The following is a 61,601-nucleotide window of genomic DNA, read 5'->3' on the forward strand; positions in this document are numbered from 1 at the left end:
AGGTTGGTAGCTATGGGTTGGTAGCTAAGGTTGGTAGCTATGGGTTGGTAGCTACTAGCTAGGGTTGGTACAGTAGCTATGGGTTGGTAGCTAGGGTTGGTACTGTAGCTATGGGTTGGTAGCTATGGGTCGGTAGCTAGAGAGATTTAGACTAGACTTTAAGCCCTAACCACACCAAAGGGTCACCATGCAACTCCAAGCGGTTGCAAGGAGTTAACGCTAAAACTGTCTTGACCCTTTGGTGTGGTTTGGGCCATTGAATTCCATGCGTTGAATCACTAGGGTCAACGTGGGTCAACGTGCAACAAGACATATCACACCGCTGGGACAACGCTAAAACCGTCTTGACCCTTTGGTGTGGTTGCGAACGAAACCGTCTTGACCCTTTGGTGTGGTTGCGAACGAAGTGATTGCGAACGAAGTGATTGCGAACAAAGTGAGCAATTACTATAGAAGCCGGCCTAGCTTGTCTGTCTGTCTGTGTGTGTCATGCTGTAACACCACCCGCCCGCCACCAGAGGGCTTACGAACTGAAATTGGAACGATACAGTGTGTGTGTGTGTGTGTGTGTGTGTGTGTGTGTGTGTGTGTGTGTGTGTCTGTGTGTGTGTGTGTGTGTGTGTGTGTGTGTGTGTGTGTGTGTGTGTGTGTGTGTGTGTGTGTGTGTGTCAGACTGCCACAACAGCTTCGTTCGCATCCCGCGTTTACGCGTCTTACTTGTTATAGGGCTTTAGGCTATAGGGTTCAGGGGCCCCACGCAAAATTATGAACATTTCTATTGTTACCCTATTACTGCTATCTTCCTAAAATGTTGACAAATCTTGTATGCATTAAATATTTTCATATGGGGGTCTATGGCAAAATACAAATCAATTTTAAGGTCCTTGACATGAAAAATGTTTTTGAGAACCAATCAACACATAATTTTGATTATAGTTATAAAGCATACATTAACCCCTTCAGCTCTATTTAAACTTTGGCAATTTGAAAAATAGCTGATCTACAAGCTCACAATGTGTCACGATGCATGAGACACATTGTGAGCTTGTAGATCTGCTATTTTCAAAATATGTTTTTTCATACCAATAGGCCTACTTTTGAATACGATTTTGAAACTATTTCTTCAATGGGGAATTGATACTTTTACCCCATTTAGGACTGAGACCGATTCTAAAAAACGCCTTCTAAATACTGAACCAAGTTTTCAGATTTTTTTTTTTCAAATATTAATTCAAAAAATTACAGAAATGTCATGCTGCTAAAATACTGTAGGCCAACATAGCAACAAAGGAGTTCCCGTCCTGAAGGGGTACCATTGTATCAACAAAAAATGTCAGTAGGCCTACCACTTCCATTCCATCCTCAGGCCTCAGCAAAAGTCAGTCAGAGAAGAGAGTGCCACATGCCTAGCACTAACTCACTCAGTGGCTACTCACTCAGTAGCAAATGGATTAGCACTGATTACCCCCTCATCACTTCAAATTACTGTCACCTGGCTGGAGATACAGGGCGTTAAAATGGAGGAGAGCTTGCTCCAGCTTGCTTTGCTAGGATTCTTCTCTCTTTTTTTAATGGAGGTTCTATATGTATTGTATATTGTCTGCCGCTGCTGTGTTTACAACAGTTTTCATGTGTTGCAACTTGCAACATTCACTTACAAAATAAAGTCTAATCGTCTTTAATAAAATACATGTTTATTGTTGTTTCACAACAGCCTGAGAGTGTGTGACCTTATATCCTACAATTTGTAAACAAATGTTTTACATACACTAACCTAACTGAAAAGTATTATTAGAAAAGTTTTACAATTTTATTGAAAAAGTGTAAGTGTTTTCAACCAAAGCTCTTTTTTATATGGCTGTACATTGACCTTAGGTGGTTATGCTGCGCTCTGGCGGCGAAGAGTAGTGCTTACACCAAGGTAACAATAACACATGTTTACCTGTAGAGGGCGCTATTTAATAACTATTCGTGAGAAGGAAGTACAACCAGGCACAGCAGACTGTCTGCAAGCAACCAGTCTCACAAAGTCCACCACGTTATAGTCAACTTTTCTCTAATATAAAATCGACTACAAGTTCCTTTGTGGTTGTATTAAATACTCCACTGTATAATTAATGACCCATCTAGTGAGAGAGTCTCTTGCTACTCGTGGTGGTTGTTCTGTAACTAATGTTTATGTATCTTGGTTTTGGTGGTAGAGAACTCTGGGGTGTTTCTGGGTTTCCAATTCGACATCGGGGCGGTGCTCTTTACTTTTGTGTTCATTCTGATTCCACCCAAAGGTGACCCCTGTCTAAAAACTGTGCTCCAGGTGAGGCTCGAACTCACAACCTCGGCATTGCTCAGCGAGTTACTGTCATATAAGTACCGCGCGCTAACCGATTGCGCCACTGGAGCTTCGGCGGTGAATCAAGTAATGGAGGTTTTAATAGTGTACATGAAATACTGTCATACCACCATGTTTGTTTTGTTTTTGACGGTATCACACACACCTGTTGCCATAAATTGTGGACTGAACGACCAGCAGAGCCGTCAGAAAGAGGAAGACACAACTGCCACTGTGAGAGCAGCTGTCCTGATGGCAGCTGTCCTGTCCTGTCCTGTCCTGTCCTGGCTTCGTTTAATTCCTCTTAGCTTTAACAGACCTCGTATTGTCCTTGTGCTTTTCCCCCCTGCAAATTGCTAAATAAAGTAGGCTATTCAATCAATCAATCAATCAAACGCCATTTCGGGGCTCATCATGGTTTGTACTGGCTATCTATTCTAGACCAGCTATAGGGCAGGGATTCCCAAACTTTTTCATGTCAAGGACCCCCAAATTGATACTAATTAGCCCGCCGACCCCCACTTGAAAAGATATGTCAGGGACCCCCATAAGAGAAGATTTTTTTACGGCTCTAGCAGAGATTCTCAACCCGTTTTATTTCAAGGAACCCCAGTTTGACATGCATTTAGTACTAGTCTACTACCCCCATTTAATGGCATTTCTATCTCTGGGACCCCCAATATATATTGTAAAATCAATGTTAAATAATTTAACTCTGAAAGTGTACAACATTTGTACACTCTCCCTTACTACAGGACCCCCTGTAGTAACTCTGAGGACCTCCTAGGGGTCCCAGGCCCCCTGTTGAAGACCACAGAGGTCAGAAGCATATTATTGTGCTAAACTCATAGCACTTCATAGTCCTACAATGTTTCTGTGGCTGACTTTTGATTGATTGATTGAAATATTTATTAACAGCTAGTTTGCAGAATTACAGTACATTTCAAGCACAAACTCAATACAAAGACTGTGAGTGGACGACCCAATTAAGCATTACACTTGTTTACAAGAGGGTCCACCATGTTCAATTCATCAAAACATTTAGAGACACTTCTATATCTGTCATTGATTGATTGATTGAAGTATTAACAGTTTGCAGAATGGGTACAATTCACATGAAAGCACAACTCAATACAAAGAGTGGACGATACACTGATAAAGCACTTGTTTACAACAGGGTCCACCATTTTCAATTCGTCAGCTAGCAGATCAGTGGTTCTCAACCTTTTCAGGCAGCGACCTCCCAAAATAATCATATTTGAAGAATTTTGAACTGGGAAACCCCCACCCTGACAAGCCATTATTGATTTTTGATTTTTGAGCCATTATATTTATTTTGAGTCGGTCCGACAGATTTTCGAATAGCTGATCTACAAGCTCACAATGCCTCGCTATGCAAGCCCGGTTCCTCTTTCTTATAAGTTGACAATTTGGCCAATGTTTGACCATATAGTTTGCTGATTACGTTTGATGCGGCAATGGTCTTTTCTCATTTATTTATTTTGACATCAGTTGACAGGGACACAAATCATTGTCTCCCAAATCAATCAATCAATCAATCAATCAATCAATCAATCAATCAATAAATAAATAAGGGCCGGGCCTTAATTTTCGGGCCCGTTGAGAATCCTAGTTTGAACTGTAGTTCTGGCCAGACGACGGCGCCGCTCGTCGGCAGTCTCTCCCCCGTGAGAGTGTGGCGGTCGTACTGCTGGGGCAGATCGGCGTGTGCACGCATCCGCCTGGGTGACGTCAGACTGCTGGGGTGAGTGCGGTCGCTTTTGGCATGGGATGAACTTTGACCAATACGTCACAATGACCTGGGCACCATATATGGGGGCTGATGTCACATGATGTCACGATGACCTGGGCAACCATGGGGGCTTGCCTGGGGTGACCAGGGGGCTGATGTCTTGATTTGATTTGATTTGATTTATTTAATATATTCATGATACAATTCATAAAAGAGCAGTACAGAATTATCAGGATTGCACAAAAAGTCAGAGGACTTAATGCCATTGTGATCCAAATAAATAGTTACAGCAGCATATGGTAAGAAGAACATGTGTGTATATAATGACATTTTAACAATAATAACATTTTACAACAGGCCATGTCACGTGATGTCACGATGACCTGAGGGGCTTGCTTGGGGCGAATTGCGAGTGTCATGACAGAGTGACGGGAATTGTGGGTTAGGTGACAAAAACGCAAGGTTTCATAGTTATCTGCGACCTTCGGTTGCAAAAAATAAAAATAGATCATGTGGTAGCTAGATCAGTATTAGGAGGACAGAAGTTAAAAACTGGGCAGATCTCCGCCAGGCTATTGGTTGGCATCATACCCAGGGGCACACTTTGTAAGTCAATCACAGCCAATCGGAATGGAATATGAAGAATAGGACTGATAACCTCTTGATCACATGACTGACATCATTTGATTGCTCAAAACCATAACAAAGATAATGGTTTACCTTGTAGTAGCCCAAATGTCTGAAAATACACATTTAACATGAATCCAACATGTAGTGGGCGTGGGGGGTCTCTGCTTCATCTCTCTCAGCCAACCCTTGGTTGGTTGCTCCACCACATAATACTATTATAAACTCCAACATACTAATCTAAACACCATTAGGCTATAGTATACCATAATACTAATCAAAACACACAGTACAAAATAATGTTAGATATAGCCTAATAATTGAAATCACACTTTGACCTGTGACATCCTCTCTGCTGTCCTCACATGCAATGTACCACCTGTTAATGTTCTGCGGTGCGCTAGGTAAGCAAATAGTTCTCATATTCTGACAGGGCATCAATAGTGCAAAGACAAACACAAAAAGGACCACAGATTCAAATAGCCAAATGGAGATGTGTGTAATGTATACTGCAATGCAAAAATGTCATAATAATAAATAAATAAAAAGGTTGGTGGACAATGATTTGTGTCCCTGTCAACTGATGTCAAATGTATGAAAACTAATAAAGATTGATGAAGCAAATGGGGTTTAAACCTGTGAAATGTAACACCCGAAGGCCCTGCAGACACGTGTGCATGTGACCAAATATCTTGAAAACGATTTACTAAAACTATCTACTTTTTGATAAAGTTGTGGAGCACAAATTACATTTGTTTGATTTGTATTCCCAGTCTAACTCTGTACAACTGTTACAAACACAAGGCACGCCATCATCTCATGCACCACCCGGTCAGATATCTGTTGGATGGATGGAGCTACAGTTATAATATATTTCAAAACTGCATAATGCATTATTATAGTACTTGAATATTGATTTGAAACATATGTTTGGTTCAGAAACATCCTCATTCAACACAGATAGATTAGCGTAGCTTGACAAGATGACCAAATGTGAGCCAACAAGAACATGCACACAACACTTTGTGTGACGCAGACAGGACATAAGGGACAGTCTACAGGTGAAACATCTAGTTTATTGAGAGTCCCTCCCTATCTGGTGTGCTGTCTGCTTCAAGTAAGATCATTTCGAAGTTTTATTGTAAATTCTATTCATATATTCTTGTTTACAATCATGTTCTATTAGTGTTACACATAGTTAGAGGCCTCGTATATAAGCCATTTAGGCTTCTTGCCTTCTCCTGGCACTTTTCTTTTTATATATGTTGTTTTTTATTCAATAATGTTTTATTCAATAAAATAAGTACTAGTTTGGCACTTGGGTCAGTTTTTTTTGTTCCTTTTGTTATTCATTCCTGCGAAACAGGAATGAATAACTCATAAAGTTTGTATTCTCTCTTTCTTCCGCCCACACACATGCGTGCGCACGCACGCACTCACGCACAAAAATTGCATGTCTGGAGGCAGTCCGAGAGGAACGTGCCATTTTTCACTGCTGTTCCAAAATGTCATATTTTTGCACTAATATTTAGCAGCATTCTAGCACAGTCTGAACCAGTCGGTCACCATCAATCAACACCCACGTTAAAGGCCAGAGGAAGTCACAGAAGTACAAAGGGAGAGAGAGAGAGAGAGAGAGAGAGGGAGAGGGAGAGAGAGCGAGAGAGAGAGAGCGAGCGAGAGAGAGGGAGAGGGAGAGGGAGAGAGAGCGAGCGAGAGAGGGAGAGGGAGAGAGCGAGAGAGAGGGAGAGAGAGAGGGAGAGAGAGAGGGAGGGAGAGGGAGAGGGAGAGGGAGAGGGAGAGGGAGAGGGAGAGGGAGAGGGAGAGAGAGCGAGAGAGAGAGAGAGAGAGCGCGAGAGAGAGAGAGAGCGAGAGAGAGAGAGAGAGAGAGAGAGCATAGGCTATGTTGAATAATGAGAGGAAACCAGAGCAAATCTTCAGATTTGTGATAATGTTCTTTTTTTATTTTTTGTATTATCATCATTATTTATTATTCAGCATATTCATAATTCAACACAGGACATACAGGAAAACACCAACATAAACATTCTTCTGAATGAAAGAGAGGAGAAATTGTTTGACCCACGTTGTGGCCAGCGGAGGTTTCTAACCTCACAAGACATGCTGCGGCGATGCCAGTTCAAAACTCAAGAATATAAACAAAAGACCCCGTAAGTAGGCCACGACCAATCGATGGGCAGCTTTTGGAAGCGACGTGGACGGACCGAGAATCTAACCTGACCCCGCCAGATGGGGCAGCAGAGAGTACACTGGGTTCCCCCCTCCTGCTCCCATCTGGGAACTCTCAGGCAGACTTGATGCCCGGCCACAAAACGGCCTGGCCAATCAGCGGCAGCTAGAGGCGGGATCAAGGCAGCACTGTGAATGCCTTGATCCCGCCTCTAGCTGCCGCTGATTGGCCCAGTGTACTCTCTGCTGCCCCATCTGGCGGAGTCAGGTTACCGAGAATCACCAGAAAGAGACATTCAAATGGAGAAAGAAAATGGAGAAGATAATAAGACAATAAGATAACAGAGATAACAGGTGATATGAACAGTTGTGAAAATCGCCCAACCTTCATCGCCTCTAAATGCTGCCCATGTATTAGCCTTGGATCAAGACTATCATAGCTGTGTTTTATCGAGTCCGACTTTCGCTTTAAGCCAAAGTCAAACTCGATAGAATTACATCTACGATGGTCTTGATCCAAAGGCTTGCCCATGTATCGTGGCCTTGGTCTAACTAGACTGCTCCGTGCCCTTTTTTTTCTTTTTTTTGCAGGAGAGGAAGTGCTTTAGCGCCCTTAGCAGGGCTAGGTAGGTACACCATAAGAAATAGGATGAGTAGAATGTACAAGTGCTTTAATGAGATTATACACTACATATAATACACTGGCTCATGAGAGAGAAGTGTGGGAGACACTGTCGACGTGTGTCTCTTATGCTGTTTGCTGTGAGGTCATATATGTAAGGTTTTGTACTCTTTCCAATAGCCGCAAGCTACTCAGATGCTATAATGCTATTTGGCATCTAACGTTGCAAAAAAACAACCCTTGACGGCCATTTTATCCAAACAGAAAAGTCCTAGATCTGGTTGTATTAATCGACCCTAAACTCACCAAGATTGCATAAAATACACAGTCTAGAAACAGGTGGTCCTGCATACCGCACCTGTTTCTAAAATTGCACATAACGCAGGAGGGTAGCAGGACGTTGAGCCCCTTCCAAAAAAACGATCACGTGCACAGAATGAATTGCATTTTTATATGAATTGCATTTTTATAGCGCTTTTCCAAGTGCTCAAAGCGCTGGTTCATCCATTCATACATTGGGAGGTGAAGCGGCGAACAGTCGACGCCAGCGTCCTCACTTCCCACATTCACACAGCGATGGTGGCAAGCTCACACCGACCAACTCATTGGAGGCAATGTAGGGTTCAGTGTCTCACTTCGACATGTGGACAGGAGGAGCCGGGATTCGAACCGCCGACCCAGGGATCATTGGACGACCTGCTCTACCTCCTGAGCCACAGCCGCCCAGAATGTATTGACAGAAAGTATAGCTCATAACATGTCGACGGTGGATGAAAAAAAAAAACTTGACAGATACAAAGAGAGGATAATCCAAGCTTTCTGTACACAGCTGCAACGTTGGGCAGTTTTTTTTAACGTACATTTAATACAATCAGATAGGACCTTTCTGTTTGGATGAATGGGCAGGTCAAGGGTCGGTGTTGCAACTCTAGATGCCAGATAGCATCATATAGCATCCGAGTTGCTTGCGGCTAATTATACTCTTTCTTTAACCTTTGCTAGAGAGCTGCAGACCAGCGAAGCCGTCATGTAGGAGCAGACCATTTACCGTCTGCGTGGAGGTTGTTATTATTAGTAGTAGGCTATGAGGGTTTGTAAGTCATAATTAGTCTGCGGGGGGGGGTCATTATTGCTCCACACTCTTGTCTCATCGATTTACAGACTGCAGGGTTGAGTGTGTAGTGCGGAGCCTCGTTGACACAGCTATAGGAAGGAACGACATTGATGCAGCCATTTCCGCGGCCGCGCCGCCGTCAAGGCAATTGTTCATAGTGCAGTTTTTTTTAATGTCAGTGACAGAGAACCCCCCCCCCCCCCCCCCCCCCCCCCCCGGCCTTCGACCACCACCCCCCAGCTCTGTACAAACTGATGCAACTTCACAACAATTGACCATCGATCGGTACAGACAAATAGAAAGGAGAAGAAAAAAAACCCAGAACGCACAAAGTTCCGTCAGTCCCTTGAAACATAAACATTCCCTCTTTTTCTCGCACGAGCCGTTTATGTACACAGTCGCATGTATGCTTGCGCACACACACATGCAAATTGCTCTCACAAACACGCACGCACTCACATTGCCTCCATACACACAGTTTCACACACACACACACACACACACACACACACACACACACACACACACACACACACACACACACACACCCACACCCCCTTACAAATAGGCAGTACTACCAGTCGTATGTTTCCATAGTGCAACACACTGCATCAAATTCTTCCCATACCAGAGAGACCAAGGACTAAAACGTGTTGTGCACCAAAACAAAAAGCAGATCCACAAGCTCACAACGAATCATGCTTTAATACATTGTGAGCTTGTAGATTGGCTATGTTTGGTGTACAAACCAAGTATGGAGTGGTTGAGAGGGTGAGAGATCACAATGACCTTTTTGGGGGCCAAAGTGGAGACAATATTGTATTCTCTAGGATGGTTGGTGAGGCTTGTGATTGGCTGAGAGGAGGGGGAGGGAGCACTTGTTTTTCTTCACGTGATAAACGCTGGTACGGCAAAAACAAGCGCTCCTCTCTATCAACCATCCTAGGGATATATAGCACGGGGGAGAAGGGTTGGGGATTGATGGGAGACAGGAGTAAAGTAGATTGGGGTGTGTATAGGGGAGGTAGGGGTGTGTTTGTGTGTTTGGGTGTGTGTGTGTCGTGTCGTGCATGTCCGGTTGGCCTTCAGTCAGCTATCAGTCGTGGATGACGATGGGGCCTCGCATCCTCAGGCTGGGGTGTGGGTGCGGGGGGGCCAAGACCAGCCCCTGCGGCGGGCCCTGGGAGACCCTGCGCAGGGTGATCTGCTCACAGGGCTGCCGGCAGGCGTGCCTCAGCTGGGACCTGGACAGCAGCCGCCTGGCCCTCCTGTACAGCCGGGAGACAAGACCACACGACATGTCAGCAACAGGGACATGTCGCACACATCAACATCAAAGGGGGCTTCAGCCCCTGCCCTTTTACCCGTCTGTAAAAACAACTGCCCTCTCCAGACCACAAATGCAGCATTTACTATGGTGGAAGAAATGCAAATGCCACTTTTTTCCATGCCATACCGGAAGGCAACATTCAGGAGAATAGCTTTAGAAATCCATGTCGTACACCGCATCTCCACTCCGAAAATAGCTGATCTACAGTGCTGATCTACAAGCTTGTAGCTATTTCTGTCCCTGGTCAGCAACGTGGTGGGTGGAGTTTGACATGCCATCATGCCTGATTGAAACCACCTGGGATCCCAGGTCAGGTGTAGCCTGGCTAATAAGCCAGACCGAATCAGCCGGCGGATTACGGCATCTCCAGACTCAAATACCACACGACAGTGTGATTTGAGTCTGGCTTATTAGCCAGGCTAGGTCAGGTGGACCTGCTGGACTTGATTAATTTAGCAGAGAATATCAAAAACAATACAAGAAAACAGTACACAACATATATAAAAAGAAAAGTGCCAGGAGAAGGCAAGAAGCCTAAATGGCTTATATACGAGGCCTCTACCTATGTGCAACAGTAATAGAACATGATTGTAATTTGTAAACAAAAATATATCAATAGAATTGACAAATAACATGTTTATACCCGATTATCCATGACAGGATACTGATCCTAATTAGCCAACATAGCACCTTCAGCTTGGGCTTTACATCCTACCTGCTTGCTAGCGTTCGGAATTTGGGCCCAAGAATGCCACTCAAAAATACAGTAATTACTATAATAATGAACCATTAACCAATAATAACAGGCAATGTGGGTTCAGTTTGAATTCATTAAGAGCTATTCACGAGCTCGGTTTGATTCAGTAGAGGAATTCTGTGGTTCAAATTCTCACACTCACGCTCAATCTCTGTGCATGGGAGAATGGGTTATCATTAGCATAAAGATGCATGCACAGTGAACAGTCTGCACACCCAAAAAACTTGCCTGGGTTGTGGTCATAAATGGCAGGACAGCGGAAAAACAGAAAAGACTTATGCGGGGAAGTGAAATGAAGAGTGAAATGAAAGGCTTTAAGCCTAATTTGTCACACAACCCCTTTTGGACAAGCATCGGTCGACAAAAACGACACATAATAAATGATCTAAAATGTGTGTCTTGGTATAAAGCGATACCATCACGACTAGACCAGGCTTTGTGCCATATTGGAAAAAAAACATTATCAAACAATAAACATGACTATTTTAGGACATGATCCAAAACGTGTATCATCATTAATGGAAATATTTGGGGGCAAAAGACAAATTTACACTCCATAGCAATCACGATCACGATGGGGTGTTATAGCTTGAAGTTCAGTTCTTTTTTGGCAAAGTGACACCCTCCCGCGATGGATTATGAATCAGGCTTAATACGCCGCAAGAATCCTCACTTTAGTTTTTGCTCTCTCTCCCCCCCTTCACAACACGTCTCCCCCCCCTCTCTTCCGGTCTCTCCATCTATCTTTCAACCCCCTCACATATCCCCCCCTCCCCTTTCTCCTCATCCCATCAGCACCAGAGTTGTTTTTCTTTTGCCTGAATAGAAAAACACATCAATTATCCAGATCCCCGCTGTTACTGTGTTAGAACAATCATAGATAATGGTGTCTGGTGTGTGCGTGTGCATGTGCGTGTGCGTGCATGTGCGTGTGTGTGCACACGTGCATGCATGTGCGTGTGTGCGTGCATGCGTGTGCGAGCGCATAGAGGGGTGCATGCATTTGTGATAGAAAAGTATGCAATGTTCATTCATTTAACATTCAGCGAAGGACCACATAAGCGTGCATGCACATGCGCACGCACGCTGGCAGGGAGACAAAGCACAACAAGGCTTTTTTTTCTTCTTTTTTCTGGGGCATAATTTGAGAACATGCTGTACTCCGAGAATAATTATTAAAAAGCCAGACATTTATATTCACTTGAGTTAATGATGTGAATATAATGATGGGGGTTATTAGATAAAACACATTAAACCACTTATGTCCTACACTTCCTACAGTGTAGTAAGAAATAGCAGATCTATAGTATATAGTATATTTACTATATACTACAGATCTGCTATTTCTTTGCTGAATTGAAAGAATAAATAGATACAAAATAAAAATGTAATGTGGTTAACTCAACATTGAGCTCATGGCATCTCGTATACAGCTAACCATTTTGCACATCTTCTAATCTAATTCATAAAAAATGCAAATCAGGTCTCTGAAAAAAACACCCATATCTGTACTGGCAACAGAACAACTATTTGTCGCTCTCTCAAGTTAATTGCTCTCCCTGTCCGTGCCTTCCCTTTCAACCTCTGCTTTTGACTATCATGCATATTGATTTCGTTTCACTACGTTTTCTTCTCCCTCTCTCTCTCTCTCTCTCTGCTCTCGCTTGCGTGCGTCTAATGACCTCACCATTCCTCCTCTCTGCTCCAGCTATACCGAGAGTGACTAGAACATGAGCGTCCGACATCGCCGTGTGTCATTAGCCTGCCCATCAGTGATGATGCATTAGCACACTCAACCATGTTTTAAACCATTTAGGCCTGACGTCGAAATTTAAAAAAAGTCTTTTTAAAATGCCTTCTTTTTCGGAAAAACCTCGTTTCTATATCAGTGGTTCTCAATATTTCATGTCAAGGACCCCAAAAAGTATATGTAATTGGCCACCGACCACCATCTGAAAATATGTTGTTCCAGGGACCCCCCAGAAGCAAAGATTTTAGTTAAAAACTGAAATTTATTTAGAATATATATTCAAAGATTTGAGGCACATTTTCACGATTTTTCAAAAATAGCAGACCTGCAAGCTCGTAGCGCGCCACTCGGTGGCGCGCTATGAGCTTGTAGATCTGCTATTTTTCAATAGCTAAATTATGACATCATGTTTAAAACACCAAAAGGGGGTTCCCGCACAAAATGGCTTAATCTAGCAGGGTCATCATCACCGAAGTCATGTCCATCACTGCAGAGTCACACGAGTACAAGAAAGAGTACAAGAAGAGACAGGATGTGGCGACGCTCTCTCAGTCTTTCCGTCTCTCTTTGCTCCCTTACTCATTGTCTCACAATAGTCAGACAGTCACACATACTGTACATACAATTACTGTACATTACAGTATATACGTTTAGATGCTGTGTATATATATATAGGCTACACACATGCACACACAGTCGCACACGCGCGCACACACACAGTCACACACAGTCGCACACGCGCACACACGCAGTCGCACGCACGCACGCACACGCACACACACACACACGTGGGTGATACCATCGTATCCTCTAATGTGACAATGATATTTCCACTCAGGGCACAGTGGTGCCTCATGGCCCCTCTCAGGAACATCTGCAGCAGTTAGCCGCTCTAATTTTAGCCTCCTGGTCCGACGGTGGAGCGCCATGGTTCATTTAGACACGGCATTAATGTAATGGAGGAACATCGTTCTCCCTCACATGCCGTGACCATGGACACTGTGTGTGCGTGTGCGTGTGCGTGTGTGTGTGTGACTGTGTGTGTGCGTGCATGCGACGTGCGTGCGTGCGTGTGTCTGTGTTGCGTTGCATGTGCTCTACCATGTCAATTTGAACATTAATTAGCCACCGCTGTTCCACGTAAAATATATAGACTATGTTTGAATAATTGTAATCTGTAAAACAAGGTTCTCCGACTCGCACAGGAAAGAAGTAGTTGAGCTGGCCCTGCCCTGCTCACCTGAACCATATCTTATTGTGAATTTTTAACCTATTTTTTAATTATTCTTTTGTATTCCCCTTTTTCTTCCAATTTAGTCGTTATGTCGTTACACCTGTGTGTCGTCTTGTGCTGACTAGGCTGACTCCTATTGGTTGGTGTTTGGATCTGTTGGTTCCTTGAGGTTCTGTTATCATGACGTGCAGTGTTGTTTTTGGCAGCACGTTTCTATTTTAGTCTCGTCATAGTCTTTAGGAATTAAACTTAATTTAGTTAGTTAGTTAGTGTTAGTGTTAGTCTAGTTTTAGTCGACTGAATGTCATGTGATTTTAGTCGACTAAATCTACAGTTGATTTAGTCGACTAAAATGTATTTTGGCGGGCCTTGATGCCGTCGTAATGACCGTTTTTTTACACTTGCTGAAAATCTACTATTTTTAGCATGCAACCAAGTGTAAAATGACTTATACTGGATCTCTTGTCCACTAGTCCCTTCCTAGCTCTGGTCCATAGCTCTAATGCGTTGCATTTAGAGCTATGTTACTCTCGACTTCCGCCGCCCACATGAATGCAGACCAGCCTCTCGTCTTTAGCGTAAATAAAAATAACGTTTTTGCTACACACCAAAACAAAGGCGGGTTGTGTCATTAGAAAGCCTACTTTCCTTAGTGGGAGCACTCTGAGCCTAACCTGACTCCGCCAGATGGGGCAGCAGAGAGTACACTGGGTTCCTCCCTCCTGCTCCCATCTGGGAACTCTCAGGCAGACTTGATGCCCGGCCACAAAACGGCCTGGCCAATCAGCAGCAGCTAGAAGCTGCTGCTAGAAGCTGCTAGAAGCTGCTGCTGATTGGCCAGGCCGTTTTGTGGCCGGGCATCAAGTCTGCCTGAGAGTTCCAGATGGGAGCAGGAGGGGGGAACCCAGTGTACTCTCTGCTGCCCCATCTGGCGGAGTCAGGTTACTCTGAGCCCCCCACCACACGTATAAAACGGTACTTTTTGGCCAAAAGGGGATTTTGTTTCCACCGGGAAAAAAATACTTTTAGTTACTCCACTGCGCCTTCTACCGATATTGCCCAGAGAATTGCCTCATAGAGAATATTTTTCCTCCGGTGAAAAAAAATCCCTTTCTGGCCAAAAAGTACCGTTTATACGTGTGGTGGGGGGCCCAGAGTGCTTCCACTAAGGAAAGTAGGCACATTCACCCGGTGAGCTGTATGGTTGACTGCAGTACGAGCCCTATGAGTGGCAAATGGATTGTTGGTGCTACAGCTGGCTGGTCGACTGTTGGAGGAAATTGTTAGATACACCGGCTGGTCAACTGTTACTTGGAGGGGATACCACTGAAGCACATGCTAGTTTGATTGTGATGTCCTGGTTGTGCAAGTTTCCAGTGTCACTCCTAGAAGTCCTGGTCGTGATGGCTCCAATATCTCCGCTCAAAGTCCTGGTCATGCAAGTATTGACTGTCCTATGCCACTTCAGTCCCATTGTCAATCCCTGTTCCTGTCCTGGCAGTGGAAGAAAGCTCCAGGGGGTTTCAGCCCCTTTCCCTGCCCTTTGGACCCACTTCACTATGCCCTGTTCCTGTCCGGCAGTGGAAGAAAGCTCCAGGGGGTTTCAGCCCCTTTCCCTGCCCTTTGGACCCACTTCACTATGCCCTGTTCCTATCCTGGCAGTGGAAGAAAGCTCTGGGGGGTTTCAGCCCCTTTCCCTGCTCTTTGGACCTACTCTCTATGCCCATCCTTGTCCCAGCACTGCAGTGGAAGAACGCTCTGGGGGTTTTTAGCCCCTTTCCCTGCCTGCCCTCATGTCTACCTGTGCTCTCAAGCCTGTTCTTGCCCCCCTCTACAATCCCCAAGTCCCTCTTCTTCATGGACATTGTGGGACGTCAAGAGCCGTCCCTTGAGGGGGAAGTACTGTCACAGTCACAGAAGACTTTTGTCATTCATTGTACACAACAGTCTAGGTAGGTCTTGTATTTCTATGTATTAGTCTAGTTTTCATGGTTCTATGTTTGTTTGCTCCAGCTGTGTCTCATTTTGTAATCAACCCTCACCTGTTTCAGTCTGTTTTAAGTTGTTCATGTTCACCTGTCTTCTGTATTAAAACACCAATTTATGGTTTTGAACACAACATGCCTGGCTGTCCTGCGTTTGGGTCCTTACCTCACCTACACTATTAGAGCTATGGACCAGAGCTAGTCCCTTCCTAACATTTTAGTCTAGTTTTTATATGTTGACGAAATTGTCGATACATTTAGTCTCAGTTTTAGTCATCATAGCTTAGTTTTCATTTAGTTTGTCAGTGAAAAAAGGTAGTCAACGAACATTTTTCGTCTTAGTATTAGTCGACAAAAACAACACTGATGACGTGTATTTGCGTGTGACGGATCCCGTGAAGAATAGCCAGGCTTTAGGAAAGTGCTAATGAGGAATCCATGATAAATGTTAAGTTATTGAAAACCACGTCTCGCCCGGTACGCGTGGAATCGCCATGCCAACTGGCCAACTCCTTGAGGTGCTTCACGCTATTTATTCACAGTTAAACACCCTACGTTTAATACATCAGCGTATCCAATCACCAGGCGTTCAGAGATGCTCCAGAAAATACTGAAAACAGTCCATTTTTTGGGTCACGGGGAGGTGTAAAATACACATTCACATTAGACAGCATGGCAAAACTACAGAGTGGAACAATAATTCACAATGAGAATGAGACTCCACAGGGTCCACAGTTTGTGTGTACATGTCTCTACTCTGCAAGTATAGCCGTCTGCCTAAAACTGTGTGCATGTTCCTTTGTGACATGCAGTTTGTGCTGTTGTTGCTGTGTCTCTGTAGGTGCTGCCACACTATCGAAAGAGCTGCGCACGTTCTCTGCTGCGCGCAGCTTAAATTCCGAGTTTTTAGACAGCTGGTGGATGGAAAAGAAGCTCCACCTCCGCGGACTTTTTGCGCGACGGCCAGATTCCCGGAAACGCTCTCCTCCGCCCAAAAAGTCTGCGGAGGTGGAGCTTCTTTTCCATCCACCAGCTGTCTAAAAACTCAGAATTTAAGCTGCGCGCAGCTTAAGAAGTGCGCAGCTTAAGACCGTTTTGCGCTAAAGTGTGGAGACGGTGTGATGCTGTGTCTCTGTGTGAGTGTGTGAGTGTGTGTGAGGGCAGGGTCAGGGGGCTTACCGTCAGGAGATGTCTAAGGGCTGTGCTGTTGTTGCCGTGTCTCTGTGTGAGTGTGTGAGTGTGTGTGAGGGCAGGGTTAGGGGGCTTACCGTCAGGAGATGTCTAAGGGCTGCGTTTCTGAAATGAGACAAGCAGCCAGTCACTCACAGGAAGTAGTGGAAACATACCATGAGACATCTAATGGGAATGAACGGGCTCAATTTGTCTCTCGGGGGGGTGGGGGGGGGGGGGGGGGGGGGGGGTAATGTTTCTCATGCACTTGTTTTTTTTATCTTGAGCCTGATCTATACTTCCGTCGCACAGCGTTGTTGTGTATAGCTTGCCGCAAAACGACACAGATTTGAAAAAAATGTTCTTTTCAAAGCTGTGCGCCGAATTATTTGGCTTAAATGATGAGGTGAGTCAGCTACTGTATCTATCATCTTTCAAAGGGATTTGTGTGTGTGTGAGTGCATGTGCATTATGTGTGTGTGAGAGATGGGGTGGTTTTCAGAGAAGTGTGTGTGTGTGTGTGTGTGTGTGTGATGTGATGCGTGTGTGTTTGTGTGCGCGTCTGTCACTCTAGCACTCTATTGACCCGTGGAGCCCCATTCATCACTTTGGTGAGTTTGGTTAACGAGTCCTCCCCATCCCCCCCCCCCCCCCCCCCCCCCCCCCCCCACACACACCCCCCCACACCCCCCCCCCCCCCCCCACACACACACACACACACACACTCTCGGCCGCTCCGCCATTATGCCTACTTCATACCTAAAACTTTGCGCCGCAGCACAAAGATAATTGTAAAATATTTGTGCCGCCAAAAACAGTTTATCCTCTCTTTCCCGAGCTCCGTCACTCCCAAGGGGTCAGGCCGTGTGTCACACCTACCTTATTGTTGGACTCGCACTATTTTCAAACGCTTCCGTCATACAGTCTGTGCACAACGGAAGCCATGAAAATGGCAAGAACCTACAGCGAATGTCCGCCTCCCCCTCCCCCCACTTCTGTTTAGTCTTTGCAGTGGTGTAAATGTGTTCTATTGTAGAATCCTATTACGGCCACGCTACACCAGGCTTTTCGCGCACAAAACCGTTTAATTTAGGTCCAGTCCTATTTTTAAAAAATGCACCCGCGGGCCACGCGTTTAGGCCAGGGTAAACGCGCGAGAAAAGCCTGGTGTAGCTTGGCTGTAAGTCGAAGCATATAGGCGATGATGGAATGGAAACTCAGAAATAAAAATAATTTTAAAAGATTTTCTTTTTTTAAATATATTTTGAAATGACAAGCTTCCTTTCGTGGCTTTTCAGGATGGAAGTAGTTAAAGACTCTATAGCATTCGAAGATGATGGAATAGTTATTCCAAATATGAATAAAAAAAATCCCCAAAATGCAGTTATATCCAAAATTTTACCACGCACACGCACACACACACACACACACACACACACACACACACACACACACACACACACACACACACACACACACACACGCTGCTATAAGCAATATGTCAAATTGACAAATGACCTTTTTTCCCTTTTTTTTGGTATTCAGACAGCCAGCAATGGGTAGAATTTTTGTTTTGTCTCTGTGACACATCTAGGGGCCACAATCTGCATTCAAGGGTTTTCCTAGAAGCTTTGTCATTGGTCGATTTCCCTGTCTACTTCCTGATTGGTTAGTCATTGCGACCGGGTTTTTTTCTGATATGGTGGAAGAGTTTGTCTGGCATTACACAGACACCTGCACACACACACCTACCTGGTCTCCCGGGTGACCAGGAAGAAGCTGTCATCGGGGGCGTCGATCCAGTTGGGTCGTCTCTTGCGCATCATCACTCCTCCCCTGCCGCCTCCGCTGCTACTGCGCCCGTTGTGCTGCGGGAAGCCGACTCATTAGGATCACCAATCAAGGGTACTTAAAGGTGATTAATTAGCAATCATTGTGGTGGTGCCCATTCCAAGGATAGGAGCTGGCAGTGGTGGAAGGAGGAGTACTCCGATGTTTTACTTATTTAAGTAAAAGCAGCAATACCACGATATATAGAAATGCTGCTATTGCTTAATAAATCAAGAGTAAACTAGGGCTTAAAGGGATAGTTCAGTTTTTTTAACTTAAGCTGTATGAAATACTTATAGTGGTTGCAACTGTAATAATTGATTGTCCGAGTCCTGTGGTGGGAGTACTGCTCTGGTTTTGGTGAAATATTAAGTAGTTCCGGTGGGGCCACGCAGTATAAAAGTAAATTAATTCACAAAATGAACGTAATTTGTATTGTTGACCTATTTCTAAAATATTAGTGCAACTCTTGTTCAACTTTGACCCCTCTATCACATGGAACTATTTTTTGGGGCGTAGTGATATGGACACAAAAAACATAGTTCCGTGTGATAGAGGGGTAAAAAATGAACGAAAGTTGCAATCATATTTTAGAAATAGGTCAACAATACAAATGATGTTAGTTTTGTGGATGAATTTACTTTTAATGTGTGGCCCCCTGTGCTCCCCACAAAATGACCGGAACTACTCAATATTTCACCAAAACCAGAGCAGAACTCCCACCACGGGACTCGGGCAATCAATGAATACAGTTGTAACCACTATATTAATGGCAAGTATTTCATATACAGCTTAAGTTAAAAAAAATTCTGAACTATCCCTTTAAGTGGTTAATGTGTATTTTCGGAATAATATTAATAATCTAAATCTACAAAGTCACTAAATGTTTCAAATAGTCGTAGTGGAGTAAAAAAGTATGACAAGAATAAAGTGTTGAGAATTTGACATGCTCAAGTAAAGTACAAGTATTTCAGAATTGTACATAAATGTACTTCTTTGCTTCTTTCCACCACTGAGACCCCCTTTCCACCGGTTGGTTCCCAATGGGAACCGGTTCAGTTCTTTTTGGTTCTTAGTCCATGAGCCAAAGCTCCACAATTGGTGGGAAAAACTAGACCAGATCAATACAAGTACATTAATACATGATAATCCTTCCACAGTAGTAGCTTTTTCATATTTTCGATTATTTTGCATATTTTCCTACATAATGCATCATTTGCATATTTAAAAATGTAACATTTGTAATACAATAAATCATTGTCTTCGTGTAAGTACTCAATTGGGGAAGTTTCATGGTGATAACAATCTAATTTAGGTATGGTTTTATACGTTCCAATTTTGGAGCACTGGCTCATGGACTAAGAACCAAAAAGAACTGACAGGGGCCTGTGAGCTTGTTAGCCTGTAAGGTTGTTGAAGTGCATTGTACCCACCAGAACAGGGCCGGCTGTCGAACCAGGGTTATCTGTAACACAAGAGCAACAGCATAGATAAGAGAACCGCCACAAGGGGGGAGTAATTTCTGCTCCCAGGGCGGGGAGGGTAATTATTTGCTCTTACAGCTTCGCCCAGGGTGATGGCTGTTCAGATGGCTTAGATGAGTATACACAAGGGGGAGCTGTTAACCACATGAACTTCTGAGACAAACAAAAACTAGCAGATCCACAAGGTCAGTAATATAACACGGCTCATTTCCGCCAACAGATTTGGTGTGGACTCTGTAGAGGACAAAATGGAGGGGTCCAGTTATAGACCCCTGTGGGTCCCCGGTCAATGAAGTACTTAAAGTGGGTTGACCACTTTCAACAGGGTATCTTTGTTTTGGGAATAGGAGTGACACGACTGTACAAATGATAGAATAGGACTTACGGTAAGTGTCTTGCTCGGGGACCCTTCATTTGACACGCATACTGGGGAGGTCATGCTGGCTACTTTCCGACAGTGATTCTCAAACGTTTAATATTTCATAGAGCCCCGGTGTTGTATGCATTGGTCCACGTTAGGGAATTCACTTCTAGTCATTTTTACTAGTTGACTAGTTGCCTAGTTTACTAGTCGACTAGTTGTTTAACTACCTATTATGTAGAAAATAAAATAAATTAAAAAATTTAATTTTTAATAAATATTTGTACATTGAAAAGCTGTGTACATGGTGACTATAACTATAATCTACCTGATCTTGAGGCCTACAAAATCGGGGGAAAAAATAAAAAAAATAAACTTTTTTTTTTCTTTTCTTATCAACTAGTCAACTAGTACCAACAAGGTCGACTAGTTGCTTAATGCCCGTATAATGCTATCTCCGAGAGTGTACAAGGGGGGGCTACTATTTGTACACTCACAGAGTTACGGACCTGTAAAGGTCTGTTTGGTTCCTATCCTGTCCTCGGTCCCCCCCACTTTGAGAAGCACTCCTAGACTGATCTACTGCCACCCAAGGGGTATACGACGTATGAGTAATCTCATGTCCGCATGCAGGTTATACCTGAGCGTCTCTCAGGCTCGGCCCTGCTGTGATGGTGGTAGCTGCGCTTTCCCAGCATGCCGTGCGGCCCGTGGGGGAGCGAGGACAGGAGGCGGCGAGGGGGCGGAGCCTGCAGGCCCGGAGTGCGGTGGGAACGGGGAGCTTGGGCCGCTGGACGGGACTCTGAAAACAAAAACGACACAGACGGGACACGTACGGTACGACCGTCTACTGTTAAAGGTTTCGTGACGTTCACTTTCATTTATTTTAGCTTTTATGACCTCAATTGCACGCCAAAAAAAACCCTGCACTTTGAACATTCAGTGGATTTTCTGTGGTCTGGGGTTTTCTCTGTGTGTTCTGAAGCCTTTTGAGCCACAATGGAAACAGGCAAAACAGTGAAAACTGTGACATCTGCTGGCAAATCCCATTGACATATTATGTGGGATTTGCAGGCTGTGACATCACAAACAGCAGGAAAATCAGAGCACTTGTTTGAGCCAGAAAACCCCAGACCACAGAACAACTACTGAATGTTAAAAGTTCAGGTTTCTTGGGTGCAATTATTGAACAAAAAAAATATATATATATATTACAAAACCTTTTCTTTTATGTCACAATTCCCTTTAACTGCATCTGCAAAACATCAAAATGTCTGTAATACCAAACCAATCGATACCAAACAAAATCACACTCGGGTGAAGTGGTAGTGAGGGGCGCCCACTGTGGCTGCCACATTACTTAAAGTAAAGTAAACATTAAGTCCATGGACACATGGCGGCACGAGAGAGGGGCATGTTTTTGATGGCCGCTAGCCCTCCTATGCCCAGCTTTGTGTGTCTGTGACAAAAAGTGGGGACAGAAAAGCGAGGACGCCAAAAGTAATCGACTGGATGTGACGATATATGATGATAATAATAAGAGCGCCCCTCACTTCACACCCGTGTGATTTAAACTGTTTGGAGGCAGTCGGGAGGATGAACTTGGAAGCCAAGTCTATGGACTTGATGCTTAAAGACAAGCATTAAGTCCATAGACTCGGCTGCCACCTGACATCATGGGATCCGATGGAAATTCCCAAAAGAGCATTAAAGTCCGACATGCGGGAACAACGGTCGGACTAGCGCTCTGCACATCTGCACATTTCGAAGGCCCTGCTGAAGCCCAATGCCGATTTGTGGCCTATCCACATTGGAGTTAACCTGACGCCGCCAGATGGGGCAGCAGAGAGTACACTAGGTTCCAGCGGCAGCTAGAGGCGGGATCAAGGCATCAAGCCATACACAGTGCTGCCTTGATCCCGCCTCTAGCTGCCACTGATTGGCCAGGCCGTTTTGTGGCCGGAGCATCTAGTCTGCCTGAGAGTTCCCAGATGGGAGCAGGAGGGGGGAACCCAGTGTACACTCTGCTGCCCCATCTGGCGCAGAGATTTGTATCGCATTCCTTAAGCGCCTTGTTCAGACTGTATACAACCAATCTGGCTCCAATCTGGATAGGAAATCAGTCTGAACAGGGCCTTTAGGATACCTCTTTGGTCAAGCAAAAAAAAAGAAAAAATAATCCACCTTAACGCAGTTGAATCCTAATCAAGAGTTGCAGTTCTTTAGGGCATACATGGGCAACTGGTGACTCAGGGGCCACATGGGGCCACCTGGGGCCCCCGACTTCACTTAATGTGACCCTCAGGTTAATATGGGAATACTGATGTGTTCAAATTCCAAACATGCAAACATAACCCGCTATAATTACTAGTCATTAAACTATTAGTAGTTTAATGACTAGTATTAAAATGTTAGTCTTTTTTTTATGCCCAATGTATTTGTATTTAGTTCACATAACTAAGTTAACATAACTATAATTAAATTAAAATGTTACTTTTCAGGATTTCAAGCCCCCCCCCCCTATAATTTGGTTTGAGAACCAAAGGCTTCAGGCCAGGCTGGATGTGTGGAATGAATGTTTAAATGTGTGTGTGTGTGTGTGTGTGTCTGCGTGTGTGTGTGTGTGTGTGTGTGTGTGTGTGTGTGTGTGTGTGTGTGTGTATGCTACCAAGGTGTAAATTACCAAGGAACTGCAGCACGCTGGTCAAAGTGCTCCGTGGGGCCGTTCTGGTTTTTGGCAGTCGAGTCGCCTGACCCTCCGAAACCCTTAACATATCTAAACCAGATACACACACACACACACACACACACACACACACGCGCACACACACACACACAGGATCACAGATATCGTTTGGACTGCATCGTTGCATAAACTCATCTCCCTGGCCTTCTCTTGTCTCTGTTGAACACACATGGCTAACGTCTTCTAGGACTGTCAAATAACATCTGCACAATGAGAAACACACAGTTTGACCTGATAAAAGGGCCTCTCTTAAAAAAGGAACTCCATTCATAATTCAAATTCACATTTTCCTCGCACAGGGAAACCCATTCAGATGTAATTAATGCTAAGTGTTTTAATGACCTCAAGGTTGGGCACACGGTCTGCATTTAACCACTTTCAACCGTTCTCTGTACTTCGGGGCATGTCATTATTATAGGCACATTTCAACATTTCTACTAATGTTTTTTCTCTTTTTCAGATGAAAAAAAATCTACAAGCTTACAACAAACCGCTTGTAGACACTTCACTTCCTCATATGAAGAAGTAGGCTTAAAGGACTAGTTCACCCAAAGTAAATTACTTGTTTTCTATGAATTAGCCTACACACCCATGAAGCCGTGAATTGTTGTTGTATTCCTAAGTCAATAATTTGATGACCGGTGAGACTCAAATGGTCTCTCACTGACCGGTGGCCTGTTCAGCAGATTATTGGCTCAGGAATGAGACAAAAACAAAACAAAAAACAACAACAAGCTCCATGATTTCAAGGCTTCATGTGTGTTATTTTGGTGGTACACTACTACTTCAAGCGATTAATATCCCAACTTACTTATGAAGATGGTTTGACAGGAATACAGGACAGGAGTCTCTCTCACTCTCTCTCTCTCTCACACACACACACACACACACACACATACGCGCATGCACATACAGATAAGTACATGCTCACATGCACACCGCCGACCCCAAAGATAACGCTGTTAGGATAAAGTTGTCACAACGAAATGTGAGGGTTTCAATGGCAGCAGGCATTTTTGGAGGTAGAGTCCATGCTGGGGGAGGAGAGGCGTGCCTTGGCGGGGTCCCTCGGGAGCCAACAACAGCCAATCAGTGAGTGCGGTGGAGTTGATGGACAGGTACACAGACACATGAAAGCACAAGGACTCAGAGAAGATGGTTTCAGGTTTGTGACTTTATTGTAGGACTACTCTCACATTCACAGAGTGATGAGAGAGAGAGAGAAAGAGAGAGAGATAGAGAGAGCGAAAGTAGGAAAAAGATGAGAGATGGAAAATACTGCAAAAAACAGAGAAAAAGAGAGAGAGGCAAAGAGGAAAAAGGGGAAATGGCTCTGCATGGTAAGAAAAAACCCACCGATAAAACACAGTATGTCAGGTCTATACTGTATGAGACTGTAGGTAGGGTTTTCTGAGATGGTTGCCGGGGGCATTGGATGGATTAATCACATCACGAGAGGACGGATGCATGACGCCTCATTTATAATTCGTGGTACGAACGCGTCGCTCCACCAGAAAAAGAACTTTCGGCGAGCGGCACGTTCTATACGACGGTGTATAAATTAAGCATAATACTTGAACTTCAGTCGAGGGAATGAGCAATGAGAGGGGACTGATCACAAATGATCGAGCAGACATGAGATGTTTATGCATGATCCCGATTCCTGGTAGAAAAATGGACGTGACCGTGCCAGAGTCTCAACTAACAGCCGATTCGACCGTTATCATACCATCTTATGGGCCCAGTATGTCCCGTTTATCATCCATCTTATGGGCCCAGTATGGCCATACTGGCATACTCACCATAGCCTGGTCAAGGTTTCCCCCTGGTGGACGTGTCATTTCCAACTATTGTCGGCGCAACGCTCGGCACGGCGACTCGCTCGGCTAGCGGTGCCTCACGTAGCTCAAGGCCACCAGACACGGCGCGCCTCCGTCAGGACATCAGTGATAATGACAATCGCTGATAATGACATACTGAGACAGTGAGTATGCCAGTATGGCCATACTGGGCCCATAAGATAGATGATAAACGGGACATACTGGGCCCATAAGATGGATGATACCAGTCGAATGGGGTGCAGCAACTAAACTACAGCAGGGATGCAGTCACTGATCAACCATTTGATCCTCTTTACCCCCCCCGACTAAACTAACCTCTCCTATGCCCCATCCCTCTCACCCAGTCAAAGTCCCTTTACCCTCTGCCTTTCTTTCAAGTTTTGTCAGTCAAAGTAAAAAGGCCTTTCATAAGTACAGTGCCACCAAAAAAAAAACACACAAAACGCCAAATCACGCCCATCAAAAATGTACTCGTGTATGTACTATTAATTGCAGGAAAAAAAAGCCCTTATGCAAAATAGCTTAAAGTCTTCGTGAAACACACACATCTTGGCTAACATTACCATCAAGCAAAAGGCAATCATCCTTAGAATCTGATAGGCTGAAACATTCCTGGCGGAAACAATTGATTCCGTCATAAAGACAGCAAAGACTTTGGCTAGCCGGCCCCCCCAGGGGTGCTGTGCAAAATAGAGCTTCTCTTATTAAAATAATTTCTCCTACTCTCTATACCTACCTATATAACCTTTAGCAAATATACGGCTCAGACTACAATATTGGTTCTATCTTATTATTAATATCTGCTTGTTTGTAACAGGAAGAGCATTGAATAGGATGTGTGTGGTTTGGTGGCTGTGATTATGAGTCCATACATGTCTTTTGTGGTGTGTGTGTGTGTGCGTGTGCGTGTGCGTGTGCGTGCGTGCATGTGCGGGCATACTCCTATAGAGCGTCGCAGTCCCGCCCCCTACCATGGACCAGGAAATGAATCCCAATGCATTTTTCCCATAGACATTTCTTAAAGTATTTATTTAAAGACGGTTACGCCACAGACAAAGCCAACTCGAGTCGTGACAACTCATGACAACACAAACAATATTTTGGACCAAACAAATAATTACAAAGAAGAAAAACAAAAAAAAAAGTGTTGTTCTTTCTAATTATTCGTTTCTTTTCTTCTTTCTAATTATTTTTTCAGCCCCAAAAATTGTGTTTGTTGTCATGATTTGTCACGACTCGAGTTGGCTTTGTCCGCGGCGTTAAACGTCTTTAAATAAATACTTTCTGAAATGTCTATGGGGAAAATGAACGGAGAATCATTTCCTGGTCCCTGGTAGGAGGCGGGACTGCGACGCTCTATACGACAGCCCTGTTGTTGATGATGAAATGTGGCCTGTGTAGAACCACAACCATGGCTTTTGGTTTACAGCGAAGTCAAGACTGTAACAAAAACAGGAAAACACAAAACAAAAAGCAAAAAAAGCACGAATGGAAGAAAAAAATAATAATAACTCAAGAGTTATGAGGACAGGCAGTCTTTATTGGAAACAGGGTGGGGGGTGGGGGTAGGGAGAATACAAAAAAACCCAAAAATAATAATAATAATATAACAATAATAATAAAAACAGAGAGACAGACTGGGGAGGGGGGTGGGGGGGGGGGGGGGGGGGAGGGGAGAGGGGGGGTAGAGCAGCGAGGGGCGGAGGTTTGGGGGGCTGATGGATGGAGGGGCGGGTGCCGTCAGGGGTGAGGAGGGGATGCTGTGAGTCAGTATGTGTGTGTGTATGTATGTATGTCCGTGTGTATGTGTGTGTTGTGTGCGCACTGAATGTATGCCGGCGTGTGTGTGTGCGTGTGTTCACTGAATGTATGCCGGTGTGTGTGTGTGTGTGTGCGTGTGTGCGTGCGTGTGCGTGCGCTTGTGTCCGTAGGTGTGGCAGCAGAAGTTAGGAGGAATTGAAAGAGCTCTTACACTCTGCCTTTATGGCGCCACAGTTAATGGGCACAAAGGGGCGGCGCGCGGCCCGGCGCAGCCTGATGACGTCGCGGCACATGTGCCGGGCCAGCTTGGTGAGGCGGGTGGCCTGCAGCAGGAACGCCTGCTTGGTCTTCATGGACGACTTGGGGCTGCCGCTGTTACGCACAGGCACCATGTGGCTGGACTGGCGAGGGGCGTGGCCCCGGGAACGAGGCTCCTGGGTGGTGGTGGTGGAGGAGGGCGGGGGGAGGGGAGGGGGGGGGGGGCAGGTCGACGGAGCGAGCGAGAGAAAGGGAGGAAAGGAGGTGGGTGGGTGGGGGAGAGAGATGGAGAGATCAGATATGAATGAAAACGGTGTGGTTGTTTTATTGTATTAGGAGTTTACTGACATTAGGGCTGCACGATTTTGCCAAAGAAAAAAATTGATTAAAATAGATTTAAGCATAATTCCGGCTTCACTTTGTTTTTAGCCGAGGCGACGTTCACAGACAGTCCGACACACATGGCTCCTCGATGCAAAATGAAGTAATAAACAGTGTAAGGGACAGTAGGTATATCAGGGTTCCCCAATAGGCGGCCCGCGGGCCATTTGCGGCCCGCGGAGCGCCCCCTTGCGGCCCGCGGAAGAAGTTTTTTTTGGGGGGGGTCCCAGATATAAATGGCATTAAATGGGGGTCAGTAGCCTATGCATGTCAAACTGGGCATCCTTTTCAAATGGGGTCCTGCCCTGAAAATGAATTTTCAGGGCAAGACCTCGACCTCATGCGTGCGGACTCGGCCCCCAGCCTGGTACCCTAGTCAAAATATGGCCCTCGAGGAAAATTAATTGGGGAACCCTGAGGTATATTGATACGATTCTGTTGTGCTGTGCAGCAGCAGCCCGCAATGCTTCGCACTCTTCCCATTCGCTGCTATGCTTGTGTTTATTTTCCAGGTGCTGGACTCGTGTTGCAGTCTCTCACAGGCAACCGACATTTTGCAACTTTTACACACAGGGGACTAGTTTTCTCCACATCTGCAACGGAGAAGCGGAACTATTTTCAGAAGACAGACTTTGTCTTGCCTTTTTTTAGCAACAAAATCCTGGTTCCTGTCGCTCACCGTGGCATACATGTAAACGCTCCTTTCTTTCAGGTCTTCTCTCTGCGCGGCAGGAAGAGGGAGGAGGAAGTAACTACGGTAAAGCCCGCGGGCGAGTGTGAGAGAGATTACCCAAAATACCCTAGTTAAAGTGTTGTTTTTAATTTTTTGACATCATCCAAATAAAAAATTATAATAATCGCGATTTTGATTTAAATTCGATTAATCGTGCAGCCCTAAATTACATTAAAAACGTTTGTATCAAGTCAAGGGCCCCCAAATTGATATCTAGTATTTGGCTGCCGACCCCCATGTGAAAAGAGTAAATAAATGCATGCCAGGCACCCCCAGAAGAGAAGAGCACCCAAACCCCAGGCGGGTTTCCGATTTTGTCTGCTCAATTCATTGGTACGGTACAAACGGGACGAACCAACCGACTAGGCGAATATACTGTACATATTCAGGTCTAATTCATCATGGGGGCTCGAGCCCCGCCGCCCCCACGGAGTCTACATCACTGACACTGATCATCCTCTGTATCGCTTTTTTAACCTCATGCCATCTGGACAAAGATACAGAACCTTGCCATGGAAAAAAGGTAGGAGTTTTGTTCCCTCAGCCATCGCGGCATTAAACAAACTGCCCCGCCGATGGGATGGTTCCGTATACAGTGAGGACGTCATGTTTTTCTATCGTCTTGGTGTTATAGTGCTATGTGTTGTTTTTGATGGGGGTGTTTGAACAGACCGTGAAGACGAATATCCTTCGGGACAATAAAGATTATTATTATTTAGACCATGCTGTTTTTTAGATTAACACCTTGAGGGCCTGGACCTATTTAATCCATTAATAAAATGTGCGCATCATTTATAGCGCCCGGACCACTTTTACCGGGGGACCGGAAGTTGTTGTGAATGTCTGTGTAACAGCTAACAATAGCCACACCACTCTAGAGTCGATCGACAACAACGGGAGGTAAGAATAAATCTATCGCGACTAGCGACTGGACCGCGGAGCGCCGTCTAACACAGGATATTTTTTCATAATTAGACGGGATGATTTAGATTGCGAGTTATGAACGTTTTAAGATTTTCGTTTTCGTCCGCTAAACAGGCAGGGAACCTTTTCGATGACGTGTCACTGCAACACCGAGGATTGGGCAACAAGTGCTCCTAGGCTGTGGAGCGATGCGACCGGTTTTGAATCTTGATATCATTAATCTCAGTCCTATTTATCAATCTCCGTCTCGGGCAACTGACCGTGAACTTGAAGGTGATCTCCGTCTGGGGCCCTTAAACTGTTAATCTCCAACTAGTGTCTATAGGACTCTATTCTTTAGTTGGGCTGGCCTTCCTTATCCACACGCAGGATGGATGCAGCACGGGCATGTCTACGGAGCTTTACTCGGTAATCTCCCTTCTCACGTTCGCTCAAAAATCGTTTTAATTAGAAACCCTTTTAACCCATTTTGAGGCGGGAACCCCTTTTGGTGTCAGCATTATGTTATGCTTTAGCTATTGAAAAATAGCAGATCTACAAGCTCATAGCGCGCCACCGAGTGGCGCGCTACGAACTTGTAGGTCTGCTATTTTTGAAAAATCGAAGAACGACTGACATAGAAACATAGCTTTTTCAGAAAACTGTCAGGATGTAGAATACATTTTTAGAATCTGATCTCAGGTCAAAATGGGTTAACCGCCGATCCAAGGCCTGGTTTGCGTTATACAGTGCCTGCACTGTGGACCGAGGCAGGTTAAAAGAAGTCGATGTTATTTTTGACCATTGGTCTTGGAAAGGTCCTCAGACCCGACGTACCTTGGCATCCTTAATTTCCCGAAGGAGTCTGAAAAGGATTACGGCGAAAGCCCTTACCAGGTGTTGTTCCTGCTCTGAGATTTAGCCCATTATTTAATTTCCGTTTTGTTGTATTCTTGTAAATATCTTGGTGAGTAACTTCAGTAGTCCGTCATATGGCCCAGGCTGTGCCTGTAATTGTAATGTATGTAATATTGTAATGTATTGTAATGTCCTGTAATGTAGTTTATTTTTTTGTATTTTCTTTTTTAGAAATAGTTCGACTTATCCTTTTCTTGACCAGTTCCTTCTTGTGAAAGACACTCGGGTCTCAATGTTACTGTTTACTGGTTAAAAATGGCTCCTGGTCCACACCCCGTCCGCTTTAGAATAGGTTTTTAACGTTTGCTTTTAAAGTGAGAAATGGCCTTGCCTTTTCCTCACAGACCGTATTAACAATGTTGCCGCCATTGACTTAGATCTACGGCAATTGGTCCTTCATAGTGGTTATGATCGATCGAGTAGTAATGCTACTTACATTAGCACTGGGTTGCTAGGTGATGATGTAAACAGGGAAAAAAATAGTCCATCTTGATTGCCGCGCGCACACACACACCCACTGTTTGTTCCTTTCAAATGCCGTTATCTTGGATTCCTTGTCCCAGATGGCATTTCTGGTCAAAACAAGCTTTATTCGACGGTCCATATAGGCAAAGTAGTAATCGCCGCGGTAAGACTCGGAGCGAAAGAACAATATCCGACCCGTCACACAACACACATCGTAAGTTACATAAGTAACATCTGGTTCTGGTTTTTGGATCCTTCAAAATAAGGGTTGCGCGGGAAAAAATGATGGCCGGCACGGGTGAATGAATGAATTAATGCTGTCTGGAAAAGTTTACACTCTCCATCCAGAGCTCTAAGGTCGACCGACCAGCTGCAACTGACTCTGCTCACGACCAAAAAAATAAATCACACCCGTGTGAACCGAGTGGTGCAACTCCGTGTGGGGGTCCCCGGTGGGGTTGCGGCGAGCCGCCCCGCGTCCGAAATGGTCGAGAAATGACAGAGTGAGGCTTCATACACACATATCAGACGAACATGCTCTGTGCTGTCCATGTTTTATGGCCACCTCAATGCTTTTCCAATGGAAGTCACGTGGTTTGACCAAACAGTTGTGTGTGATGGGGGGAGGGGTGGCAATCAAACACCAGTGTTTGGTCAAACCACGTGACTTCCATTGGAAAAGCATTGGGGCGGCCATGAAACACAGGCAGAGCACAGCACAGTTGTTCTTTATGTGTGTACGAAGCCTGACCAAACAGTTGTGTGTGATGGGGGGAGGGGGGGCAATCAAACACCAGTGTTTGGTCAAACCACGTGACTTCCATTGGAAAAGCATTGGGGCGGCCATGAAACACAGGCAGAGCACAGCACAGTTGTTCTTTATGTGTGTACGAAGCCTTAGGCCCAGTTCACACGTACCAAACACCAATCAAGCAAATGTTTGGTCGTTTTTTTGGGGCCACCACAATGCTTTTCCAATGGGGGTCACATGGTTTGATCAAACATTTGTGTTTGATGAGGGGGGAGGGGCAGAACACCACCTGCAATCAGCAATCAAACACAAATGTTTGGTCAAACCATGTGACTCCCATTGGAAAAGCATTGTGGTGGCCCAAAAAAACAACCAAACATTTGCTTGATTGGTGTTTGGTACATGTGAATGAGGCCTTACTGTGTGGGGGAATTAGCATTTATCAGACACCTCTCTCTCTCTCTCTAATTAGCAGGCACCAGTGCAACACTATCTCTCTCTCTCTGTTTCTAGCACAACAGCACCACTTTTGCCCCTACTGGTACTCTAAACATAGGGACAGACATAGGGAGGACAGGTACGTGGACATAAGGACATTGCTGTTCCTTGGAGTGGATGCACAAACTCAAAAAAGGACTAGAGGTGACGGAGCCTTTGCAGCGGCTGCCCCGAGGCTCTGGAATAGCCTGTCACTTTATATTAAGAGTCCATAGACCTTTTTAAAATCACTACGAAGAAGACACACAGGCTATTTCTTCTCTCTGGCTTTTGAGCACAGCTACATTTGATACTCTCAACACCATTGATTTCACCTCATTTTTCTGACATGCCATATTTGAAACCAGTTTTTCCCCCCCCAATTGTTGCATGTACTTGTTGTACTCGTTTCTCTTGTTGTGTTGGATAGCACTTTGGTTGGTCTCGGTCATTTGAAACGTTCTCTAATAAATACATTTTGAGTTGAGTTAACCCATTTTGGGCGGGAACCCCATTGTGTTTTAAGCATTATGTTATACTTTAGCTATTGAAAAATATATTTGAAAAGTCGTGAAAATGTGGCACAAATCTTTGAATATATATTTCAGAGCGAACATTTTTAACTAAAATATTGGCTTCTGGAACTACATATTTTGAGATGGGGTCCGTGGCCCAATAGAGATAATTCTGGGGGTCCTTGACATGAAAAAGGTTGAGCACCACTGACAGAAACATGGGTTTTTCAGAAAGATGTTAGGATTTAGAAGCCTTTTTTTTTTAATCGACCTCAGTCCAAAATGAGTTAAACAAAGATTATACGTATACGATGATGTACGTAAATGTGGTTTTTTTGTGTATGCTTGTGATGTGTGTGGGTCTGTGTGTGTGTGTGTGTGTGTGTGTATTTGCAGGAGCTTACATTGGTTGTGAAGGGGCTTACATTGGTCGCAGCAGGACTCGGCGAGGTCCTCTCCTCCGGCACTTCCGCTCTGCTCGGCATCTTCAGGCCGCCGTACTTCTTCCAGTACATCCAGCAGGACACGCACAGCCGGCACTGCATGTTGGGCGGTCCCCACGAGTACCACTGGGCCGACTGCATCGCTGTCAACGTCAAGGACAACACCGGAGGTACAGCGGGTTACGCGCGATTCATACTCCTATTTTAGAGCCGAATAAAAGTCGGTTCGGCGCTGTAGAGCCTACAATGTGACGTCATTTGAGGTTCGGGGGGGGGGGGGGTACCGTCCTAAAGTCGGCTCTTCGGTGCTACTGAAAATGTCTGACGAGCCGAAATCATTTCGGCACTACAGCGCCGAAACAGCGGTAAAATAGGAGTATGAATCGGCCCTTAGAGAACCTCCATTTATTTCACTGCTCTCTCCTCACCCCCACAAATAATTACTGTTTTTGCTGCTGGACAGACACTGCAGTGTTTCCCCATTACTGTAATTAACCAACAGGCATGCAAACGGATTAGGGGTGAAAAATGTGAGAAGGATGCAAGGGAAAGACAGACCGGTTAGTGGGGAAGGTACTATAGAGGGTATGCGTGTGACATCATCATCAAACCAGGAAGTTATGCAGGAATGCCTACTGAGTGGCTAAAAACTACTTTCTGGCCTGGACAGCCCATACATACAAACAAAAAGTCATATCTAATTGCATTAAACGACATTAAACAATGTTAAACTCACTTTGCCACTCGATTTTGCCATTCACTTTATGCATGCGCATACCCTCTATTACTGTAGGTATGAGGTCTGTCCTGTCTCTCCATTGGTAGAAGGCTACTGGCTATGGCATGTACACCGTCTATAGAAACAGTCCGCACTCACAGGGTGGACTTTCTTTCAATGTCATTATTTACCGCAGCAGCAGCAGTCTCTGACAAACGGACGCGTTTTGGCTACTACATCATCAGCACACTACACGTACACGTACACGGTGCCATTATCACGTCAGACGTTCTTCCTGTGCATGTCTGTCAACAATGTGCCAGCAAAGACTGCAAAGCAATTGCGGTTCTTTAACATCGAATTTCATCCTCAAATTTCAGCTGACCTGCTGCCAGCTGCATTTAAAAGCACAGCATCCACTTGCTTCACTACAACAAATAATGCATCTTTTCCTCCTCAAAAACTCATTCTGCAAGTAATACTCTAGGACCTGGCTAAGATATGTATGCGCTTCATTTAGCGGAGAATATCTCAACTGTTCTTGGCTAATATGACCGCTGCAAACAACGTGGGAACTGTGAAAAATTCTCTATCCGGGGCGAAATACCCGGAAATGACCACACCAGACACCTACTTCAAACATGGCTCTATCTTCTAAACTGAGATGCTCAAAATGTTCAGAATACTCATGTTAGAATACTCTATAGACCATATGCACACGGCGGTCATCTTTCCTCAAGTTAATGGCAGGGTGGAAACTAGCCGCAATTTGCCAATGACTGCCCATACATCTAAACAGACAAAGTCCTATCTAATTGTATTAAATGATGTCAAACTCACTAAAATCGCAGCTGTACGAAAAGCTTGAATGATGCTCTTTCTATCTGCAAAGTGTTTGTTTCATAAAAGTCCACCATAGACATGTTATGAGCTACTTTGTCAAAAAAGAAGCGCTCCCTTTCAGAAACGCAACATCCTGCTGCCTCCTGCATTATGTGCAAATTCAAAACAGGTGATACGCAGGGCTGTTGAGTGATTAATCAATGAGCGCTTCCAAACTCCAATACTTTGAGAAAAAAAATCACCTGCACGGAATTTCTTGACATAAAGTAGCTCATAACATGTCTACCGTGGACTTTTATGAAACAAACAATTTGCAGATAGAAAGAGCATCATTCAAGCTTTTCGTACAGCTGCAATTTTAGTGAGTTTGGCATAATTTAATACAATTAGATAGGACTTTGTCTGTTTAGATGTATGGGCAGTCATTGGCAAATTGCGGCTAGTTTCCACCCTGCGATTAACTTGAGGAAAGATGACCGCCGTGTGCATATGGTCTATAGAGTATTCAAACATAAGTATTCTGAACATTTTCAGCATCTCAGGAAATCTGTCGCACAAACAGTTTAGAAGATAGAGCCATGTTTGAAGTAGCTGTCTGGTGTGGTCATTTCCGGGTATGTCGCCCCGGATAGAGAACTTTTCACAGTTCCCACGTTGTTTGCAGCGGTCATATTAGCCAAGAACAGTTGAGATATTCTCCGCTAAATGAAGCGCATACATGTCTTAGCCAGGTCCTAGACTAGTATGAACCATTCCATAACTAATAAGCATCGAAACACGCATCACTGTTTCACTTTGAGTAGGAACAGCTCGCAATGACACCGTGTGGCCAAAGTGGGTGTCCAGCGGTGCCACAGAATCCGTTTAACCACTGTTAAACCCTCTATACTTTGTAAGACGGACCACCAAACCTCCATGCCAAAAAATAGCAGATCAACAAGCTCACAATGCGTCACAACGTGGCACGTTGTGAGTTTGTAGATCTGCTATAGAGCGTCGCAGTCCCGCCCCCTTTCATGACGACGCCAGGCCCAGGAAATAATTCCCCAATCCATTTTTCCCATAGACATTTCAAAAAGTATTTATTTAAAGACGGTTACGCCACGGACAAAGCCAACTCGAGTCGTGACAACTCATGACAACAAACACAATATTTTGGACCAAACAAATAATTACAAAGAAGAAAAACCACAAAAAAAGTGTTGTAACCTGCCGTTTTTTTCTTCTTTCTAATTATTTGTTCGGCCCAAAAAATTGTGTTTGTTGTCATGATTTGTCACGACAAGAGTTGGCTTTGTCCGCGGCGTAAACGTCTTTGAATAAATACTTTTTGAAATGTCTATGAGGAAAATGAACGGAGAATCATTTCCTGGGCCCTGGTAGGGGGGCGGGACTGCAACGCTCTATTGTTGGTGAATGTTCACCCCAGAATAGGGATGCTGGGGTTCAAGTGGTTCAATGTTAGCTGCTCCTAATAATTAACTACCATCAAGCCAGTGTGCAAAAGTAGGTCAAATCAATTATGCTGTCACTCCGAGTCAGAGCCGGTCTGAAGCACACTGGCCGACTGACCAGCTCTACTTGAACCATAACATGACATGTAGTGTTGGATCTTTCTTCAGCCAATTGAAACGTAGGCCTACTCTCTCCATGTTCTCACCTCAAAACACTTATTATTTCTTAAAATCGACCAGATCACAGACGGAAAAGTGTGTGTCAGTCTGTAGCTTAAGTAGGCTAGATTCACTTACTCCACTGAACGAAGCCAGCTGCAGGTGACCAGCACTGCAAATCAGGGCCCGCAAATCACCCTTGATAATACTTCATTGGCAGGTATTTGCTAATTTTGCTTGTTAAACGCAACATTTTATTAAAGTAGCTTTATAAGCAATAATATGTCAACATTTTTAGCCCGCAATGAGTAAAACGCTTTGTCATTGGTCGGAAAAAAAAAACCCCGGTTGAAATCAGGAAATAGACCAATGACAAAGCTTCTAGGAAAATCTTTGAATGCAGATTGCGGCCCCTAGGTGTGTGAGACTACATTTTTTGGGAGCGTTTTACCCATTGCTGGCTGTCTGAATACCAAAAAACAAAAAATTGGTCATTACAATTTGGACATATTATTGCTTTAAGACAAGACAAATGGAAATGTTTAATAAAAAAAAATACCGTTTGTAGGGGCAGCCCCGTTGAGTAGGTTAACCGAATATCCCGCGCACACCCCTACCTAAGGGTAACACTTCATTTCCTGGATGTCTTTATTTTAACAGACTTAGAAGAATAAAACTGATTACGTGATTATACGTGGTCTACTCTACAGTGACATACTGTAAATACTGTATATACTATACTAGGCACCACACACACTGCTGCTCACAGTGCTCCACTCTCTTCTCCTCTCCGCCACTAAAAACATTTTGCGGGTCTTGTCACGGCGTTAGCTTGAATATATCACAAGAGCCTCAGTGACCAGATTGAAAACTAAAACGGCAGGATTGCTCTTTGAAAATAGTTCACATTTGAGGCAGACAAACAAGGAAAGGCATAGGACACGTTAAACACGAAGGGGGTCTCGCAACTCACTGTAAGAAAACAAATCTAATTTTATTCACAGCATGAATAAACTTGAAAGTATACTTGGGGAAAAAAGACTGCAAGGTCAAAACGTTGTACATTTCTGCTGTGAACACAATTTGAGCTTTTGAAGCGAGTTGCGAGCACCCTTCTTGTTTTTCATGAGTCTATTTTTGCAGTTTGGCTCGGCACCAAGAAACGGAAGACGTGCGTAATTTTTTCTTTGTGCGTTACTAGCAAGCCCATTACGAAAGCGATGCTACAGAGCAGCAGTGCCATCCAGGCAAAAGACCAACACCCCAAACTCTCAAAGAATCTCAGTCAATTTCGGACAGTGTTGCCATTCATCTGAGATGTGTAAACTGAGATGATGTATGTACTACGTAATTCCTGTGATGACAGATAAAAAGCCTGCGCGCGCACGCGCACGCACGCACGCACACGCACACACACACACACACACACACACGTAACTCACTGTAACAGCTCTCGCAAGCTCTGCCCCCTCCTGTCGTCGGCGTGTGAAAGGCCCCTGGTCCCGCCCCGTTTACCGTCGCCATCTTCCCATTGGTCACTGAGATCTGGTTGGGGTTGGGCTTATTACTGTGAAGACAGCAGAGGAACGACGATAATAATAAAACGGACCCGCCGGCCTTCTGCGGGGGCCGTTGAACACACATTAAATATGCATATACAATACTCTCGACTGCAGTCATTCTCACGATACAATAATGACGGCATAATTAAGTAATTAAGACCATTTGGCACACATAAAAGACACTTACTATGTAGGGATGTAAACCTGCTTCAGCTTGCTTTCCGCTTCTGCCGCCTTCAGCCGTTTCTGCAAGACAAAAGAAAAACATTAAGATTAGTTGGCTGCCACAGACCAGTGGGCACTAATCAATTGGCCTTAATTAGAAAGTTATAACTTTTAGCTTAATTACTACTGGTTACAATGCTCTGTTTTCAGGAAAGAAAAATCTGAAATGCTGGTTCAAGCAAGTCAGCGTGACCCTCAGGTCCCTAAATTGTCTCTAATTAGATCGCTAAAATAGCAGCTCTACAAGCTCACAATATTGTTCTGATGCACCATGTTGTGGGCTTGTAGATCTGCCATCTGCCCAGCGCATACAGGGCTCAAGTGGATAATAAATACTGTATAATTGCTCTCACCTGCTGCACATATCTGTCTGTGGTCTTCCACATGTAGTAGTACTCTATGATGCTGGTCAGAGACTTCCATGGCAGCTACAACCAACGAACGAAAGAAAGAAAGAAAGAAAGAAAGAAAGAAAGAAAGAAAGAAAGAAAGATGGAGGAGGGACAGAGTGAGCAGAGAGATGAAAGAAAGAGGGGGGTGGGGGTGGAGACAGAGAACAAATTAAGGGTATTAATAACTCGTGTTCTCGCCATGCGGGTGTGAACGCCTTCATGAATATTCATGAGCAGGCCAGAGAGGGAGATGACTGCAGGATGGAGGCTGAACGGTTAAGTACGGCTCGGTCTGCCAGTACCAGACCAAGACCCACATTCAGTCCCGAGTGACAGTGTTACATTCATTCTGAAGGGTACAAAATGTAACCAAAGGGACCCTTGGGCAAGGGTCACCCTAAATGTAGCCTCGGAAACCCAGACGTTTTTATTTCCAGGGAGGAAAAAAAAGTCTGGGTCCGAGTCCACTTCAATTCGGCATAGAGTAGCGCAAACGTCGCTCACTCTCTGCTGATTTCTGATCGTCTGCACCTTTGTTAAATTGACACACACGCACACATGTACACACACACACACACACACACTCCTCTCTCTCTCTCTGTCGCTCTAAGTAATTAGTCTCATGTCGCGCAGCTGCGCATAGTTTCTCCCGGCGGATCCTGCCGGGAGCAGCCTATGCCATAAAAAGCATAGGTGAGTTCCAGGCTACCCTAAATGGTAAATGGTGCATTTATATAGCGCCTTTATCCAAGGCGCTTTAAATAGATTGTGCATTACATTCACCCATTCACACACACACATTCATACACCGATGGCGACGGAACCCATGCAAGGTACCAACCAGCACATCGGGAGCAATTTGGGGTTCAGTGTCTTGCTCAAGGACACTTCGACAGTAACTCTGCGGGAGCCCGGGTTTGAACTGGCAACCTTACGGTTACCATCCAGCCACTCTACCCCTGAGCCACCGTCGCCCCGGGTGACCCTCAGAGTGTAAGGAGAATTCCAGACCAGTGCTTTTCTTACCGTAAACCAGTGGTCCTTGAGAGGGTTTCCAGGTGGTCCCCAGCTAAATGATGGAGTTGGTAACAAAATGTACCCTTATAGACCTTTTAACTCATGAGAGCGTAAAATTAAACCAAATGGACCCGTAAGTAATGTTACACAATTGGCAAATGTAGAATTGTTATTTTGCCTGTTGTGTCTTATTGTGGACAAAATCTTATGAGACAACAAAATATTCTACGATTTGGGTCCAGGAGGCTAAATCTCATCAAATGGCTGGTCCGTGGCTCGAATGCAGAATTAATAATGGACCCCGATGTAAAAAAAGGATTGAAAACCACTGCCGTAATCTGATAAAAGCGGTACCAGTGATAAGAAGCAGACCGCACGCTCAGTGCATGTGTGCTGGGTCTAAGGCTCGTTCGCCTTGTTATAGCAGCCCCGTTGGGGGAAAAAAACGTTGGTCATTATGAAAGACAAAAAAAAATTCTGAGCGATCAAAATAAGCGATTTAGCCTAAGACCCGCCGCCCACGGTCGGAGCCGCAGTGGGCTCGGGGTGGAGTTATGATATTTTTCACCTGTACCACTCGTTCTGGGGTAAAAGAACATCGGATTAAAGTAAGAATATGGTTGGTCCAGAATTCTCCTTTAACACATTTAGGCCTGACCTCAAACATTTTAAAAAATCTTCTAAATCCTCCAGTTTTCTGAAATAAATATTTGCACGATTTTTCAAAAATAGCAGACCTACAAGCTATGAGCTTGTAGATCTGCTATTTTTCAATAGCTAAATTATAACAACCAAAAGGGGTTCCCGCCCAAAATGGGTTAACACATTCGTGTAGAAACGTCATATCTATTCCAACCGATGGGTCCAGTGGACATGTACACACGTCTTAGCGCTTTTTCATTGATATCAATTTTAGGGGGGGGGGGGTTGGCCTCTCCTTCTGCACCATACTCGTCTCTCTCCTAATCTAGGGAGCTCTCCGTGGTTTTGACCACATGGGCATACTTCTGTCTTCAACATGCCTCTCGTTTAGAATCTTAATACTTCTAGAGAGACTTTATCGTAATCATCGCTGAGGTAAGCAAGCAACATTATGCCTCCCGTTTTTTTGTACGGAACGGAAGGGGGGGGGTTCCTATTTTGAGAGAAATCCCAGCGCTCAATGTGTTAAAAGAACACGATTTTACAGTGCGCACGCACGTACACACACACACACACACACACACACACACACACACACACACACACACACACACACACACACACACACACACACACACACACACACACACACACACACACACACACACACACACACACACACACACACACACACACACACACACACACACACACACACACACACACACACACACACACACACACACACACACACACACACACACACACACACACACACACACGGCTTGAAATGTGTACCCGCGCTCTAGTCTGCAAAAAAACAATTGGAGCACCAACAATATACATGTGATGTACATTTTATTTTACAGATAAGAAGAATTGGCACTATAACCGTAGTTTCCAAGTTAACATAAAACAGTGAACGCCTTAAATAAGTCTCATGACAGGTCACCACTGGGGCTTTATGCAATATCCTGGGCTCAGGATTTAACCCTTTCAGGGCAGGAACCCCTTTTGGTGTTCTAAGCATTATGTTATACTTTAGCAGCTATTGGAAAATAGCAGATCTACAAGCTCATAGTAGCGCAAATCATGAAAATGTGGCGCAAATCTTTGAATATATATTCTTTCAGAGCGAACGTTTCTAACTCAAATCTTTGCTTCTGGGGGGGGGTTCCTGGAACAACATATTTTCAGAGGGGGGGTCGGCGGCCAAATACATAATAATATTTGGGGTCCTTGACATGAAATAGGTTGAGATTGAGAACGACTGACATGGAAACATAGGTTTTTGAGTGGTGCAACCACTCAATGTCCCTATGTCCGTCCCTATGTTTAGAGTACCAGGGGGCACCGTTGCACCACTCACTTCAGATTGGTCTGATTTTTCAGAAAACGGTTGTTGTTCTTCCGGCTGTACTGTGGTCTTCCACACGGAGAAGAGAGAGAGACGTAGACTAGGGACTAGAGAGTCCCTCCTCCATTCATCTCTCCAACGAGACAGAGGCATTGAATTTCTCCAGAGGCTGACCCCCCCCCCCCCACCCCACCCCCCGACTCTAATCAGATCGTCAACTGTGTTTTCATTTGTTCCTCCCCTCCCTGTGATAGTCCATAAAATAACTGGAATTGTATTGCCATTGTTTTATGTCCACAACAACAATGTAAGCACCATTAGAATAAAGGGTGTGCTTCTGTGCAAAGTGCAAACCCTAAAGCATAGATAAAACAGCGTGCCTCCGCAGAAACGTTTTGCGAGGAGAGAATGATGGATCGATAAACGTTGGGCCGTTGCTGGTATACTGGTAAATAAATGGTGCATTTATATAGCAGCCTTTCTCGAACAGCATATACGGACGGCATTATCCCATTTTGACCCGAGATCAGATTCTAAAAATGTCTTCTACATGACTACATCCTGACAGTTTTCTGAAAAAGCTATGTTTCTATGTCAGTCGTAAAGAATAGCAGACCTACAAGCTCGTAGCGCGCCACTCGGTGGCGCGCTATGAGCTTGCAGATCTGCTATTTTTCAATAGCTAAAGCATAACATAATGCTAACACCAAAAGAGGTTCCCGCCCAAAATGGGTTATATACACCTTATTCACACACCGATGGCGGAGGAGGCAGCTATGTCAAGGTACCAAAGTGCTCGTTGGAAGCAGTAAGGGGCCGGGGGGGGGGGGGGGGGGGTTCAGTGTCTTGCTCAAGAACACGTCGACGCAAAGCCAGGATGAGCGGGACTAGGCGATTTTAGGCTCTCCCAGCAGGGGGGGTACTAAACACTTTCTGGGTACACATCTGTGAGAACTCATTCTCAATGGTTAAGTTATAGAATATAAACAACTAAATATGCAAGAAGACAAGTACTTATTTTTCTAGACCATATGATGTATTTACTCATTTTGGAGCATACTGTGACTCAGCATGTGAGTCAAAGCATACTTTGACTCAGCATGTGAGTCAAAGCAACCAAAAGGCATGGCTCCCCCATATCTTGCAAGTATGATCAAACCCTACAAACCCTCCCGCTCACTCAGATCAGCCAACACAGGGAAGCTGGAAGTATCCTCACTAAAAACGCTGCAACAACGCTCCACACGTCCCAACTCTTCTCCCTTCTGGCTCCAAAACTATGGAATGCACTTCCCCGTTACAGTCAGAACTGCAGCATCACTCCCAATCTTCTGCCGTAGTCTGAAAACCCACCTTTTCAGACTCCATCATGGCCCATAGCACTTGCTACCCCCTTAGATAGCACTTTTTGTAGACTTAGATAGCATTTGATACAGACTTATAGCATGTTACGTAGACAGCACTAGAATTGCATTGTATGTAGTCATAGCACGTCATAGTACATATGTATAGCATAGTATAGTATGTATAGTTTATATGTATAGTTTCATTATATAGATATTCCACAGTTACGTTCTTAGCTTACACATATTTCATGATAACTACTTTTCATGTATGTGATGTATTGCCATGCTTTTTGTTCTTGCTTAATTTAAATCGCTCTGGATTAAGAGCATCTGCTAAATGCCTAAATTGTCATGTCAATGTCAATCATGTAACGTTGCAATTGACAAAATATATTTAACTTTTCTTTTTTTTGCCACCAAGGGGGTCACGTGTCCCCCCCCCTAAAATCGCCTATGAACGGGAGGATCATCAACCCGATCATCAAATCTAGCGTCATAGGTTTGATGATCAAGTCCATATAGTCAAGTCCATATACTAGGTAAACCAGAGATCTATAATCAAGTCTCAATGGTATAATATCAAAAGTATCTATAAGCTGTACATTGAAACTACACACACTAGGATGCCAAGTCTAAATTAACCTGGCATCTGTCTACAACATAACACGCTATCTGAATTCTATTTTAGCCTATTGCATAAGTCCCAAACTCTATCTCCTCAACCACTGCAACTGGTTATTATGGACGGAACAGAAAGGACTGCTTTTGCTACGTTGTGCCGTCGAGCAAACTAACCAACTACACAAATTACATACAAAAATACAAGATGGCACCTACTGGCCTGGGCCGTGGCTCAGCGGTCCAGGCACCTTGGCTGGTAATCCAGTCTGGCAGTGTGCCGTGGGTTCGACTCCCGATCCCGACGGCCTTTACTGCATGTCTTCCCCCCATCTCTCCCCCATTTCCTGTCAGCCTACCGTCTGTCCCTTCATAAAATATATAAAATAAAGGCGAAAGCCAAAAAAAAGAAAACATTTACAAAAAAAAAAGATGGCACCTACTTTCCTACAGAGAGCCTACCGTCGAATCAATCACAAGCCAGGCACATTACCGAGTTAAGCCTATACTAACTGGCAAATGTACAGCGAAGGCGCGCCTCGACTCAGGGGAAAAACATTAAACAAGGTTGCACCGTCCGGAACAATTATTTGCACTCGCACAAACGCTCCTTATAATATTTCGAGGTCACACATATTACATTTCAGGAGCACGTGTGACCAAAACAGTCAACCAGTAATATGTAATGTAATAACAATTCATGATGAGCACCTGGCTTTTTCCCCACAGCCACAATATAACAATTTAGGCCTTTAGCAGACGCTCTTCTTACTCCAGAGTGACTTACAGTAAGCAGGGTAAACATGAAGGTAACGCATTCAAATGCATAGAAATAGTAATCTAGCGTCATGGGTAAACCAGGGACCTATAATCAAGTCTCAATACTATAATATCAAAAGTATCTATAAGCTGTACATTGAAACTACACAGACACTAGGATGCCAGGTCTAAATTAACCTGGCATCTGTCTACATAACACGCTGAATCTGAATTATATTTTAGCCTTTGCATAGGCCTGCAAGGTCATCAAGGCTAGGGCAAGTGCTGCGGGCTAAGGTGGAGTCTGAATAGGTGAGTGTTCAGATTACTGAGTCGCAGTTCTTCCTCAGGTCGGACACACACACACACACACACACACACACACACACACACACACACACACACACACACACACACACACACACACACACACACACACACACACACACACACACACACACACACACACACACACACACACACACACACACACACACACACACACACACACACACACACACACACACACACACACACACACACACACACACTCACAAAGTCTTGTCGGATGTCGTTGAAGTCTTTGCCGTATTTCTCCAGCGCCTCCTCGAACATGCCGGCCTCCGAGGCGCTCCACTCCTCCATCTCGTCCCTGCAGAGCACCGGGCCGCCCGCCGGCACCAGCACACTCAGCGCGCTGGACAGGTCGTAACCGTGGCGATGCAGCGTGTCCATCGCGTGGAACTGCGAAAGTTGAGGGGAGAGTGCAAAGCAGAGGAGAGGAGACGCCGGGTCGCTTACTTTCGATTGAATCCCTGTGCAATGTGTGCATGAATCCTCTGTGGCATGGGCCTGCCTGTGTGTGTGTGTGTGTGTGTGTGTGTGTGTGTGTGTGTGTGTGTGTGTGTGTGTGTGTGTGTGTGTGGCTAAATAGCTGGCTAAATACTGTTCTGTCTCAGCTATTATGGCAGTCTGTCTATCTGGCGCTGTTTCATTTATCCCTAGGTGGCTTAAAAAAAGAAGAAAAAAAAGGAAAAAAAACATCCTGTCTAGTAGTGTCAAGTAATAGTATGTCATCAATGTGCTATCTTTTTTTTCCTCTGTGTGTTAAGCATGTGCAGCAGTTATATCTGGTTGGACCATATAATGTAACCTAATTCTGATCAGTGTTTGGGTCTATTTTATTGCGCCTCTTGTGCAGATCCAAATGTGTGTGTGTGTGTGTGTGTGTGTGTGACTCACCAGTGTGATATCTCGCGAGGCCGCGGCTGCACTCATGTGTAAGCTGGGCTGTCGGACCGAACTGCTGCAGTCCAGCGCTCGAGCGAAGGTCCCGACCGCCCTGTAAAATTATTCTCATTAATTAGCTTATTAATGAGCTTAACTTGACATACCATATGGCATCCTCAGAAACCCACCTCTAACATAAGGACATGGCCATATGGTGGGTACGTTTTGTACTGGCTGAGGGATAATTAGAGCCCACCACTGTGTGTTGCCCACAAACTGAGTTGCCGTAGTGTTGCTGATAAAAACACTTTAGTATGAATGAAATCAAGTGCAAAGTCTAGTCTCGCAAGACTTCCGGTATAGAGAACGCTCCCCGCTTGGACAACAACAGAGGTACTGAACAATATGAACAAAATATATAATTATACCAGTCTTTATGGGATATAACAGAAAAAGGGGGAAAAATATAGTTTTGGGCATTATTCTCCTTTAACCCATTTAGGCCTGACGTCGAAATAAATAAAAAGTCTTCTGAAAGAATATATTATATTCAAAGATTTGTGCCGCATTTTCACGATTTTTCAAAAATAGCAGACCTACAAGCTCGTAGCGCGCCACTCGGTGGCGCGCTATGAGCTTGTAGATCTGCTATTTTTCAATAGCTAAAGTATAACATAACGCTTAGTTAAAACACCAAAAGGGGTTCCCGCCCAGAATGGGTTAAAAATCAGCAAATCTGGGACAATTCACTCCTCACCAGCAGACTTGTCCACTTGTAAATAGCAGATTTACAAGCCCACAACAGGCCACGTTGCCACGTTGCTGTGAGCATAGATTTATAGTATATCTAGAGAGCGGACGGCCCTGCCCGGCTGACCCCACATATTCATTTCAATGACGGTTGCTCACAACTGCATATAATGCACCCGGAACACCACTCTACTTCCTGGATTGGCTCCAATGTTGGAGTCAATAGAGCGTCGCAGTCCCGCCTCCTACCCTGGACCAGGAAATGAAACCCAATGCATTTTTCCCATAGACATTTCTTAAAGTATTTATTTAAAGACGGTTACGCCGCGGACAAAGCCAACTCGAGTCGTGACAACTCATGACAACACAAACAATATTTTGGACCAAACAAATAATTACAAAGAAGAAAAACACAAAAAGTGTTGTAACCTGCCATTTTTTTCTTCTTTCTAATTATTTGTTTGGTCCAAAATATTGTTTGTGTCATGAGTTGTCACGACTCGAGTTGGCTTTGTCCGCGGCGTAACCGTCTTTAAATAAATACTTTAAGAAATGTCTATGAGGAAAATGCATTGGGTTTAATTTCCTGGTCCAGGGTAGGAGGCGGGACTGCGACGCTCTATAGAGCAGGCACACTATAGTGTTTCAAACTATATACGCATGCTCAGTAGCGTCCCAAATGTGGAATTCTGAGGCTTCAATCATTCTCTGTGTGCGGTTCTGGTGGCTTGGTTGTGAGCCTCTATATAAATTGTTTTTGGCAAAAAAATTATTGGCAAAATATTGTTAAAGTAGTTGCTCAGAGACACCAAATGGTGGTTAATATGGAGTTTAGGAAGAGTTGGGGTCATCATAGCCTCCGGTACCCAGGCTTTCATCTTGGTTTGCATTCGGCTCAAAAAGAAAACCCTGGGGGGGAAAGCATTGGAAGATTTGCATAGGAAGCCCACTTCCTTGTATTTCGCTAACCAATAACAGTGCAGTGGGGCGTCGCTCCAAAGTTGGTGACGTCAGTGTTCTAACTTCTCTGATGTTTCCTACCGGGGAGGGGGGGGGGGGGGGTGCTCAGATCGGTGAACCAATAGGATCCATCGGCGTGCTCACACCGGCACCAATAGGAGCCCGCCTTGCGTTTGCTTGTACCCGCCCCTCTAGGCGGGTGCCAGAAACCATTCTATAGGGTCATCATAACATTCGGGACAAGTTAGAGGTCTCTGAGCTGTTAGGGGTCAGAGGTTAAAGGTCATACCGTGCCACCACGAGGAATTGGTCTATCTGTTTGTTGGTGAGGGGACACTCTGGATCCCAAAGCTTCTCCTCCAGCTTGGACTGGTCTCTGTCGTCTACGTCACCACGGTCACCTGTGTGACACAAAAGTACATGTGAGTGTGTGAGTGTGTGTGTGTGTGTGTGTGTCTGTGAGCGCTCGCACTTGTGTGTAACCACAAATGTCTTTAACCTGAGGCCGATTCTAGCGATGTACAAGCTCGCAGCACGGCACAAAGTGACACACTGTGAGCTCGTATATCTGCTATTTTTGAATAGCCAACGCAAACATTTAAAATTATTTTAATATTAGTCACACAGTGAGGGGGCCTTGTGGTTGAGTGTCCGCTCTGAGACCGGGAAGTCGGGGTTCGATCCCCGGCCGGGTCATACCAAAGACTATAAAAATGGGACCCAGTGCCTCCATGCGTGGCACTCGGCAACAAGGGTTGGATTGGGGTTAAGACCCTGCGACATACTAGCGTCATGTCCAGGCAGGGGGTGCACTTGTACATCAAGCTGCCTCACGCTACAGAAACAGGAGATAGGCTCCTGCCCTTTGGGCCTCATGGCTCAGCAAGGCTTACTTACTTAACACAGTGAGGGGGAAATAAATCATGCATTATTGGAATCAATATGCATCGTGGTGGATCAGTAATTCTTCTCAAGAAGAAAAAAAAATAGACAAGCTAATAGACAAGAACATAGACGAGAAAATAGACATGCTAATAGACAAGAAAATAGACGAGAAAATAGACATGCTAATAGACAAGAAAACAGACAAGAACATTTATAATCAAATCGTAGCCCTCTGAATTGGAATCGAACCCAGGTGTGTGTGTGCATGCATCTTACTGTAAGAAAAAACTCCTGCACTGTCTACAAATGCAATTAAAAAGATTGAATGGGAACAACAACGTTTCGCTGTTAGACCCTCATCAGGTTATCTTTTGCGTGTGTGCGTGTGTGTGTGTGTGTGTGTTTTTGTTTTTACTTAATTTGTATTTGCAGGTAGACACAAAAACAAAAAACATAAAATGACAATTACAGTGCAAGGGTTCAGATAAATCATTAATATACAACATATTCCAGTCCATTTATGAATGTCCATCATTATTAACATTGGTGTCGTTTTGTTGATCCTTATAGTCAGTCCATTTCTCCCATTTTTCAATGAATAGTTCCTCTTGCAGTCTCAATATATGAGTCAGTTTCTCCATTACAAATATCTCCTCCACAATGCTCAGCCACTGCTCACAAACTGGGGGTTCTGGTTTGTACCATCGCCTTGCAATTGCTTTTTTACTAGCTGCCAATAACACTTTGACCAGGTAAATATCTTCTCTCTGTGTATTCTCCTGTGACAAATCACCCAGATACAGCACAACACTAGTCTTAGGTATCTCATAGCTAAGTATCTTCTTTATCTCTGACCATACATCGGTGTGTGTGTGTGTCTTACCTTCTGGTAGCATATCGGGTACATCAGCCTGAAAGCGTGGCCCCACTCTGATTTCCCCTTTGTCTGCCAGCAGGGTCTTTTGTGTCGGGTCGTACACCAGGGAGTAGAAGAATGTATCCTACAAAAGAACATGTCAATTACAAAAAAATACTGTCTGCTAAGTGCTAACGTGAAGACGCATCGCAGAATAACAGAAAACCCAAGAAAGGATTTGCTTCTGTAACGGTGAAAGTTGAATACATATCGCAATTGCATACATGACTGCTGGGTCTCAAGACAGATTTCGGTGTGAACTGACAATAAAGTACCATATCATATCATATCATATCATATCCTGACTCTAGGACTGTAGGGTTTTTCAGAACCAGAACATTGCATTGGAGGCATGAGGATGATGATTGAGTTTGTTTTGCCATTTTTGCACGACACTATTGTACAACAAGTAGCCTATAAAATATGGCATAAGCAGACTCATCGACATAGCAAATTATATAAATATATAAAAACATATATTATAATATAATATATCATGTCGAATTGTCGATTCATTAAAGCTGTATTATGTGACTTTTTTCTGTGAATACGTTCATATTTTGTCCCATCGGTATGGCAGAGTATGTTACTAGAATGTATACCTTTTTACAATGGGGGTGGTTGAATTTGGTCTCTGTGGTCTCCTATTGAGACATTTAGATGCATTTACAGTAGGTCAAATTTGTATTTCTCCCCTGAACAAGCAAGCAGGCAGAAGAAAAAAAAACCCAAAACAAACTGATTAATTGGAGAAAGAAAACAATGATAGGGATAATTGCTACAGTGATGAATAATTGCTACAGTGATGAATAGTAATTGCAGTCTTATAATGAACATGCTTGCGCTCTTTTGTGAGTGCACACAATCGCATCCGGGGTTGACATTTCAATCAGCAGACTATCTGACAGACTTGTGAGGCCAGGCACACGGGCAACAAAAGCAGCGGGAGAAATCAAATAATAGATATCGATCCTCATGATGAGCTCAAGGTTCAATGTCTTCAAAACCCTTTGAGACCACAACAAGTCCAATTAACGAGGGCACTTTTTTTTCCCTCCACCAGAACCAGTTGAATGCTCAAAGGACCAAAGAGGAGCACTATGGACCCATGCCGTTTTCCCTATAGTTGCATAGGGACATTTCCCTTACATAGTAGTTTTGAATACACTCAACTCACGATACGTATCAGGATATGAGGTTCACCACGATATTTTAAACACAAAATTATTTTCCAGACAAATGACCGAAAAATCTTTTTTTTTGTGATTTATCCCCCCCCCCCTGAGCTTTTTTCACACTGTTTATTTAACTACATTGCAAAAGTAGCATTACTTTTCATGTAAAATTACTTAATTTCTGTGCAACAACTGTAAACATGCTTTCTTTTTTAGAACCTAGGTTGAGTTAAATGTAAAAAAAAAAGCTTTCTTTGATAGCATCTTAGGATAGATGTAGACCAATTTGACAGTGCAGAAATATAATTGCCTTCCTTGATGTATTAATGAGCATCAACGACCATCACCCTGGTCACAGACACACACAGCTCCCACACAGCTCTCACATCTCTGCAGGCTTCTAATGAAAATGACTGCATGGAGTCTGTCTCATTTCTCTCCAAAAGCACTTGAATATGATGGAATATGATTAAAGCTCACATTTCATATCACATTCATATTCCAGAATTCACTAGACCCCATTAATGTTTTTTTTATTTTTTACAATTTGTTTTTTATTTTTTATTAAATGGATATATATCGTCGGGATTAATATCGATATATGATATATCGTTACATGCCTAATATGTATTATTAAAACATTGCTATGTATGTATGCATGGGAAAATGGGAATACATTTGTCTGTAAATAGGCCATAGGGTAGTATTAAATCTTATATCGCAAGAGAAGTCATGACAATTTGACAGTATTGTTCCATAATCAAAAATGGTGACCAAAAATAAATGTGTTTCTGTATTTATGTTTTGTTAGAGGTGGTGGTGTTCAGACGACGAACAAGCATGCTCAGTTATTGGTGTTAACGGTCTGGTCAAAAAGGCCAGGGCCATGGTTTTTGTCCCAGTCCATCCCTGTTGTCCAGTAGCCTCGGAAACCCAGACAAAAAAAGTCTGGGTCCGAGTCCACTTCAATTCGGCATAGAGTAGCACAAACATCGCTCACTCTCTGCTGATTTCTGATCGTCTGCACCTTTGTTAAATTGACACACACGTGCACACATGTACACACACTCCTCTCTCTCTGTCGCTCTAAGTAATTAGTCTCATGTCGCGCAGCTGCGCATAGTTTCTCCTGGCGGATCCTGACGGGAGCTGCCTATGCCATAAAAAGCATAGGTGAGTTCCAGGCTAGTTGTCCAGTGACAAGAGTAGTAACTTTTGGCCGAGGGCTTATTAGCTGGGCTCTCAAGGAGAGTGGCGATTAGCTCCTGTCATTCACGCCTACATTTCTCCTTTTTATAAACGACCCAATATATCAACCTACGAGACCTGCTCACTGACACTGTAGTAAGGTAGCTTTCTGTCTACTGAGCTGCAGCTCTGTGTGTGTGGAAAAAGTACACACACACACACACACACACACACACACACACACACACACACACACACACACACACACACACACACACACACACACACACACACACACACACACACACACACACACACACACACACACACACACACACACACACACACACACACACACACACACACACACACACACACACACACACACACACACACACACACACACTCTAGGTGTGCCCTGGGATCTTTTGGCTATGAAAAGTGTGCCCTGGTGGAAAAAAGGTTGGGAAACACTGGTCTACTCCTTCTGTGTCTCAGTCACAAAGACCTGGTTACCACACTGCTCCGGGCAGCACCTCCGCCTCCCAGTTCTTCTGCGTGTGTGTAGTGTCAACACTCACACGCAGAGATAACACACACACACACACACACACACGCGCGAACGCGACACAGTTTTGGTATGGAATGAACATAATATAGTAATTAGGCCGGCATCGCTTTGCCTAAAACACTGAATTATGAAAAGGACCGCAATTGGAAAAAGCCCTGCCGCTGGCTCCCATTTGTTGAAGAGAGATCTATACATTTTCAAATGATATTGTTGTGATGCTTAAATTATCGCTTTGGCTAAAACGCTGAATCCTGCGGATAAAGTAGCCTATACATATACCTACAGGCATTCATAACTACAGACATTAATATAGCCTACGCCCTACGGCATAGGATTGTACAAGCTTGATTGACATTTGTAAATAGGTCAATACAAAAACTGCTACGAGGATAAAACCAGAAAAGCACTAAGACTTGTAACTTACATCAGGTATAGTAAAAGGAAAACGTGACAACCCTATGGAAAAAGGGTCAGAAGAACTGGGAGGCGGAGGCGCGGGGGGTGCGCTGCCATCACTGATGGGCATTTCAAGGTAATGGAAATTACAGTCTCCCTCTCCCTGGCACATTATCATGCTAAAATAGTAGCCGCTGTTGTTCCATCATCAATGCAGAGGTTAGAAATGTAGAACAAAAAAAAACATTTTTGGAGCTATCCACAGCCCACCTCTGAGACGGTACAAGCAGATAGTGAGCATTAGTGAAGAGTAGACCCACATAATGTAGATGATATGGTTGGAAAAGGGTGACGTGAGCAAATGTCTTGTCTTTTGTGTAAGAGCAAACAGGTGGAGGCTATCCTGTCCTCTCTTGCTAACATTTATTATATATAAGACTTTATAAAACTATACAAGACTAAAGTCCTAACCACACCAAAGGGTCAAGACGGTTGTAGCGTTGTCCCTGCGGTGTGATACGTCTTGTTGCACGTTGACCCAACGCATGGAATTCAATGGCCCAAACCACACCAAAGGGTCGAGACGGTTTTAGCGTTAACTCCTTGCAACCACTTTAGACTTTGACAAACACCTGTCGCATGAAATGGATTATGTTCACCTCAGTGGTTCTGGCTTTAAATGGCTCAGTGCACATCTGTGGTGAACCAGAACCAAATCAAAAGGGGACTGTTGCTCAAACTCACCTCTTTGTCAAGGTAAGAGAGCACTGCTTCAGTTTCATTCAATAATGCCACACTGCACTTCCCCCTAGGGGAGAAAACACAGGGAGATACAAATTCAGAGAAACATTATGAACGAGTCGGAACGGAAAGGGACATTTCACTGCTGGAAGACTCAATGTTAATAGTATTTGTAGTAGAGAACAGTAGCACAAATTGAAATTTGCACCCTATGGCCAGAAAAATAATGAAGTCTGTGTGTTTGACTGAATTGCTGAATTCCTACAATGCCCATAATGCTTCAGTGCACTTCCCCTCCTTGTGGAGAGCTGCATGGAGGTGTGACTTTGTAGTCCAGGAAGGAAGTGAGACCATGTTCATGATAGGTTTTTGGTCATGAACATGGCTTCATAACTAAAATATATTTTAAAAAAAACATATTACACACCCCAAGAAAGTGTTTATTGTGTCCTAAACATCATTAAAATAAGCTCTGGTTGCAAAAGGGGTGAAGTGGCCCTTTAAGAGAGAACAGATTATAGGCAATCGTTGTCATTGTTCTTATTAGGTAGAAACCTTTTATTAGGTAGAAAATGGTTTCTATTCTGGAAATGGGAAAAATAACCTGTGTTCAAATTGATACAATGTAGACATTAGTCACAAGCTTATGTTAATACTTTTCATTGGTTAAATATTTATAAAATCTACAAGCAGACTTAACCATTATCAGTTTCAAAATGATTCAAAAATAGCACATCTAAAAGCTCACGACACAATTGTACAACAAAATAGAACATTGATTAATTTACATTACAACAAAAAACACACATTTGAAACATGGAGATACAAGGATTCTGCCCGACAACAGCAACGCAGTGACCAGTGGCTGATCCTGACGTTCATGGCTGGACGAGCGACTACCCATGGGTACTGCCTGCCAGGCAGATGCTGACATGTGTGTGTGTGTGTGTTCGTGCACGTGTCTACCTGATGTGTGTGGCGGGTAGACTCTCGTACTGCCGAGAGAGGAACAGCTCTCTGTGGCGAAGCTGGTGCTTCTGTTTGTCCGTTAGGTCCGTATCTGGCGGAGTCTCCTTCTCCTCTTCCAGGTCCTCTGCAACGGCAAAAACACAGAGCCCAAATTGAGGCGGCAGTGGCGTGCACAGATAGACACTAGGGGTGCTAGAGCACCCCCTGCCCTTTTGGCAATGTGCCCTTTTGAAAAACAATATATATAATTATGAATTATTATTATTTTTATTTTTTTGTACAGTATGTGGACCATGGTGACATTGATCAATTCTTGATAAAAAGCTTCTAATATATTATTTAGGCCCCAAAAACTATAAATATCACACTATTAAGACAACCGTCCGGTTTCACACGCTGCACAGGTGCCCTTTTTTTCACTTGAGCACCTGCCCCTCTAAATGTCTGTGCGTAAACCGTAAACCCAACTCGGCCTCCTGTCCCGGTCAGAAAGCGCGGTCTCGCAGCAGCGGAGTTGAACATGCGGGACAGTTTGGGGGTTTTGGAACAACACAATTTTAAGGCCTGTCCACGCCAATGCAACTCCTTGAAATTGCCATTGGGGATAAATGTTGCAAGGAGTTGCATTGGCGTGGACTGGCCTTTAGGGACTACACGTTTCAGCACAAGCAGCCACCGAGCGGTCGGCTAATATCTGGACCGACTAAGGGCCGATTCATACTCCTATTTTACCGCTGTAGTGCCGAAATGATTTCGGCTCGTCAGACATTTTCAGTAGCACCGAAGAGCCGACTTTAGGACGGTACCCGCCCCCCCGAACCTCAAATGACGTCACATTGTAGGCTCTACAGAGCCGAACCGACTTTTATTCGGCTCTAAAATAGGAGTATGAATCGCGCCTAAACAGTCTACAGTGCACAGTTGCACACAAAGGAATCATAATCTGTAGGCAAAGAAAACAGTCGGCAATAGCAAAAACAAATCGCTGGCAGTTAATTACAGCAATAATTTTGCAGCTTATTCTATTATTTTATGATGGTGGTCATTTCATTTAGGTAACAGATGTCAGTCTACTGTTCATCTGCTGAAAAGAAAGCCATCTCGTGGGCAGTTAAATTACTCAGCTGGCACATATTTATAACGGCATAATTTAATCGTCCAAATTCCATCTTACTTCCACCGCCAGTACAATTTCACAACAACAACAGCATGTAAAATTCCCAAATTGAAGCCTTGATGTTAACAAAAAATACAGTGGCCAAGGTTTATGGAAATAAATATTACAATGTCTAAGCCTGGCACGGGAAAGGAAAAGCTCCTGGATATTTACAGCATAAGCACAAGATTGTGTGTGCACGTACGTGCGTGTGTGCTAGGGCTGGACAATATATCGGTTTTATATAAATATTGTGATATGAGACTAGATTATGGTCAGTCTGAGATTTTGCCATAAATGTTGTCTTTTCCTAGTTTTAATCGCTTAAGACTTACTTTATACTTACATAAGGATAATTTATATAAATATTTTCAAAAATACCCTACAGGCTCACAACATGGACATCGATATTGAGGAATTTGGTCAAAATATTAGAGTTGTTCCGATACCGATACTGGAATCGGTTACTCGGGCCGATACCACCCTCAAGTACTCGTACTCAGTACTTTGACCCGAGTACCAAAACATCCAATTGACACTAGGCTGAATGAATGCAACAGGAGCAAGTCTGAGCTAACCTGACTCCGCCAGATGGGGCAACAAAACAGCCTGGCCAATCAGCAGCAGCTATCCCGCCTCTAGCTGCTGCTGATTGGCCAGGCCGTTTTGTGGCCGGGCATCAAGTCTGCCTGAGAGTTCCCAGATGGGAGCAGGAGGGGGGAACCCAGTGTACTCTCTGCTGCCCCATCTGGCGGAGTCAGGTTAAGTCTGAGCAGCAAATCGCCAAAAACAGCAACATCTACAAGCATAAATGACAACTGACAAGTGTAGATCGGATCATCGGAGATCCATCTGCATCTATGGTACTCTGTATCGGCGAGTACTAAAAAATTAAGTACTTGGACTCGTACTCTAAAAAAAAATGGTATCGGGACAACTCTACAAAATATTGTGATATTAGAAATTTTAACCATAGTGTGTGTGTGTACTGACTTGCATGTTTGTCTGCGAGCTGGATGAGGCTGTGTGAGATGTCTCTTCTCCTGTAGAAGCACACCACCTTGGCCTCCACGTTCCCACTGGCCGTCTAAAAACAAAACATACAAGCAGAGTCACGCTGGTATACCGAGACCGGCATGGCGAGGCAACACCTCGCTGCACGGCGCTCGCTGCTGATTTCCCCGGGGACCCCGGGCGCTGCTTTCCTTTGAGTGTTGCTCGCGATATGTTCACTATAATGGGAGCACGGGACCAGCGGGACAGCCTGTCAGTCTAGGATGATTGATGGATTGACTGTACAATTAGGCAGACAGGCTTATCGACTAGTCTTGAGATTAGAAGAATGCTGTGAGGGGGGAGGAGAGTGTGTGGATACGGCGACAAACGTCTTGACATTGCATCATCTATTCTATGCAATACAACTTCTTCTTTTTTCAGAACTGAGCCATTCCAATTCTCATCATTCAGTTGTTGTTTTTTTAAATGGCCGTGGAAAGGCCTATACCCGGATCTTGAAACAAGATCCCTTGACTGGAATTCCATGTAGGCCTTTGCACGTGTTCATCCTATATACAGTATTACAGAGCCAAGCGTATAATTACTCATGTCTATGATTAGATATATCCACCTGTATGGTAATTATAAGAGTTTGTGTATATATACAGTCTAAATGTGCGCATAATAAAGCTGGCAGCTTGTGTGTGGGAACTGTGTGTGTGTGCAGAGAAGCCACAAGAGACCACCCGCCCCCCCCCCGGCCCCCAACACATACACCGACCCACCCACAGGTGTGTCCCCGATCACGGACAGGTTGCCATATCAACGTAACGACAGTTCAAGCTCAGTAACATCTGCCTCATATTACACTTTCTCACACACACACACACACACACACACACACACACACACACACACACACACACACACACACACACACACACACACACACACACACACACACACACACACACACACACACACACACACACACACACACACACACACACACACACACACACACACACACACACACACACACACACACACACACACACTAGGAAAGGGGCTCAGAAGCACCCAACAGAGAAGCATCCAAGCTATTCCCCCCAGGCACAAAAGCCACACATTGAAATGCAAACACCACACGCACGCAACAAACAGACATACAAGATACCTCAGTCAGTACCTTGTTCAATTCTTCTATCCGGCGGATCAGGTAAGGGTTACTGGACGAGTTCTCAAAGAACACATAATCTGCAATGAAAAGACACACACACACACACATACATACTGGTCACAACACCGTACCGTACCATTACTGGGGTTAGTGCAAGAGGAGAAAACAATTATTACTGATTTTTACTGAATTAATTTCAATAAAAGGTCGCATCTCCGTTTTATCCAGACAGTGGCGTGGAAGCTGGAGAAAGAGGAGAGACAACGTAGAGTGATGCCCAAATGTATGCTCCCTTGTATGACGGTGTCAAAAAAAAAATAGCAGACCTACAAGCTCGTAGCGCGCCACTCGGTGGCGCGCTATGAGCTTGTAGATCTGCTATTTTTCAATAGCTAAAGCATAACATAATGCTAACACCAAAAGGGGTTCCCGCCCAGAATGGGTTAACCATAGTGTGTGTGTGTAAACCATAGTGTGTGATGCCCAAATGTATGCTCCCTTGTATGACGGTGTCATGCAAAAGTAGCAGCTCCATAAGCTCACAGTAACAGCATGTTGTGAGCTTATACAGTAGATCTTTGGTCTGCGATGCCATTGACTAATAAATGTGGTTAAGGCGACGCCTGCAACGCAAAAGTCATGAGCTGGACTTGAAACCAGGAAGGCACAATTATGCGGATTAATTAACTCTCACTCTTAATTAACCACCCACCCCACCCCCCAAGTGTGCACGCACGCACGCACACACACGCTCGCAGTCGCACACACACACACTGTCAGATCACCGCCATGCTCCCTTCACTAATTCCGTTCAGGTCCGCTAATCCTTTCAATTCAATCCACTTGCCCCTCAACAATTACTTCTGCGCCGTTGGGCAAGGCACTTCGTAGTTCGTACCCAACTGGAGATGCTCAGAGGGGTAACAGTAGTAGTAACGGATGCCCTTAAAGACAATAACCTGAAGGCTTTAAATAGGGACGCACACACGGATTAATCGGTCATCATATCAATATCAGCAATATTGGCCTTAAAATAAAGATCAACATCATCAATATTGAACCGATGTCAAAATAACAGATTGGTTACGTTAGCGTTAGGTTAACTTTTTTATATAACATTTATGTTTGAAAGTGAACCTACAAAAATCCTTTTGTGATGCTGTGTGAAGTTGGCAAAAAACATTCAGTAAAAATATTACATTTAAGTGTCTGACTGTAGCCTACACCTAACGCAGCATGCGTTTACATTTCTGACTAATAAACGTAATCAATCAATCAATGTTTGCATTGCCAGTAGGCTTAATCAATCAGGTAGCCTAATATTAGAATTAGAATACACCGTTTCCATACAAGTCTGCATCTGCACCCAGAATCACAGAACTGTGTAACAGCTGTGTAAAGCTAAACCTTTATACTTGGAAACTTGTATAGCAATAAGCTATTGTATCCATTGTTTTGACCATGCAATTACGGTAATGGGGTATTGGCCAAAATGTCAAAACCATGCATCCCTAGCTTAAGTAGCTTTCCTTTACTCTGTACCTGTAACTCTATAAATCTTAACTGCTGTGCTGCCTGTGGGGAAATCCCCCACCACAGGATCAATTTAAAAAAAGGTATTTATCCATCTATCAATCTATCTAACCAAACTGTGACACACACATTGGTCAGGCCATGAAGGAGCACCCACTAGGCGACAGTCACCCACACAGTCCTGCCTAGTAGTCCTCCCACTGTCAAGAGTCACGGAAACGTGGCCTCAACCAAACCCCATCCAACCTCATTCAACCCCGGCCAAGGCCACTATACGGTGTCACTGACTCAACGTAGTAGTAGTAGTAAGGTGACGTGCGACTAATTGTTAGCAGTTATTTATTTTCGGCAAGCGACACACTTGGACCCAAGTCCAACTACGCGCAGACAGACAAGTGTACTACTGTCTGTTTTGGACTCATGAGTCATGGAGTTTCCGTTTTTTTTCTCTTTGCCCTGAACTCGCGGGCCAAAGCAAGCACACCAACGTAGCCATGACAAGTGTGTGTGACTGTAGTGACATGGCACCACGTGACCCGCATTCCAATACATTGTATCGAATTTAGAATTAAACAAAAACAAAAAAAAAGATACACTGTTACCCCCATATGTTGTTGTTTTTTTGGGGGGGGTGGGGGGGGGTGCTGCTACTGTGCCTGATGGGTTGGCTGCTCGTTGTTTGGGCTACAAACAGCTGCACATAGATACATTGTATCGACTGTAATTGTTGTTGCGAGGGAGTGAATTAATTCACCCAGCCGACGCCATGAAAATGAGACACAATAATGTGATGTCGGATTCCTCCGGAGGAGTCGTGCTAAAAAAAAAGAAAAGAGCTGCTAACAAACTGACTGCGTTTGTGTGCGATAAAGAAAAAGGGATGCGCCAACGTTGGTTGGTTGGTGATCACATTGTTTCGATCAATGCAAACAAAGGCGATGCAATAATAAAAGATCAATTTTTCTGTAAATCGTAGAAGCTTTGCTGCTAACGTTTGCTAAAATAAGCAAGCAGGGGGACTGGCTGTGTAATAATGGATGCATGCCAGTAGAGGAGACATTGAATACAAAGGCAATTTCACTGTCCCCCCCCCCCCCCCCCCCTAGTATCCATGACTATTAATAAACATATCGATCACTGATTAATACACACATCCCAGTAAAAATAAATAAAAAAGACATGTGCTATTATTGCACAGCCGTCCGTTTTGTACACACGATTACACCGCTCAGATCGAACGGGCGATTGTATTGATCAACAATAGAGTGGAGAGAAAAAAAATGTTTACAATGTGGGCTAGCCGTGTAGCAAGCAGCAGGCTGGCGGCTAGCTGGCTGCTGCTGGCGAGGCCCTGACCCATTTTCAATCCCAAATATCTCAAAAATAGCTACTATTCCGTCCGGATCGATTGGCCCGGACCGGTGCCGACGCAGGGCACGGTCCCGCCGCTGTGCGTTCCGCGGGACATCGGTGCACGTTGAGCCGCGCAAAAAGCAAAAGCACCCCCCCAAAAGAGAAAAACTCGTGTTTGGTTAAGAAATAGGAATCCACACTGACATACCTCCGACCCGGTACATGTTGGCCGCCATTTCTGCCCTCCCGGAGTGTTAAAAACGCGAACCATAAACTAAAGAAAAATAGAATAAATAAATGAGACCCATAAAAAAGCTTTAGTAAATACAAAAACAAGGATAAAAACTAAAAAAAAATAAAAACGGTGTGGTCGCGAGGAGCCTCGAATCTGTGGATCGATCGAGTTATTTTGGGGGTTAAAAAAGGACCCCCCCCCTCCTCCTCCTCGTTCCGGTAGCCTGATACAATACAGTGAACTCACACTCACACATACACACACACACACGCCAAAGAAGTCGGATCAATCCGAAAACCATAGACTGCTGTGGGAGGGAGGGGAGGGGGGGGCGTGGGTTAGTGGCTGCTGCTGCTGCTGCTGTGCAGCGCGCACGCGCGAACACGCATATGCACGCACGCTACGTACCCCGCACACACACACACACACACACACACACACACACACAGCTACGTGTATACACTACAGTACGGAGACATAACATTATGTGTACCGGTATGCCCCCCGCCATCCACATCCGAATACATACTTTTACTTTTCTTTTTATGTATTTGGTGTTAAGTGCAGAGTACAGACACATGCATGCACTTAGGCATACGTGCAATATATTGCATATTATGGCTAGATCATGCTCACAGTCGCACATTAGTTTCTTCTTTAAAGTGTCGGTTTCAAGTCTGCAGGGTTACTCTTTGGAATTAACTGCTGAAGAGATAAGCAATTATAGTATAGGCCTATGCCACAGTTTAAATATCAATAAAGAGAAAAGCATTTTCAGTAGTATAGCCTATTAAAATGGGATAAGTGGGAGGCACACACTGGAGGTGCTGTCTAATTGTAAACTGTCTAATTATGAACTCCACCGGCTTTATTATTTTCATATTTTTTGTTTTATGTATGTTTTTTTCTTCGTTTTTCTGTTGCATTCTCTGTTTTTTTTTGCTTTAATTCCGTTTCTGCATTGTTGCAAGCATTTCTTCTGTAGGCTACCATGTGTGATTGAAAATAATACAAAATATTAATCATAAAAAAAGAAGTAGCCTTTTAAGCAATATGGGTACTGCATTGTGAAGTTATAATAATGTAGCCTATAGTACATTTGGTTCTTCTGTTTTCTTAAATAAAGCCTATATATTTTTTTTTAAAATATATATATTAGCTTTTAACCAGCTTTTAGTGTATGTTCACAAACTTTGTCCTATACAAACATTAAATTCCCATTGACAAAGATGGAGAAATCATAGTGTTTGAGCAAGACAGTGCATGTCTAATTTATGTCATGATTTATGTACGATGAGAGCGCCCCTCACTTCACACGAGTGTGATTTTTCTCTTAGGATTTGTGTTAATATAATGAAAGGGTATAGGACATTATAGGCATTAGCTTCTTTCTGCTCCTTTTAACACATATTCTTTATTAGGGAAAAAGCCTGAAGGGATAAAGACCCATATTATTTTTGTACAGTTTTTTTCTGATTCCGCCATTTTTAGCAGTTTTGGCAGTTCTGTGCTGTCGTTTTTGGTATAGACTGGGTCATGAAATGAAA

At 44.2% G+C, this 61,601-nt stretch overlaps 1 protein-coding gene across 1 annotated transcript; it reads right to left on the minus strand.

Annotated features, from left to right (window-relative positions):
- Positions 1–9,731: 9,731 nt before the first annotated feature.
- On the minus strand, positions 9,732–60,368 carry mta3 (metastasis associated 1 family, member 3; the record flags this gene model as incomplete). The annotated part of the gene is given in 19 exon segments (XM_079493186.1): positions 9,732–9,903; positions 18,614–18,729; positions 21,120–21,161; positions 21,163–21,338; positions 23,220–23,312; positions 27,096–27,318; positions 32,711–32,871; positions 37,345–37,469; positions 37,652–37,710; positions 38,043–38,117; positions 44,376–44,564; positions 45,063–45,162; positions 47,050–47,161; positions 48,529–48,646; positions 52,636–52,699; positions 53,599–53,725; positions 55,751–55,844; positions 56,943–57,010; positions 60,028–60,368. Coding segments are annotated over 19 exon segments (2,142 nt in total). The 5' UTR covers positions 60,056–60,368.
- Between the last annotated feature and the right edge of the window lie 1,233 nt (positions 60,369–61,601).

Source organism: Electrona antarctica (assembly GCF_951216825.1).
Source record: "Electrona antarctica genome assembly, chromosome: 22".
Lineage (NCBI taxonomy): Eukaryota > Metazoa > Chordata > Actinopteri > Myctophiformes > Myctophidae > Electrona > Electrona antarctica.